This window comes from Hesperophylax consimilis, chromosome 17 (genome assembly GCF_061612785.1).
Source record: "Hesperophylax consimilis isolate HC1 chromosome 17, BYU_Hcon_1.0, whole genome shotgun sequence".
Classification (NCBI taxonomy): domain Eukaryota; kingdom Metazoa; phylum Arthropoda; class Insecta; order Trichoptera; family Limnephilidae; genus Hesperophylax; species Hesperophylax consimilis.
In genome coordinates, this window is record NC_142852.1 from 32,650,010 (window position 1) to 32,722,098 (window position 72,089).

The window sequence follows — 72,089 nt, forward strand, 5'->3', positions numbered from 1 at the left end:
AATAGAATGCATCTAAATTCCGAGGTACCCGTGTCATGTGTCCCAGACCCTCATATTCTTGTATAAAATTTCCGTAATTAATTGCTAACATGGGATCCCTTTTAAAACGAATTTCTAGTTTGTTCAATCGCGATTCCGCAAGTTTTAAGGAATTTTGAGAAGGCATAATTTCTGATTTTGTTAATAATGGTACAACATATCTACCATCACATTCTCGATAGTGATTCGAAGCGTACATTGTTTCGGCTGATTCGTCGTCCGGATTACTCGTCACAATTGAAGGTGTTTCTTCAATTTCCCAAAATTTTCTAAGAGTATTGCTTAACGAATTTGTTTCAACAAATAAAGACGAAGGCGTTTGAAATGACGAGTTTTCCATCTTCCCCATTATAAGGTAACTGAATACACTGTTTACAGCACATGGAGAGCCGTGAATTATTTCATGGCCACTATTAAATATATCCAAGTATACGTCAGCTCCTAACAAAAGGTCTATTTTGCCCGACTTGTAATATGATTCATCAGCTAATTTTTAATTTTTAAATTTTGACGTTCCACTCGATGGTAAATCATATGACGGATGATTAGAAGTGATTTCTGTAATCACGACAGTTTGACATTGAAGAATAGGCCCTTTTTTATTTCGAGGTTTTATAAAACATTTTGTTTTTCCATGACAAGAATTTATACTAGAATTTCCTAAACCGTTCAGTGAAATACGATGTTTTTTAATTGACAAACCCAAAAGCTGAGCACATCTTTCCGTAATCAGAGAGACTTGACTCCCACAATCTACGACGGCGCGGATAGGTATATAATCATTATATTGATTTCGGACCTCAAGTTGTACAGTTCCTAACAAAACGGTAGAAACGCTCGGAATCGTTGTTGCGGCCAGGGTTGCACTTGAATTATTAAATTCATTTTCGCCCGATGGTTCGGCGGCAATGTGCAACATTGAATGGTGTTTTTTATTACAAACCTGGCATGTGAATTTTGATACACAATCTTTTACATGGTGTTGTTTCAAACAATTGAAACAACGGTTCAAAGTTTTAATTTTGTCCCTCCTTTGATGGGGACTTAAAGATGTAAAAGATGCGCATTTGTAAAGAAAATGTGCACCTTTACATAATGGACAATGAAGGTTATTATCATTCTTATTGGCAGATAACAACGTTTTAAACGAACCTTTTTTCTCTTTTGTAATATGTGGAGATAACATTTCTAAAATTCGCGTTTGATTTCTCAGAAACTCGAAAATTGAATCCAATTCTGGAATCTCTTCACCGGGCAATTTGGATTCAAATTGACGTTTAGTTGTCAGATCCATCGATCGTATCATAATATGACCAACAAATTTATCAAAGATATTTTCTATCTTCATCGCCTTTATAGCGGCGCAATTCTCTTGAAACGTACTGAGTAACCGCGCTATACCTGACGCAGACTCGTTTTGTAATATTTTGAAATTAAGAATTTCATCAACATAATGCGTGAAAAGAATTCTAGAATTTTGGTATTGATTTACCAGAATATTCCAGGCAATGTCATAATTCTCTTCGATAAGAGGCAATGATTGTATAAGTGCCAGTGCCGGCCCTGTAATTACCGATAAAAGATAATGGTATTTTTCTACATTAGTATACGCATTGCTGTCATGTATAAGACTTTTAAATAATGAATGAAATGAGCACCAACTTTTAATGTTACTTTCAAAAGTGGGCAGCTTTATCACTGGTGCACGAATCACCGAATTACTTGCCGTTTTAGGAATTGAATTTTCATTATTACTAGTGATAACGCTTTTCATTTGCATGATCTCGAAATACATTGAATCAACATTATTCGCAATGTTTCCTAGTTCTGACATTTCTGTAATCTTGTCTAATGACAGTAATTGTTCCTCAATCTCGTTTTGAACTGATTCAAATTCTTGTAACCAATCGTTTAACTTTTCACATCTAGCAAGAAACGTATCTTTTTTCTTACTATCATCATAAGTGCTCGCTATGAGCTCTTGCGTAATACGAATACGAGATACTATTCGCTCACGTCGGGATTGCAACAAAAGTACTTTTTTCTCAGCCATTGTATTGAGAAATTAATCTGCACAAAAATGCCGAGTGAATACAACAATTTATTTTAAATATTAACAAATTTGTCACCAGTTAAGTATTTTTTACTACCTACAGGCAATTTTCGCGAACAGCACGGCTGACGCGAATTTTACACATAGATCAACTTTTATGAACAATTTAACCTTGAAATAATTAAATTAACCACAATTTTTTCAATTAATATAAATTATCAGGCTCGAATGACCAATGTTGGGGACGGATATAGCACCGTCGCAACGCGGAACAATAGGATTGGAAAAGGTTCGGAATGCCGACTTACCCTTTTCTATTCTTCCACGGTTTTCAATTCTTCTTTGCGCTGGTTCACAACAATTCACAAATTTCACCATGCGCGAGCTCACGATGGCTTTGATTTCGACACGGTCGATAAAGGGGGCTCCGTAATCAAACGATGTTGACAGGACGAATATTTTTAATCAACTAACGTCGGCATAGGAGAGGAGAGGAGAGGAGAGGTCGATAGGCCACAATAATTTTAGAAAGGATATAAAGGTAGGTAGCACGATGCTAGGTGCCAACAAAACTTTTGGAGTTAATTGAGAGTCATTAAGAGCGTCTACTATTTCTGTTTCTGATAGATCGGTTAGGATACCTCTTACTCTGCCAATTCTGGTTAAATTGAAAGTAGGTATGAAAGATTAAAATTTATTATTTGAAAGAGAACCTATTTTTTGAACAAAATCATTAGCTTATGTGGTGGATTTAAATTCTATGGATAGTTTGTATCGACCTTCCGGTTTTATTGATCCATTTATAATACCGAGGTTATTGAGTTTTGAGCTAAAAATAAATTTACCAAAATCCAGGGGATGAATTATTTTCCACTGTTCAGTACTTTGGACATTGACAATAAATGGAGCTGAAGATGAAATAGAATACATAAGCTCAATGGCTTTTGCTTCTGGAGGAATGGTATCATTATAACTTCCATGAGAGATTGGGGCTTCGTTTGATTGTGAAAAAGATTTAATTTTAGGAGGTACATTAAGGCAAAGCGGAGGTCGTCGTTTTCGGGAAGGAATGGTTACAGAAGTCTGGGTATCATCAGAATTGTAGTCGTCTACAATATTAGAAATGGACTCAGGGTCCGGAGGTCGATTTTTGCCCTCCTCCATTTCAACAAATTAAAAAAAAATTAAACAATAATTATTATTTTAGAAATAATACACGCAACTTCGTCGCAAACCAATAACACAAACAAAAATAATGAATACGAAAAGTTAACAATAAATAAATCTTATCTGTACGCCGCGCCGCCGTCAGTAAGCCGTCAAACACAGAGCACTGGTAAACACGACTGCACACTTCCGAGGTTCGGTGACTAATCTTTACTATAGTTCAAAGTGAGAGTACTGTTTGCCTCCCTGGGTACTTTACCCGTGTTGAGTACTGTAGGCCTCACTGGGTGCTTTACCTGTGGTTAGTGAAGTGGGCCTCACTGGGTGCTTTACCCGTGTTGAGTACTGTAGGCCTCACTGGGTGCTTTACCTGTGGTTAGTGCAGTGGGCCTCACTGGGTGCTTTACCCGTGTTGAGTACTGTAGGCCTCACTGGGCGCTTTACCTGTGGTTAGTGAAGTGGGCCTCACTGGGTGCTTTACCCGTGTTGAGTACTGTAGGCCTCACTGGGTGCTTTACCTGTGGTTAGTGCAGTGGGCCTCACTGGGTGCTTTACCCGTGTTGAGTACTATAGGCCTCACTGGGTGCTTTACCTGTGGTTAGTGAAGTGGGCCTCACTGGGTGCTTTACCCGTGGATAGTGCTGTGGGCCTCACTGGTTGCTTTACCCGTGTTTAGTACTGTAGGCCTCACTGGGTGATTTACCCGTGGTTAGTGCAGTGGGCCTCACTGGGTGCTTTACCCGTGCTGATTACTGTGGGCCTCATTAGGTGCTTTACCCGTGCTGAGGCCCTCATTTTACAATTTAACTATATCTAATAAAAAGATACGTGACTAAGCACGTTACGTGCATGTTCATGAAAAATATAATTCGCAGTCGTGTTCGTATATATGGTTATCTATTCGGGGTACCATTTCGTGTGAGCCAGGACTAGCCCTGAGCCAAAGGGCGCCCGGAGCAAGTAACCTTTTTGCTCCCCTTGTCAAAATCCGTAGACGCCTACCAGTAGGGGTGAGACACTGTCCTGCGGAGATATCCAGTCCGTCTATCTCCAAGACAAAGTCATGTCCCATTATCCTATCTTCTGTTCACACTAGGACAATTGGTCCGAAACTGGAACATTACAATATTGTCCTGTCCTCAAGGGAACTAGGCATAAATGTACTTGCTTCATAAATCATTAAATAAAATATGAATTGTAATAACGGTACTTTAATATAAAACCGAAAGCAGTGTAAATTACATGACTGACAACTCACAAAATTACGCCTGTTTGGCCGCAGCCTAAGCGATATTACCAACAATTGACAATTAGCAAAGAATAATTGCGTAAACCCTAATGCATATCATATCATATTAGGTAGTAAGTAACACAATGTACCTCGTTTGTAAAGCAATCTGAGATATTTTTGATACAATCAAATATGACCTCTCGGATTTGAGAATTGATTTATGATGTCGAATGAATTCTGACGTTTCACAACGATTGTCTTTGGACGGGTTGTTACACAGAATTTGAAGAATTAATCAAAGTTCTGTGAAAGTTCTATTCAAGTTCTGTTATTTTTTTTTTTTTTTTTATTGTTGATACATTTTTTTTACAATATTTCATATTTCAATTTAGTAATGTTGGCCTCACTGGGTTGTTTACCCGTGCTGAGGCCCCCATTTTATAATTTAAGAATTTATACATTTAAAAAAAATAAAAGAAAAACAACATTAAAATAAAGATAAATTTAAAATAAAAAATAAAGATTAAAAATTAAAATATAATTATAACACTAAAAGAAAAATATCAAAAGAGAATGTAAATCGGCATTTATAATGATATATGTGTTTGTGCGTGTTGCGTGTTTTATATTTTTTTTTTTGTGTTGCGTGTATATGTTTTATTCTTTTATGTTATAGAATTTTGGTAATATTGTCTTTTTGTTCTTTAATCCATTTTTTTATTTTGTGTTTGAATTTATTTTTATTTTCCTCAATTTTTGTTTCAAGTGGAAGACTGTTGAATGCTTTAATAGCGTGGTATTTATGGTGTCTTTGTCCAAAGGTAGTGTTTACCGTCGGAGTTTTTATGTTTTCTTTGTACGCTTATCTGACCGGTCTATTAGTGATATTTTGTGTTTGTTGGGGTTTGTTTTTTTGGTCGAAAATGTAATTTAGTAGTGTTTTAACATATAATTGGCGTATATCAAGTACGTCACAGCTTTTAAATATTTGGTCTGTGTCGGTTAGTTTATGTTTTTTGAGTATTACTTTTAATATCGTTTTCTGTGCGATTTCTATTTGAGCGATAGCTGCGTTTGTTGCTCCTCCCCAAGCAATTATTCCATATTCTATTATTGATTGGCATAGTGCATAGTATATTGTTTTCAACTGTTTTATTTTATATATGTTTCTTATGTTTAGGAAAATGTGTATTGTTCTGAGGAGTCTATTTGTGATTTGTTTGATGTGATGTGTCCATCTAAGATTATGGTCAATTAGGATTCCTAGATACTTTATTTGTTCTGTTTTTTCTAGAGGGGGGCAATCGCAGATGTTGGTGTTTATGCATTCGTGTATTTTTATGGTGTTTGTATTGTTTTTTGGTTGTCCTGTGTTAGTTATGCTGTACGTTGTGAATTTTGTTTTCGATATGTTTAGTGTGAGTGTATTTGAGTCCAACCATTTTTTCACTTGCGTGATTCCTAGATTCGCTATGTTATAAACCTTATTCCAATCCTTAGATTTAAATAATAAAACTGTGTCGTCTGCGTAACTAATTATTTCTCCATCTATTTCCATGCTGCAAAGTTCATTTATGTAAATTATGAAAAGAACGGGCCCTAGTATGCTTCCTTGTGGAACTCCGTGTGTAATCGGCAGTGGTTTGCTAGTATAGTTATTAATTTTGACTTGTTGTGTTCTGTCGCTCATGTAGCTTTTTAATAGTTGTAGTTCTTTGTCTTTGATACCCATATTTTCTAATTTTTTAAAAAGTGTTTTGTGGCATATTGAATCAAAGGCTTTAGCCAAATCTAAATATATCGCTATGCATTTAAACCCTTGATCTAAGTTGCTATGTATATAATCTATTGTACTTGCTAAAGCTTCTTTTGTGCTTCTTTTTTCTCTAAATCCATATTGTTTGTCCGAGATTAATTTGTTTTCTTCCAGGTATTTTATTATTTGGTTTTTTAATAGTCTTTCGAAAATCTTTGATAGAGAGTTTAACAAAGTAATTGGTCTATAGTTAGTTATTTCCATTTTAACTCCGGATTTATACATAGGGATTACCAGTCCTTTTTTAAGAGTATTAGGAAAGCAGGCATGTGTTATGCTAAGGTTGATTAGGTGTGTTATAGGTTTTAATATTTCATTTTTTATTATTTTAATGCAATCCGTTGTTATTTCATCTAATCCAGGAGCAATCTGGTTTTTTAATGTATTTATTATTTTGTTAATTTCCATTTCCGAACTTGTTTTTAATATAAATCTGTGTTGTGTTGGTTGGGTATCGATGTTTGATCTGTTTGTTTGTGTTAGTGTGTTTGTGTTGTGTTTTTTACGATTCGCTAAAACTTTCCCTATAGTTGCAAAAAAGTTATTTGTGTGGTTTGCCATCATTTCTATATTTGTTTTGGCATCTATTTTTTTCGAGTTAATATTTAGATGTTCGATAGTATTTTTTTGTTTGTATTTTTGTGTGTATGTAACTTCCTTTAATATTTTCCATATTTCCTTTGGGTAATTGTTTGCTTTTTTAAGTTTTTCTTTGTAGTACATCTCCTTAGCTACTCTAATAATTTTCGTGCATATGTTTCTATATCTTTTATAGTAATTAAGTTGTTCCATGTCATACGGTGTTTGTTTAATTTGTTTGTGAATTTTGTCTCGTTTACGAATACAGTTTAATATTCCTTGTGTTATCCATAGTTTAATTTTTTTTGCTTTGTGTGTAAGTTTTATATGTTTTATTGTAGTGTAATTATTTATTTCTTGCGTTAGCGTATTTGTAAATGTATTCCAGGCTTCCTCGACATTATCTATTTGGTATAATGTATTCCAGTTTATTTTTTGGAGTTTTTCTTTTAAGTTTGAGTAGTCAATTATTTTTTTTGTAAATATTTTATGTTGTTTCGAAGTAGTGTTTTCGGTGTCTATTGCTATCATATTCATGTAGTGATCAGTGATTGTGCTTTCAAGTACTACTGTTTTGGTTTTTAGTTTTGTCTTGATCATTATATGGTCTATGCAGCTTTTAGTGTTTTGTGTGACCCGTGTTGGGACCTTTATTATTGGCTCCAGTCCGTGTTGTGCTAGTATTGCTAGGTATTCTATATTTTGTGGGTGTCCGTTTTGTAGAATGTTTATATTAAGATCTCCTATGATGATGATATTTTTGTATTTGTTGAGATCATTTAATGTATTGTTAAGATCAGTTAAGAAATTTGTGATGTTGTTTTTGGATGGAGATCTGTACATAGCTAGGATACATGTTTCTTTTCTATATGTAATTTGTATGCAGTTGGAGTCGATTATGTTTATTTCTTGAATGGTTGTGTTATTTTTATCACTGACGTATATAACTATACCATCATTTTGGTTTTTGTGTATTTTTGTATGGTGTGTATTATAGTTTTTGATTGTTTTTGGTATGTAGTTGTCATTCAACTAGCATTCTGTCAGTACAATGACATCAAAATTATTTTCAAGCTGTTGGAGGTATATAAAAAATTCATCAAAATTTTTATTGATCGATCTAATGTTTTGGTGTAATATATTGATTCTATGTTTTTCTTTTGTGAATTTGGTCCAGAGGTTAATATCATTTGTACTTTCACAGTAGTGTTGATTGTCCGAATCTATATATTCCATGTAATCTGCCATGTTGGTGTGTATTTGTGTAAGTATGTGATGTGAGGTTGTGTTAGATGTACAGTCGTGTTTATGTCAGTTTATTAGATATATCGTTTAGGTGTTTTATTTCCATACCTTTGAGTCTTTGGATTTTCTGACGAGAATTTTTCCTGATTTTACCCAAACATATTTGTAGTCTTTTTCTTGGGCTCTTTTTCTGGTGTTCCAGTGCAGATTTTTGTAATATTGGGTTAATGCCGCATTAAGATAAACATATTTGGCTCCTTCTCCGTTGAATTTTTTTATCGGGTCATTTTGTTTGGATGCTAACATGGTTTGTGCTTTTGTGGTATCCTTAAAATTAATTGTTATTTTTGTTTGATCATTTGTTTTGTTTGTTGTGACTTTGTATGTATCCTCTGGGGACATCGTAACGCCTGCGAGTTCAGCGATCCGTGTAACAGCGTGGACTGGGATATGTTGTCCTGTAATTTTAGGCCGTTTATCTCTATGGAGTTCAGCAGGGCTGCTTGTTCTATATCCGCCAGGTGGATTTCTACCGTAGATAATCTGATTTCTTTATCCGCTAGTTCCTCCTTGATTTTGTTGACGGTGTTTGGAATGTCCATGATTTGTTGAAGTTTTTGTAAAATGTCATCATATTTGTCATTGATGAAGTTCGTGAAGTTTTTTATTTCTTGCAGCTCTGTTTCAATTTTATTGAGCATTACTGTCTTCATTTCCTCGAATTTCGTATTGATGAATTCAAATATTGATTCACTGTCTATATTAATCATAGATTGATGTGTCGCCGACGGTGAGTCCATAGTGCTAGTTTGTGGTGAAGATGTGGTTTTCTTCGCGCTGGAGAATTTACTGCGAGATTTAGACATGTTGTGTTGTCCTTTTTTTTTTTTTTTAGGATTGCTCCTGTTGGTGGGCAAAAACAATGGCACTCTTTAGCGCCTAAAGGCAGGCAAAATCAATTACACCGGTTATGTATTTTGAGGGTTGCGCCTGTTGGTGGGCAAACACACTGGCACACTCTCTAGCGCCTATAGGCAGGCAAAACCAGTTACACAGGTTGTGTTTTGGTTTGAATCCGTGATGGTAGCTGATTGTGAAGCTGTTTTTAAAATCCAAGTGAGAGTTTTATATTCTGGGTTGAGTATTATTTATTAATATTTATTATTAATTATTAATATGTATTAAAAAAAAAGGTTTTTTTTTTTTTGTTCGCTGGTCTGAGGATTGAACTTGTATCGACAGAATAGCGCGGTGCTGACGTTTTAGACCACTGAGCTATGGAGCCTTGGGTGAGAGTTGTGGGATACGTTTAAATATACTTGTGTAAAGTTCATTTAGTACTTGTTTAAATTTTGTTTATGCTCTTGGGTAAAAACATGTATTTATTGTTGCACTTGTAACGTTTTTAGCACTTTTTTATTTTGTTATTTCACTTTTTATCTTCACCGAAAAACTGTGAATTATTTACTGTTGTTCTCTTTGTTTTGTATAGCTTCTTGTCAAAATACAGTCTATATGATTTTAATTTTTAATGAGATTAAACTGTGCAATCTAGTAGGAAGTTTATTGTTTTAATTTCAAAACACTATTTTGATACTTTCGGGTGTTACAGTTCAGGATCTAAGATCACGCGATGATAGTGCGCGAAAAACTACACTGTATTTCATAAACTGAAGTGATCCACTTAACTTTTTACTACACTTTTGATTAGATTAATGTTGGAGCATTTAAATAATCGTCTGACGTTTATGATTGTTGTTGTTGATTTGTATTATATCAGTATTGGCCAGTTGTTACGCAAAACTGAAATAATAACAGAATTTGAATAGAAACTTTACAGAACCTGAAAATTAACTTAGAAATTTGATGAGACTGTGACTTGCAATGGATTTTTAAAGAGTTGATTCCCTTTAATCGATAGTTCAAGAATCAAAGAAACGAAATATTTCGATGGTCAAAAAGATCGAGAAAATAATCGACGATTCATCAATTGTCCCATCTACACCTAACTACTCAGTAAAAGGCCCATTATGATGGAACGTGAAATCACAAATGAATTTGGGCATGTCGGGATTCGAACCCGAGATTTCTGGATAACCGCTTGACCACGGAGGTTGTCAAAGTGCGATATTCCCAAATATTCAGTTTGCTTTAAGTTCCTTCAAGGAGAGATGAAGGAAGCAGTATTTAGTTGGTAGCCCATTCCCTGCTTTATTGTGTCACCTGAACATCTATTGCAGTGAACTTGCCTTTACACCTTCCCAACATACTCCTCTTGTAGAGCTTGGAGACTTCTTCACTGGGAAGCTGGCATCCTTACAGCAGGGGGGTGTTGTGGGGTACCTGCTTATTGTGTCACCTGAACATCTATTGCAGTTTACTTGCCTTTACACCTTCCCAACATACTCCTCTTGTAGAGCTTGGAGACTTCTTCACTGGGAAGCTGGCATCCTTACAGCAGGGGGGTGTTGTGGGGTACCTGCTTATTGTGTCACCTGAACATCTATTGCAGTTTACTTGCCTTTACACCTTCCCAACATACTCCTCTTGTAGAGCTTGGAGACTTGTTCACTAGGAAGCTGGCATCCTTACAGCAGGGGGGTGTTGTGGGGTACCTGCTTATTGTGTCACCTGAACATCTATTGCAGTTTACTTGCCTTTACACCTTCACAACATACTCCTCTTGTAGAGCTTGGAGACTTCTTCACTGGGAAGCTGGCATCCTTACAGCAGGGGGGTGTTGTGGGGTACCTGCTTATTGTGTCACCTGAACATCTATTGCAGGTTACTTGCCTTTACACCTTCCCAACATACTCCTCTTGTAGAGCTTGGAGACTTCTTCACTGGGAAGCTGGCATCCTTACAGCAGGGGGGTGTTGTGGGGTACCTGCTTATTGTGTCACCTGAACATCTATTGCAGTTTACTTGCCTTTACACCTTCCCAACATACTCCTCTTGTAGAGTTTGGAGACTTGTTCACTAGGAAGCTGGCATCCTTACAGCAGGGGGGTGTTGTGGGGTACCTGCTTATTGTGTCACCTGAACATCTATTGCAGTTTACTTGCCTTTACACCTTCACAACATACTCCTCTTGTAGAGCTTGGAGACTTCTTCACTGGGAAGCTGGCATCCTTACAGCAGGGGGGTGTTGTGGGGTACCTGCTTATTGTGTCACCTGAACATCTATTGCAGGTTACTTGCCTTTACACCTTCCCAACATACTCCTCTTGTAGAGCTTGGAGACTTCTTCACTGGGAAGCTGGCATCCTTACAGCAGGGGGGTGTTGTGGGGTACCTGCTTATTGTGTCACCTGAACATCTATTGCAGTTTACTTGCCTTTACACCTTCCCAACATACTCCTCTTGTAGAGCCTGGAGACTTCTTCACTGGGAAGCTGGCTTCCTTACAGCAGGGGGGTGTTGTGGGGTACCTGCTTATTGTGTCACCTGAACATCTATTGCAGTTTACTTGCCTTTACACCTTCCCAACATACTCCTCTTGTAGAGCTTGGAGACTTCTTCACTGGGAAGCAGGCATCCTTACAACAGGGGGGTGTTGTGGGGTACCTGCTTATTTAGTCTGGTAACTAAAGTATGTATCTACCAATTCAGTACTTGGTGTAGATAAGCTACGTATTATTGTGTTTAAATAATAAGATTAATAACCCAAGTACAACAATAGTATTGATCTGTCTCTGGGATTCGAACCCGTGATCTCTAACCCTGGGCCAAGGAGCTAACGGCTCTGCCACGGAATTGGTATTATTATTGAGGTAGGTCAAACGATCTCTGAATAGAAAAGGGATTTAAACTAATAGATTTGTTTTGGAAATTCTTGAAAAGGGCTGCAGGAGTCATTAGCAATAAAGCAATCTTATTTGTTGATAAATACAAGTTATTTAAATGTATAGTAATTTAGTCAATCAATACATAATTTACATCGTGTAACAGTTTTGTTTTTGAAATCACATAGAGATAATATTACATTGTAACTCACATTGTTTTCAGTTATAATGGACGTATGTCCAGTAAGAGATATAATGTAATAATCTATTATAATATACTTGTTGTAATCTTGAACGAATCAAGCAATTATTGAAGACACACAAACACAAGTATATTTAATACCAAGTGATAATGAACTGTAAACCCAGACATAACGAATTGTATTTCTTATTTACATAGTTTATTTATCCGTCTCACCAGACAAAGTTTGTTCCAGAGCGGGTTTTTTACACATTATATTAAATATTCTTAAATAGATCGCATACAGTTTATAATGCATGAGAGTTGGTAAGAGATAATTTAATTGTAAACACAATTCATAATTGTATGTAGGTACATGAAAGTTAACATTACAAACCATCAGTAGATACATTATATATTTTATTTTATTGTATCATAATATAATTTCTTGAAGAATGAATTTACATTGTGTAAAAAAAGTGAAAATAATAATGATTTTCTAAAATAACAAGAAAAAGCCAGTAAATTGATAGAAACAGTTAAATAAACTTTCATAAATATGGAGTTTATATCAATACGACTCTTACTAGTAACAATTTGTTTATGTTTAATTATAAACGAATAGGTTTTATTGGTAGTACATAGCCATTATTAATATAGAACTATGATTTCTAACAATTCAAAAACAATTGCAGTTTTTTAATATTTATATATTTACGCCCTTAGGGCTTTACATAAAACAAGTCTTAATAAATGACATTTTTGCATTCAAATTAACATAATGATCATATTTTTATTCCCAGCTACATGAATGGGATATGCAATTCAATTAATCCACCCATCGAGAGATTTGTGTCATGTTTACTATACATTTACCATATTATTTAATTAATACCATTCCACAAAATATGAATATTGAAACACATGAAACTGCTTACTGCGGTTTAAAGCCAATGAATCCACCGAGATTTCACCGTTTATCCCATATTTTTAGATTCTATACATTTGTCACATTATAGCAAGCGATCGTACAAAAGTTTTTGCAAACTTGGCACAATAAACCGGAAATCACTCGAGTGGATATTGGCACTGTAGCAAACTTGGCACAATATACCAGAAATCACGAGAGTGGATATTGGCACTGTAGCAAACTTGGCACAATATACCAGAAATCACGAGAGTGGATATTGGCACTGTAGCAAACTTGGCACAATATACCAGAAATCACTCGAGTGGATATTGGCACTGTAGCAAACTTGGCACAATATACCAGAAATCACGAGAGTGGATATTGGCACTGTAGCAAACTTGGCACAATATACCAGAAATCACTCGAGTGGATATTGGCACTGTAGCAAACTTAGCACAATATACCAGAAATCACTCGAGTGGATATTGGCACTGTAGTAAACAATAGAATATTTTATTTTATTTATATAATAATAAAAAAAGAAAAAAGGTAATTATACTTGCAAAGAATAAATAGCAAAAATCAAACATTAAAATAAAAACTAAGTCACATATAATATATATAGTAACATAACAAAAACAAAAGGTTAGAAATTTTAAATTAATTTTTTACATTTTATATTTGTATTTTTTACAGTTTTAAAAAGGATATAAAGATCACCATAAAGCGACGTGGCTCTTGTGTTTAGTGAGGGAATTCTAGCTCAATTATATAAAGTCATGTAAGTAAGAAATTATTTATATTGTTAATAAGGTTTTTCTTTCAAATAAAACAGATCTGAACTATTTTGGTAGTTTTGTGGAATTTCTCAAATTAAGCTGAAACTCGATAATTTTTAGATTTAAAGAAAGTTTATTCAAATAAGTTATTCCATTTATTTATTGATAGGCATTTTGTGTATGTTTTGTATTCATTTTTTGGTTTTTTGGCGTCATTCTGATATCTTGCTCATAAATTAAAAAGTAAGTTATTCAAGTGTTTTCCTTTAAAAGTTTGTAGGAATGAATATTTTTAATAGTTTTTTTTATACTGTAGTTACATTGAATATTGTGAACATAATAAATACAGGTATTTATGGAATAAATGAAAATATCAACGTAACTACATTTATTTCCAGACTTTAGACTGCAGAATGAATGACTTTTTTTTTTCGACCAATAAACAAAGAACAACTCTGGAAGCCTCCTGTTACGAGAAATGATATTACGACAAAGTATGTAAATAATTCATTTATGAACACATCTTAAGCTATACTTAACATAATATATAACAGAATTATTAAAACATGTATTATTTTGACATATAATTACAGTAAAAAAAAAATTCACCGAAAAAAATATGTTCATAAACACCATGGCAAGTATATACTACAGAAATATATTATGAGCACTCCAAGTAAAACCAATTTCCCCCGATAGTACCTACTGAAGTTAAAAGGATATTGTTATAACAAAACATGATCATTTTCATTAATTGCAAAACTTCAAAACAATTACATCGTTTACAATAAATTATTGGTATCAATCTGGGGAAGATCTCCAAGAAGATATTACTGATACATCTAAACGTAACATGAAACAGAATAAGACACAGAAAAATAAACAATTGACTGTCTCAATATATAACATTGGTGAGTGAAACCTCCAAAAGTTATTTCAATAAAAATTGTATATTTATTTATACTTTCAGAAAAGTCAACAGGTGTCTCATATAAATAAAAATTGGATATGTTTATCCGAGACACTATCTAGGTTACAAACCATTTCTTTAGAACTTTGTAATCATTCATAAAGATGGTTACTAAAATACGGGAAAAATTTGTTTGTTCTGAATTTGAAATATGAAAACGACAAAAATGACGCGTCATAATTAGTTCCCAATGGCTGAGTGGTTAGAGGCGTTGTCCCGGTAAGACAGATCCTGGGTTCGATTCCCAGTTTAGACCGTAACATAGACTAGTTTAGTTTTCTGTTTCGTTTACATTTATTAGTATTATCTTCTTCAAAGACAGAAACAGTTCGCACGACCTTTGAAGTTTGCTATGTTCAAATTATTGTCAAATACATCCATAGCGTTTATATATGTGTTAACAAGCTGTGTAAACAATGTCTTGGGGAATGCGAACCGTAGAATAAGTACACATACGTAGAATTTTGATGTTAAATTAAAACAATATTGATTTTTCTCAGATCAAATTCACAATTTCAGTCACGGAAGTTTTGGTAAATTATTTTGTGATCACCGCACGACAGTTTGGACAAGTTGGACATTTTACCATTTTCTTTATAAGTCGGCACTTTGAATAATAAGTTGAATCATTATTACTACTATGGACCGGTATATCAGTCAGTCTGTATCCTCGCTAAGCACGACATTCCTCGCTCAAATTTACGAATTTAAATCGGCCGCTGAAGCCTTACTACATAGTTATTTTTTTAGACGCCGAGGCACTAGCAGTAAAATTTGTTAAATTTGACATTTACGTAAATAATAACATACTTCAATCTCATCTAAATGTACGTAAATTGCCTAATTATATCAGTGTGGACTATTGTTTCTCACCGAGTGATGTAGAATGTTGATAGTTGACAATCTAAAATAGTCTGCAAATGATAGGAATAAGAGGAATTTTAAAAGATTCAAAATCGGGACAGTTTGTTTTCAGCGGTTAGTTCGTCACAATATCATGAAGAGTGCACTGTCTCCAGCAAAACAAATACTATTTTAAATTAGTATCCTTTTGAAATAAGAAACTTTATCAAAAATCTACTCCTACATTGAACTCGATGAGAGTAGATGGATATACCACTCACGAAGACAGTAGTTCGGTTTTACAACGAAAAAAGATACACATTTCTCTATTAAAATCATAGACAATACATATAATATTGGTGATATCTAGGCTTACAATGTAACATAAATTATGTTGCAAGACGCGCTAAGCTCGGAATTCCCAAAAAGATGAGCTTAAAATGAACTGATATACCGGGCATAAGTCGCTGATCCCCATGGGATCAAAACTAAGAGCTTTATTACTAATGTGTTCCTTTACAATTTGGAATTTTTTGTCAGTTGCAAAGGTACATACGCTGAAAACACAGTCCTTGAAAAGGTGTAAACGAATGAGATATCGCTGTTATATTTTTGTCTTTAAGAAAGAAGAGGGTAATGAAGAACATCTGAAAAATATATACTGGCCAAAACACATTAAAAATAATTTGTATAGTAATAAATATAATTATGTTGGTATCTTCGTTAAATCAAGTGCTAACCCACGTCAAGTGTCAACCGAGGTCAAGTGTAAACCTAAGTCAATAAACGTTAACCTAAGGCAAGTTTTAACCTAAGTCATGTGTCAACCTAAGTTAAGTGTTAACCTTATCGCATACAATGCATCTTCACACAGTTCAACTAAACCAGATTGATAACCGTTCAACTAAATAGTGTCGTCTGTAAGGTCCATTAATTAGTATTGATTCAACCCTTTAGGCTGCTGTCAGAAACTCATAGAATCTATGCAAATTTCGACTTCTCAACAAAATACAAATAAATTAACTATTTCAGAACATATCCGAAATGTAAAAACTGTTTTTGAAAGGTGAAATACGCTTTTAAATTTTATTTTTAAAAAAGCTACATTTTTAAATCAAACATAATAAGTTTTAAAATAGCTCACCTACGTTTAATCGTCTAAACGCTAAAATTACTAATTATTAAAACAACTCATATTTTATTGTACAAATGTACTATATACATTATTGTTACTCTACAAATGTACTATATACATTATTGCAACTCTACAAATATACTTTATACTTTATTGCAACTTTAAGAATTTGCTATATACATTATTGCAACTTTACAAATGTACTATATACATTATTGCAACTCTATAAATGAACTTTATACATTATTGCAACTTTACAAATGTTATATATACATTATTGCAACTTTAAAAATGTACTATATAGATTATTGCAACTTTAAAAAATCCCACAATCTTTTTTTACAATTGCGATCGGAACCCTTGGTTTTACGGAGGTGTACATTTTAATTATTCTTAGGTTAAAGTTCAAAGTCTTCGCTTGACCGCAGGTACATTCCTTATAAACGAGCAATGTTTATTTGCTTATATTAATGCTACATATACATTTTCGAACAGAAACGCGAGCTGAACCACGAATTATAGAAAAGGAACGAAGCAACTACAATCGAGGAATCGCATCGGGCATTTACCGAGCGCTGCCGAAATATCCCGAATGGCTAACACATCGGGTATTTACGAATATGTATACCCGATTGGAATGGACTGTGGAGGTTACGGATTCTTCCAAAACTCGATCATTTGGAGTTACCCGATGTTCGCCATTACCCCACTGTCCCCTACGCAAGAGTTTTTATGTTTAACTGGCGCCTTTGCTGTTTTGCCGATTGCGGGTCGATGTTATTTTATAAAATAATGACTAGTAAAATAATTCTAATAAGATAATAATGCTATCATTCTGTTTTAAATTCATAATTAGGGAATTTGTTTTGAAACTCGGATAAATTAGTCTGAATGACGTTTTGAAGAACGGAAGCTCCTTTATCTACAAGAGAGTTCACTATAGACCATCGGCCCTTGTCTATAGCCCGGCGAAGGGCTTCACCACCATCCGCGTTAACATCAGCTCCCCCGTCCAGCAGGGCTCGCGTCACATCCCACTGTCCTAGCGCCGATGCAATAGTTAGTGCGGTCTTAAGCTGGGTGTCTTGTATGTCAGGGTTCGCCCCGTGCTGCAAAAGGTATTCCACTGTTGTAAGCCTGCCCTCCAGTGCCGCTATGTGTAATGCAGCTTCACCGCCATTATTTTGATGGTTTATATCAGCACCACTTTTAACACAATATTCTACAACCGGAAGATGGCCCGCCTGTGCCGTAGCAATTAATGCAGTATTACCATTATTATCTTTTTGGTTTATATCAGCACCACTTTGAACGAAATATTCCACTACCGGAAGATGGCCATTACATGCCGCTAAATATAATGCAGTATAACCATTATTATTTTGATGGTTTATATCAGCACCACTTTTAACACAATATTCTACAACCGGAAGATGGCCATTATATGCCGCTAAATATAATGCAGTATAACCATTATTTTTTTGATGGTTTATATCAGCACCACTTTTAACAAAATATTCTACAACCAGAAGATGGCCTTCCTGTGCCGCAGCAATTAATGCAGTATTACCATAATTATCTTTATAGTTTATATCAGCACCTTTTTTAACGAAATATTCCACAACTGGAAGATGGCCATTATATGCCGCTAAATATAATGCAGTATTACTATTATTATTTTGATGGTTTATATCAGCACTACTTTTAACAAAATATTCTACAACCGGAAGATGGCCCTCCTGTGCCGCAATAATTAATGCAGTATTACCATAATTATCTTTATAGCTTATATCAGCACCGCTTTTTACGAAATATTCCACAATCGGAAGATGGCCATTATATGCTGCTAAATGTAATGCAGTATAACCATTATTATTTTGATAGTTTATATCTGCACCACTTTTAACAAAATATTCTACAACCGGAAGATGGCCCTCTTGTGCTGAAGCAATTAATGCAGAATCACCATTATTATCTTTAGAGTTTACATCAGCACCACTTTTAATGAACCACTTTACAACCGGAAGATGGCCCTTGAGTGTCGCTGTAAAAAATGCAGTTCTATCATTGTTATCTTTATTGTTTATATTAGCACCACTTTTAACGAAATATTGTATAACTGGAAGATGGCCAAAATTTGCCGCGTAATGTAATGCATTCTTATCATTTTTATCTGTGTGGTTTATATCAACACCACTTTTAACGAAATATTCTATAACGGGAAGATGGCCGCCTATTGCCGCGTAATGAAATGCAGTAATACCGAAATTATCGTTAGAGTTTACATCAGCACCACTTTTAACGAACCACTCTACAACCGGAAGATGGCCATTCCGTGCCGCTATACATAATGCAGTTTTATCATTGTTATCTTCATGTTTTATATCAGCACTAAGGAAATATTGTATAACTGGAAGATGGCCAGAATTTGTCGCGTAATGTAATGCAGTCTTATCATTATTATCTTTATGGTTTATATCAGCACCACTTTCAACGCAATATTCTACAATAGGAAGATGGCCACTATTTGCCGCGTAATGTAATGCAGTCTTATTTTTACTATCTATATGGTTTATATCAGCACCACTTTTAACGCAATATTTTACAATAGGAAGATAGCCCTCCTGTGCTGAAAAAATTAATGCAGTTCTACCATCATTGTCTTTATGGTTTATATCAGCACCATTTTCAACAAACCGCTGTACAACGGGAAGATGTCCCTTCACTGCCGCGAAATATAATGCAGTATTACCATAATTATTTGTATAGTTAATATCAGCACCACTTTTAACGAACCACTCTACAACCAGGAGATGGCCCTGCTGTGCCGCGAAATATAATGCAGTATTACCATTTTTATTTTTAAAGTTTATATCAGCACCACTTTTAACAAAACACTCTAGAACTGAAAGATGGCCCTCCTCTGCCGCTTTAAATAATGCAGTTTTATCATTATTATTTGTATGGTTTATATCAGCACCACTTTGAATGAGAAATTCTACAGTTCGTACGTGTCCACCGCCGGCTGCTAACAAAAGAGCGGTGTTGTCTAATTTACAAAGGATATTAATGTCTGCGCCGCTTTCTTTAAATAACTTGACAATTTCTAGGTGACCAAGCTCTGCAGCTGTATGTAAAGGAGTCATATAATCATCATCGCGCCGTGTCATTAATACCACAAACGGGACAGAGGTTTGTTCCGCCAGCAGCTTAACAACATTGATGTGGCCACACTCTGCAGCGAGGTGAAGGGCAGTCTTCCCTTTGCAATCTTTATATTTCATCAATAGACAACAGCTCCGTTCAGTGTTATTATTTAATAGCACAGATAATATTTCTTCCAAAAGTTCTATTTTATTGTCACGTACAGCGTTGACAAACGGTTTAATTTCAGAATAAACTTTTTTTAACCTTTCATTTACTATTGAGATATCACAGATTTCCTTTCTCGATTCCCGTAAGAATTTAGAAAAATATGAATTTTTATGTTTCGACTTAAATAAACATGCGAAAATAAACAATTCCTTTGTTTTATAATCGCAAGATTCTAGACTTTGTATAATATTTGCAACAATTATATTCGATGATGATTTATGACTTTTCTGAATGTCCACTAGATCTATTGCCATATTACAATAGATGTTACGCTGTGTAAAGAAACATATATAGGCTTCTTGTGAACTTTGTTTTAGCGGAGACAGTCCACTGACCAGAAATGTGATGATATGTTCGTTATTTTCTTTTACCGCAATATGAAGAGCGGTTTGGTGTTTATCATTCATAAAAATGCCTGCTCCCTGCTCTTCAAGCCACAGTTGACTGATATATTGGGTGTTTAATTCACGGGGGGTCTTTAATGTCAGTATTTCGTTTAACTCAACGTTTAGAAATAATCTAATAACTTTACAGTCAGGGTGCAGCAGTATTTTAGGCAGAAGTATGTCTTTGATCAGTTGACGCTTGAAATCGCTGTCTTGTTCATACATCCAGTGGACAACCATTTTACTACAGAAATGCTCCGCATATGTTCGATGGATAAATTGAAACTCTCCTCCCATTGATTGAATTAAACCAACCCTATTCAATTTAAGTAGCCTGTCTTTCGAAATGTTTTTAAAGTTATTTTCATTTGAATCGTAAAATTGAGTAAATAATGTTTTAATACTGAGTTCGCCAAAATCTCTGTTTAATTCCTCGGTATATTCTAACATTTCACATTCGTTCATGTGCCATCCTATTGATCTCTTGTCTTTTAAATAAATTTCGTATTTCAGATTTATATACATTTTATATAGATTTGGAGCACTGACGATATTTGTTTTTTCATATAAATCTTCAAGGGGCATTAGAACATTTTCTGGCCTGAATACTTCGGCCAGCATTTGCAACTCCAGGGGAATCCCCATGAAGCAGTTAATGTCTGGCCCCAGTACTGCATTCGCTCTTCTGAGCACCTCTTCCGCATACTTCTCGAGTCGCTCTTCCCCTCCCTCGAGGTTGATTTCAAGCGCGAAGGGATGAAAGGACCACCAAAACTTAAATAAAAAATCTTTTTGCTCTTTTGAGTTGATCCTTACGAATAACGTAGAGAATTGACTTAATTTTGTTTCCAATGATTCTTTTAAATATTTACGCGAAGTCAGAAATATTTGAATCGTTGGTTTACTTTGTAAAAAAGCAAGTAATTTTACAAATTTATCTATAGAGCTCTCTTTATTTTGAATGTAATCGTCCATTTCGTCAAAACCGTCAAACATCAAAACAACTCGCTTGGAACACGTCTTACTTTGTAATACATACTCTAATAATCCGTGAGCCAGATTGCCGTCAGCACTACTGCAACACTCACTTAATATAAAACTTGCCACATTTTTAGGATTTAGTTTTTCTGGTAATCTATCCATATGATTTTTGAATCGTTTTAATTCGATACATATCACCCACGCTGATTCAATGTGCCTTGATAAACTTGACAGGGAAGTTGATTTCCCCATCCCGGGCTCGTCGCATATAATCACCAAGTTACGTTCTGTTTGACTCAATGTTAGTTCACTTACTGGCTCGAATAGATCCGTGGACACACAAGAGCGAATACTCTCCACAGACCCGTGGGAAAATCGCCACTCTACTACACCCCTTTCATCATTGTTCTCATTCTTTTTTTTCCTTTTACTCATTTTCACAAAATGAATATTCTTCTCAGAATATTTCTGAATTATATCTACCATTTGTTCTTTGGTTGCAATAAGTAAAACATGTTTTAAAGCTTCCTTTTCCTTACATTCCTCTAACATTTCTAACAATGCTGTTTTTTGTTTCTCACTACAAATGACAAACATGTCATCATCAGCACGCACCTCTTTCATGAACTTTTGTAAGTTAATGCTTGTTCGATGGATAAAATTTCTGGTTAAATAAAAATTGCTATTAAATATGTGTGTGCAGTAGACATCTGCTCTGGCATCCCCAGATACTTCAAACAGGTAAATAGTTTTATTTTGGGTCTTGTTGCAGGTGTCCTTAAAGAACAGCTCTGCATCTCCCTCAGCGAGGATGATCCTCTCCTTAAGGAGCTCAAGCTGCTCCCAGCTGCCTCCAGTCTCTAGATCCTCGCGGTTCAACCCGCTGATCACCACCAGGGAGTTAGGTAATTGTGTACAATTTAAGATGTGTTCCTTGCTCGTCAAGATATTTGTTTTGATAAATGGCATTTGATGATCACTAGTCGTGTCTTTTATAATAATAACATAGTCTTCATCAGTCGTGATTTTCTTAAAGTGATCGGTGCAAAGGAATTCATTGATTTCCGAAATTGAAACGTTTCTCCCCATTAAATCCTGAAAGCTTTTCTTTTTATTACCGATGTCAATTAATTTTCTTTGTAGGACAATTTTTTGGGACTCGGTGGATAAATCCATGAGATTAATTATTTGATCGATTTTTACTTTTTTTACTTTTGCTAGTGATTCAAATATGTCCTCTCTTGATTCTGAGGAAATAAAAACAAGTTTTTTCATGTTGGGTGAAGGGCAATTGACGTAATATTCAAATAATTTATGGACTTCTACACTTGTTATTACGGATGAACTTCCATCAACCATCATCAGGTTATTTTGATCAATGGGTTCGCCGTAATTTTTATAAAGTTTCTGTTGTCGCGGCCAATCTAAGAAAATGTAATGACTTTCACCGGTGTATTGGTTACTTGGGGACAAAATGTTAATTTTTTCTTTGATTTGACAGAATATGTTGTGAAGACGGGTCATTTCAAATGCCGCGTCTTTAGAATTAATCCAAAGAACACGATCTGTGGGAGAAAGCAAGAATTCCTGAAGGCCTATTGAATCTTCGAACTTTAATAAAGTATTTGGCAGATGCTTGAGATAGATTCGTCCCTCATCGCGGTAAATCAAGTCAGCGTGTCTGCTCTGTTCCTCCACTACCTTGGAGAACTCTGGCCCCAGCCACCGCATCACCTGCTTCAGTCGGTTTGTAAGTAATTGTTTAGACTTACAGATTATTGTTCTATTATTATGATTGATTTCAAAATGTGGAAATAAATTACCGTTTTTCAGTTCAAGCTTTTTTACCTCAACTAATTTAGTTAAAACTTCAAATTTTCTTTGATGCTTTTGAATGATCTTTAACTGGTTGAGAATTTGAAATTCTTCTTCAGAGAAAGCGTCAAAATGAATTATGGCTGAAATTTCAGCTTCTGATTGAGGTCCGGTAGGGACCACGTTATACCGTTTAGCTATTTTATTTATTTTTTCTATTAAATTCTCAAAATCTGCGTGGTAATTATTGACGCGGTTCAAAGCTTCTTTTCCAAAAAGGCGAGAAAATTCAGCGCTGTCCTTCGCCCAGTCTAATACTTCGCTTATATTCGGTGGTTTTTTATTAAAAGCATTCGTGAAATTACAAATTGCATGCGTCTTTCCATTATAACAAACGGTTTTAATATCTCTCCAACCAAAGCTAGATAAATCAATGAAAACGCGATATACCCTTCCGACATGCGCCCCGCAAGTGTTGATACGGTTTGGTGCCGAAACGTACACTGTAATGTCCAACCAGTCCAAATAAGGCGTATATCTAGGGTAATGTTCATCCCGTATTTTGTTCAACATGTCCTTTGCACCCGGACTGTCAAATACCACGGTCTTAGCGTGCAACCCTCTGCTGGTATTCTTCTTTAGCACGCCGTCCGAGACATTCAACCACTTCGCCGTGAACGCCGTAACTTGCGCCAACCAGCCTCCAAGTGAATGCCCCGTTATTGAAAGATTATAACTTCTCCCGTGATTAGTATTTACAAAATATAAAACTTGCCTTATTTGGTCAACAAAAGTGATTGCAGAGTTCATGTGGGCCGTGTATTGGGTTCCATAGATTCCAAAAACATCTGTGAATACCGCTCCCTTGTTAGATAGAATGGTCCCGCGGTGGGCCACCACAACTTGCTGCGACTTAACGTCCACAAACGCTGAACCGAAGTACCCGTTAGTCCAGCCCGGGCTGGAGCCAGTTGCCAAGAGTCGCCAGCCCTCGGGCAGATCCAGGTTATCCCCGTAATATTGGTCAGTCTCATCGGATTCCTTCTCTTTATAAACCTCCGCTGCCAACAGCACGAGAGTGAGGTCGCTGGGGTGAGGGTCTGTGTGCAGGATGTCCAGGGGAAGCTCCGTCGATGACTCCAGAAGGGAATCTACAAACTTTTGAAAATCCGAGCTCTTGAAGAGTAAACTTGTGTCAACCTCCATGGCTGTGGAGCACGTCTCCAGTGTGATTTACCTGAAACAATAATACTAAGTAAAGTCTTATGATACCACATGTGCTACTTGGTTCAATCTGATGCTGATATCGTAAGGTAAAGCCACATGATGTCACATGACGCCACGTGATGCCACATCACACGTGTCTCATGTAGCAATATTCTTCTGAGAAATATTCTTATCAAATATTATTTTTTTGATAAATTAATGTTTTTAAGACAAGATTTTATTTATGCATAGCACAAAGGATAACAATTATTTTTATAAGCAATAATTGTTCGCCTGAAACACTCATCCTCATCTCATTTTTAAAAAAATGTAAAAAAAAAAAAAAAAAAAATGTAACAAGCAGTAATTGTTGAATGAAAAACTAGCATATATTGAATAATTTCGCGGGTAAGAAATAAGCCTCCATAGCTCAGTGGTCAGATCTTTCGACCGGAAATCGAATGGACACGGGTTCGAGTCCCGTTGGCGTCATGTATTTTTTATCAGGAGATTTTTTTCAATGTGGATGAGTGTTTCAGGCGAACAATTATTGCTTATAAAAATAATTATTCTTATTAAAGTTCCTAATAGACGTAATCTAAGGAGTCAGAATATATTCCATCAAGAATTATTTAAGAACAATATTGCACACTTCAATCCATTGTCTCGAATGTGTCGTCTGTACAATTGTATTGAGTGTAACTACATAGATATATATTCAAATAGTCTCGCTTATTTTAAAAAGCAAATTAGCAATAGATTGTGAAAGTTTGTTCGTTTTTTTTTTATTTACTCTATTTGTTTTCTATTTTTTTTTTTGCTTTTGTTTAATGGATCATACATTGATGTGTATGTTTTGTTTTTGGTATCTCTTTTTGCCTTTGTTCACGTTTTGCTGTTTTTATTTTGTTGTTAATACATAGTGTATAATGATACATAAACTGTGCGTGATGGGAACATTTTTAAGTGGACTGTTGACATCTACGTTTTTTGCAGCGCTTATCTGATGATTTTTCATGTTAATAGTCTGTAAATGATCCTAAACAATTAATAAATAAATTTAAACATTATTATAATATATCACTGAAAATGCACGTTTTTATAAAGATATTGTGCCAAAGACTTTTGTAATATTATCAAATTAATAAAACCATTCATTTCCAAGTCATACATTCTCCTTAGTCTCATTTTACCACATATTTGAATGATGTCTTTCTCAGAATTTTTCTACCATTAACTTTATGTAGTATGATGAAATCCACATTGTTAAAAACTACATTTCGTCGACTTTAATTCGATTCCCTATCTCATTCCATTGCAGAGATAATGCAGTAAGTCTTTCTCGAGCGTCCCTGACTTCTTTAACCATTCAAACCCTCTCTAAACACTCCCGGCGCTAATAAGAACCTACTTTGTGTTTTCGGTTTCAGTCTGTATTTGGTGTCAGTATATTATCTATTTCTGATCTTCCTATGTTTTGTTCAGTTGAGTGGTTTCAGTTTCAGTCTGTATTTGGTGTCAGTATATTATCTATTTCTGATCTTCCTATGTTTTGTTCAGTTGAGTGGTTTCAGTCTGTATTTGGTGTCAGTATATTATCTATTTCTGATCTTCCTACGTTTTGTTCAGTTGAGTGGTTTCAGTTTCAGTCTGTATTTGGTGTCAGTATATTATCTATTTCTGATCTTCCTATGTTTTGTTCAGTTGAGTGGTTTCAGTTTCAGTCTGTATTTGGTGTCAGTATATTATCTAATTCTGATCTTCCTATGTTTTGTTCATTTGGGTGGTTTCAGTTTCAGTCATTATATATTTCTGATCTCCCTATATTGTATATCCAGTTTTTTAGTTAGTTTAGTTTATGAGTAAAACCTCAAATTGTAATTATTTAATTATTGAAGACAATATAAGCGATTGCTTAGCGAAAATTTGAAACAGAAAAGTCAGAAAAAGATACAGTCACATCTAGGAATCGAACCCATGACCCTTGCCTTGCCGGGGAACCGCTCTACCACTGAACTAATGTGACCCTATCTCCTTCGGTCATATTTAACTGTATCATACTTCGAATAAGAACTACCAGTCTTCATTTTCTCACAGCATATTTTTAAACAGAGTAGGTACCCAGAGACTTGTATGAATGTGATTGAAGCAAGGAGTGTACCAGTTGTTTGGCTCTCTATCCTCTCAGCCTACCCCTGCGCAGAAACTATCTAAAGGTATCATAGCCCATTGCCATTACTGATATAGTAGGTACCTAGAGACTTGCATGTATGAATGTGATTGAAGCAAGGAGTGTACCAGTTGTTTCGCTCTCTATCCTCTCAGCCTACCCCTGCGCAGAAACTATCTAAAGGTATCATAGCCCATTGCCATTACTGACATAGTAGGTACCTAGAGACTTGCATGTATGAGACAATGTATGAATGTGATTGACGCAAGGAATATGATCACCAAAATACGAACAATTTCTAGAACCCGTTGTTAAAGAGCAGCTTAGCAAATATGTATATAGAAAACAATGAAATTTTCGTTAGTCAGCCATCTGGTTTTATAAATAGATATTCGTGCGAAATATGTGCGTCATAAATGATGTAATCATTGAATGGAAAATAAGCGTGGACCAAAAGCAGTGTACAAGCAAGAAGTTTTTCTTGATTTTCGACGTTCTTTTGAAACACTAGACAAGGAACATATTAGAAAACTGACATAGTAGGTACCTAGAAACATGTATGAATGTGATTGACGCAAAGAGTGTGCCAGTTGGGGCTACATGCTCTCTGCCTACCCTGAGGACAAAATATATAAAGGTATTACAGCCCATTGCCATTACTGACATAGTAAGTGTACGAAGACGCTGTATGTTGCATCACCTAATTGGGGCAGAGAAAAGCGTTCTATCCTCTCTTTCTGTTCTAGGGAGTCTTGTGATTCGATAAGAAATTGCGCTGCCTCAACCAACACACAAAGTAATCGATTTAAAGTATAAGATTTCTGCACTTACCAGGTTTGGAGATTCTTTCGTATATTGGTGTCCAGCGGGGCCTGCACTTGGGAAGAACTAATGCGCACACAATCGGCGATCAAGTGCTGCGAATAATTATATTTTGTTAATAATTGTAACTCTAATTCGCGTATAGAGGAGATGGAAATTGGTCAGTAATACATTTAAAACACTGTTCAAGATAGAATCAACCATTGCCTCAAACGACGGACGATCAATGGATTTTACAGCGTTTTACTGCGGTCTTATGAGTCGCTGACGGTTGATTCCATAAATAAACTAGCCACGTTGATTCTAGAGGTGGGTCACGTGAGTACTTTCTGTTACTGGGTACAGTGAGTACAGGTACAAAGCAGGAATAATATTACTTAGAGGGTGTTTAAAATAAATAATGTTACATAATCTAATGTATAGAAGTAGGTAATTAAGGCTATTTTATACTTATGAGTGAAAAGGATCTAAAGTCACTTTTTATTTCAAGTTTAAAAATGGTTATTTTGTTCATAATACTTGATCTTTGTTGGTGTTATTATTTAAATTTACGAATCTGTATAGTACGATTACTGTATAATAATGACTAGCCATTTAATAAATAAAGATTCGAAATTTTAAAATTGGAAATTCATATATCATACGGCATATATTCTGGCCTAGTAATGTGTAATTTCTATCACCTAAGAAATTCTAAAAAAAGTACTATAGGATTCATATATCTTATATTGATTTATAAATGTGGAAATTCTAAATATACAATTGTAAATGTTCTCCAAAATGGCCTGGAAAGAATCTCAGACTTGTGATGTCCCGAAAGAAAACAATAATCTATTCTGAATGCAATTACTAATGTTATCCAAATTGACCCTGGTAATAAATTACATCTTTGCGATTTTTTCAAGGATAAAAAAACCATCCTGTCACTTCGAATGCAATCAACAATGCTACAAAACTTTGTTTTGACAGCATCGCCATTCCATTGTAAGAATATTATGTACTAAATACACAATTTGGCTGTCTTGAAACGGGAATCCTTCCCAGTTGGACAGACAAACGTTCATTTTGTTATTTATTGTTTGTAATTTATATATATATATATGAAATAAATTTATGGGGTAACTCAGAGACCCCGAAAGAGGTAATAGGCACAACTTTAGAAGAAATTTAAAGTAAATACATCTATTCAAAATGTATAATGTATATAAATGTATCAAATTGTTTAATTGGGGAACACGGGACTAGTTTTTCTCGCAGATATTTTTTAAAAAAAATAGTTTAGTAAATTTTTGAAACAGCCTGTAACAGATAATGCGATTGAACTAAAACTTCGTCACTGTCCTTTTTCTTCGTACACCTTTCTTATAGGGCGACGCATCACAACAACTGACAAAATATACCTATCTCTTTCCCCCTTCCGAGGAGTGAAGAGTAAATCCAGAGTGTCAGAATACTTCTATTCTATTCCATTTAAGAAATACTTGTTTTTCCCTTTTCCCCATACAACTTTCTAACAGACCAGAGAGAGAAGTCAGTAGTAGTACTTCAACACCTGTGATATTTACAAATACTTTATTTTAACCAGATATTTGTCGCAGGTACAGAGTACGGCATGAAAATACCCGGTACTTTTACTGGGTACGATAAATACGCCTCTCCTCTAGTTGATTCCTCACTAACCACACTTCTCGCTAGGTACGTTGTATTCCTGCTCTATGGTTGAAGCATTACAAAGCTAGCTAGCATTGTGGCGTACATGGACTTACAAGTATGAGACGATGTATGAATGTTAATGAAGCAAAGAGTGTAGCAGTCGGCACTCCATCATATCTGCCTACCCTGAGGAGAAACTACCTTACGGAATTATAGCCCATTGTCATGACTGACATAGTAGGTACCTAGAGACTTGTATGTATGAGACGATGTATGAATGTGATTGACGCAAGGAATGTGTGCCAATATCGAGTTATATGGCGGTCCATCCTCTCTGCCTACCCTTGCGAAGAAACTGTATAACAGTAAAAAATACTCGATTATTTCAAAGGCCAAGACGTATTATACTGGCGGTATTTATTTAAAAAGTACCTATCTGAAACATTTCTAGGCGACTAAATTTTCAAACCAAAAACACTTGAATTTGCATTACTACGTAGTGCATCGCCTTAAACCGCACTAAACAGTTTTGTATGTTTTCATATGAATATTTTGAGGAATGGTATTAATTAAATAATATTGGAAATGTATTTAGTAATAACCTCCGTGGCTGAGCGATTACTATCATCGATTACGAGTCCAGTCATCTCGGGTTTGAATCCCAAATTAATTTGTGATTTCACGTTCAATCATGAGTAGTTTCAGAATATCAACCAGGTGGAAGGCGATGGCGCACAGTGGGCTGAAAATCGCATTTCATAGACATAGAGACTTGAATTTTCAAGTGTATTTTTTTGGCTAGAAATGAATTCTGCTGATCATTACTATGCTATAAAATTTCGTATGAAGCAATTGCGTGTACAAATGAAGGAGTTATCATTTTTTTAAGAAAAATTTGTATGGCACTGACATTAAAAATGAGGCTATCTCTGGAATCATAAGGTTGGCCATTATATCCTTACCCACAGATATACTACTATTTATTTGTATTTTTTTGACATACTTCGTATTGTGGCGCAATTTTTGTTTTTAAATCGTCAAATGTTGATGAATCATTTTCATGCTTAAATGCTTTACATATGAGCATGCTTTGTCTAGTTTACAATATTTTATTTACACTGCAAGCCTACTCATGTGTAAAGCAATACGTCACAATACGAAGTATGTCAAAAAAATACAAATAAATAGTAGTATATCTGTGTGTAAGGATAGAATGGCCAACCTTATGATTCCAGAGATAGCCTCATTTTTTAATGTCAGTGCCATACATTTTTTTCTTTAAAAAATGATAACTCCTTCGTTTGTACACGCAATTGCTTCATATGAAATTTTATAGCAGAATCCATTTCTAGCCAAAAAAAATACCATTGAAAATTCAAGTCTCTATGTCTATGAAAGGCGATTTTCAGCCCACTGTGTGGCGATGGGCACAATCGAGACAATCCTTGTGAAACGTCAGAATTCATTCAAAAACATAAATGGATTCTGAAATCCGATTGCTTTAGAAACGAAGTACATTGTGTTACGTACTACCTGATATGATTTCATATGCATTTGGGCTTGCTGTTATTGTGGTAATATTAGGATTAGATACTCGAGTTGCGCCATGTTTTGACATGACTTGACCACTCTTGAGTCAGAATAACGGGAGGGTATGTATGAGACGATGTATGAAACAGCTGGGACTTTTGCGTCAATTGCGTCAATTTTTGGCAAATTATTGGACTGACCTTTTAGAAAACCACTGCTTGTCGTGATGGCAGGTATTTACCATATAAACCACTACCTGTCATAATGATAGGTATTTACCATATAAACCACTGCCTGTCGTGATGGCAGGTATTTACCATATAAACCACTACCTGTCATAATGATAGGTATTTACCATATAAACCACTGCCTGTCGTGATGGCAGGTATTTACCATATAAACCACTACCTGTCATAATGATAGGTATTTACCATATAAACCACTGCCTGTCGTGATGGCAGGTATTTACCATATAAACCACTACCTGTCATAATGATAGGTATTTACCATATAAACCACTGCCTGTCGTGATGGCAGGTATTTACCATATAAACCACTACCTGTCATAATGATAGGTATTTACCATATAAACCACTGCCTGTCGTGATGGCAGGTATTTACCATATAAACCACTACCTGTCGTGATGGCAGGTATTTACCATATAAACCACTACCTGTCATAATGATAGGTATTTACCATATAAACCACTACCTGTCATAATGATAGGTATTTACCATATAAACCACTGCCTGTCGTGATGGCAGGTATTTACCATATAAACCACTACCTGTCGTGATGGCAGGTATTTACCATATAAACCACTACCTGTCATAATGATAGGTATTTACCATATAAACCACTGCCTGTCGTGATGGCAGGTATTTACCATATAAACCACTGCCTGTCATGATGGCAGGTATTTACCATATAAACCACTACCTGTCATAATGATAGGTATTTACCATATAAACCACTACCTGTCATAATGATAGGTATTTACCATATAAACCACTGCCTGTTATAGTGATAGGTATTTACCATATAAACCACTGCCTGTCGTGATGGCAGGTATTTACCATATAAACCACTACCTGTCATAATGATAGGTATTTACCATATAAACCACTGCCTGTCGTGATGGCAGGTATTTACCATATAAACCACTACCTGTCGTGATGGCAGGTATTTACCATATAAACCACTACCTGTCATAATGATAGGTATTTACCATATAAACCACTACCTGTCATAATGATAGGTATTTACCATATAAACCACTGCCTGTCGTGATGGCAGGTATTTACCATATAAACCACTACCTGTCGTGATGGCAGGTATTTACCATATAAACCACTACCTGTCATAATGATAGGTATTTACCATATAAACCACTGCCTGTCGTGATGGCAGGTATTTACCATATAAACCACTGCCTGTCATGATGGCAGGTATTTACCATATAAACCACTACCTGTCATAATGATAGGTATTTACCATATAAACCACTACCTGTCATAATGATAGGTATTTACCATATAAACCACTGCCTGTTATAGTGATAGGTATTTACCATATAAACCACTGCCTGTCGTGATGGCAGGTATTTACCATATAAACCACTGCCTGTCGTGATGGCAGGTATTTACCATATAAACCACTACCTGTCATAATGATAGGTATTTACCATATAAACCACTGCCTGTCGTGATGGCAGGTATTTACCATATAAACCACTACCTGTCATAATGATAGGTATTTACCATATAAACCACTGCCTGTCGTGATGGCAGGTATTTACCATATAAACCACTACCTGTCATAATGATAGGTATTTACCATATAAACCACTGCCTGTCGTGATGGCAGGTATTTACCATATAAACCACTACCTGTCGTGATGGCAGGTATTTACCATATAAACCACTACCTGTCATAATGATAGGTATTTACCATATAAACCACAACCTGTCATAATGATAGGTATTTACCATATAAACCACTGCCTGTCGTGATGGCAGGTATTTACCATATAAACCACTACCTGTCGTGATGGCAGGTATTTACCATATAAACCACTACCTGTCATAATGATAGGTATTTACCATATAAACCACTGCCTGTCGTGATGGCAGGTATTTACCATATAAACCACTGCCTGTCATGATGGCAGGTATTTACCATATAAACCACTACCTGTCATAATGATAGGTATTTACCATATAAACCACTACCTGTCATAATGATAGGTATTTACCATATAAACCACTGCCTGTTATAGTGATAGGTATTTACCATATAAACCACTGCCTGTCGTGATGGCAGGTATTTACCATATAAACCACTGCCTGTCGTGATGGCAGGTATTTACCATATAAACCACTGCCTGTCGTGATGGCAGGTATTTACCATATAAAACACTGCCTGTCGTGATGGCAGGTATTTACCATATAAACCACTACCTGTCATAATGATAGGTATTTACCATATAAACCACTGCCTGTCGTGATGGCAGGTATTTACCATATAAACCACTGCCTGTCATGATGGCAGGTATTTACCATATAAACCACTACCTGTCATAATGATAGGTATTTACCATATAAACCACTGCCTGTCGTGATGGCAGGTATTTACCATATAAACCACTGCCTGTCATGATGGCAGGTATTTACCATATAAACCACTGCCTGTTATAGTGATAGGTATTTACCATATAAACCACTGCCTGTCGTGATGGCAGGTATTTACCATACAAACCACTACCTGTCATAATGATAGGTATTTACCATATAAACCACTGCCTGTCGTGATGGCAGGTATTTACCATATAAACCACTGCCTGTCATGATGGCAGGTATTTACCATATAAACCACTGCCTGTTATAGTGATAGGTATTTACCATATAAACCACTGCCTGTCGTGATGGCAGGTATTTACCATACAAACCACTACCTGTCATAATGATAGGTATTTACCATATAAACCAACTATCTGTCGTGATGGCAGGTATTTACCATATAAACCACTACCTGTCATAATGATAGGTATTTACCATATAAACCACTGCCTGTCGTGATGGCAGGTATTTACCATATAAACCACTGCCTGTCATGATGGCAGGTATTTACCATATAAACCACTGCCTGTTATAGTGATAGGTATTTACCATATAAACCACTGCCTGTCGTGATGGCAGGTATTTACCATACAAACCACTACCTGTCATAATGATAGGTATTTACCATATAAACCAACTATCTGTCGTGATGGCAGGTATTTACCATATAAACCACTGCCTGTCGTGATGGCAGGTATTTACCATACAAACCACTACCTGTCATAATGATAGGTATTTTTCATATAAAACGACTATCTGTCGTGATGGCAGGTATTTACCATATAAACCACTGCCTGTTATAGTGATAGGTATTTACCATATAAACCACTGCATGTCGTGATGGCAGGTATTTACCATATAAACCACTGCCTGTCGTGATGGCAGGTATTTACCATACAAACCACTACCTGTCATAATGATAGGTATTTACCATATAAAACAACTATCTGTCGTGATGGCAGGTATTTACCATATAAACCACTGCCTGTCGTGATGGCAGGTATTTACCATACAAACCACTTCCTGTCATAATGATAGGTATTTACCATATAAAACAACTATCTGTCGTGATGGCAGGTATTTACCATATAAACCACTGCCTGTCGTGATGGCAGGTATTTACCATACAAACCACTACCTGTCATAATGATAGGTATTTACCATATAAAACAACTATCTGTCGTGATGGTAGGTATTTACCATATAAACCACTGCCTGTCGTGATGGCAGGTATTTACCATACAAACCACTACCTGTCATAATGATAGGTATTTACCATATAAAACAACTATCTGTCGTGATGGCAGGTATTTACCATATAAACCACTGCCTGTCATGATGGCAGGTATTTACCATATAAAACAACTATCTGTCGTGATGGCAGGTATTTACCATATAAACCACTGCCTGTCGTGATGGCAGGTATTTACCATACAAACCACTACCTTTCATAATGATAGGTATTTACCATATAAAACAACTATCTGTCGTGATGGCAGGTATTTACCATATAAACCACTGCCTGTCGTGATGGCAGGTATTTACCATACAAACCACTACCTGTCATAATGATAGGTATTAACCATATAAAACAACTATCTGTCGTGATGGCAGGTATTTACCATATAAACCACTGCCTGTCGTGATGGCAGGTATTAACCATATAAACCACTGCCTGTCGTGATGGCAGGTATTTACCATACAAACCACTACCTGTCATAATGATAGGTATTAACCATATAAAACAACTATCTGTCGTGATGGCAGGTATTTACCATATAAACCACTGCCTGTCGTGATGGCAGGTTTTTACCATACAAACCACTACCTGTCATAATGATAGGTATTTACCATATAAAACAACTATCTGTCGTGATGGCAGGTATTTACCATATTAACCACTGCCTGTCGTGATGGCAGGTATTTACCATACAAACCACTACCTGTCATAATGATAGGTATTTACCATATAAAACAACTATCTGTCGTGATGGCAGGTATTTACCATATAAACCACTGCCTGTCGTGATGGCAGGTATTTACCATACAAACCACTACCTGTCATAATGAAAGGTATTTACCATATAAAACAACTATCTTTCGTGATGGCAGGTATTTACCATATAAAACACTGCCTGTCGTGATGGCAGGTATTTACCATATAAACCACTGCCTGTCATGATGGCAGGTATTTACCATATAAACAACTGCCTGTTATAGTGATAGGTATTTACCATATAAACCACTGCCTGTCGTGATGGCAGGTATTTACCATATAAACCACTACCTGTCATAATGATAGGTATTTACCATATAAACCATTGCCTGTCGTGATGGCAGGTATTTACCATATAAACCACTGCCTGTCGTGATGGCAGGTATTTACCATACAAACCACTACCTGTCATGATGGCAGGTATTTACCATATAAACCACTGCCTGTTATAGTGATAGGTATTTACCATATTAACCACTGCCTGTCGTGATGGCAGGTATTTACCATGCAAACCACTACCTGTCATGATGGCAGGTATTAACCATATAAACCACTGCCTGTTATAGTGATAGGTATTTACCATATAAACCACTGCCTGTCATGATGGCAGGTATTAACCATATAAACCACTGCCTGTTATAGTGAGAGGTATTTACCATATAAACCACTGCCTGTCGTGATGGCAGGTATTTACCATACAAACCACTACCTGTCGTGATGGCAGGTATTTACCATATAAACCACTGCCTGTTATAGTGATAGGTATTTACCATATACAACAACTATCTGTCGTGATGGCAGGTATTTACCATATAAACCACTGCCTGTCGTGATGGCAGGTATTTACCATACAAACCACTACCTGTCATAATGAAAGGTATTTACCATATAAAACAACTATCTTTCGTGATGGCAGGTATTTACCATATAAAACACTGCCTGTCGTGATGGCAGGTATTTACCATATAAACCACTGCCTGTCATGATGGCAGGTATTTACCATATAAACAACTGCCTGTTTTAGTGATAGGTATTTACCATATAAACCACTGCCTGTCGTGATGGCAGGTATTTACCATATAAACCACTACCTGTCATAATGATAGGTATTTACCATATAAACCATTGCCTGTCGTGATGGCAGGTATTTACCATATAAACCACTGCCTGTCGTGATGGCAGGTATTTACCATACAAACCACTACCTGTCATGATGGCAGGTATTTACCATATAAACCACTGCCTGTTATAGTGATAGGTATTTACCATATTAACCACTGCCTGTCGTGATGGCAGGTATTTACCATGCAAACCACTACCTGTCATGATGGCAGGTATTAACCATATAAACCACTGCCTGTTATAGTGATAGGTATTTACCATATAAACCACTGCCTGTCATGATGGCAGGTATTAACCATATAAACCACTGCCTGTTATAGTGATAGGTATTTACCATATAAACCACTGCCTGTCGTGATGGCAGGTATTTACCATACAAACCACTACCTGTCGTGATGGCAGGTATTTACCATATAAACCACTGTCTGTTATAGTGATAGGTATTTACCATATACAACAACTATCTGTCGTGATGGCAGGTATTTACCATATAAACCACTGCCTGTCGTGATGGCAGGTATTTACCATATAAACCACTGCCTGTCATGATGGCAGGTATTTACCATATAAACCACTGCCTGTTATAGTGATAGGTATTTACCATATAAACCACTGCCTGTCGTGATGGCAGGTATTTACCATATAAACCACTGCCTGTCGTGATGGCAGGTATTTACCATACAAACCACTACCTGTCATAATGATAGGTATTTACCATATAAACCAACTATCTGTCGTGATGGCAGGTATTTACCATATAAACCACTGCCTGTCGTGATGGCAGGTATTTACCATACAAACCACTACCTGTCATAATGATAGGTATTTTTCATATAAAACGACTATCTGTCGTGATGGCAGGTATTTACCATATAAACCACTGCCTGTCGTGATGGCAGGTAGTTACCATATAAACCACTGCCTGTCGTGATGGCAGGTATTTACCATATAAACCACTGCCTGTCGTGATGGCAGGTATTTACCATACAAACCACTCCCTGTCATGATGGCAGGTATTTACCATATAAACCACTGCCTGTTAAAGTGATAGGTATTTACCATATAAACCACTGCCTGTCATGATGGCAGGTATTTACCATATAAACCACTGCCTGTTATAGTGATAGGTATTTACCATATACAACAACTATCTGTCGTGATGGCAGGTATTTACCATATAAACCACTGCCTGTCGTGATGGCAGGTATTTACCATATAAACCACTGCCTGTCATGATGGCAGGTATTTACCATATAAACCACTGCCTGTTATAGTGATAGGTATTTACCATATAAACCACTGCCTGTCGTGATGGCAGGTATTTACCATACAAACCACTACCTGTCATAATGATAGGTATTTACCATATAAAACAACTATCTGTCGTGATGGCAGGTATTTACCATATAAACCACTGCCTGTCGTGATGGCAGGTATTTACCATATAAACCACTGCCTGTCGTGATGGCAGGTATTTACCATATAAACCACTGCCTGTCGTGATGGCAGGTATTTACCATATAAACCACTGCCTGTCGTGATGGCAGGAATTTACCATACAAACCACTACCTGTCATAATGATAGGTATTTACCATATAAAACAACTATCTGTCGTGATGGCAGGGATTTACCATATAAACCACTGCCTGTCGTGATGGCAGGTATTTACCATATAAAACAACTATCTGTCGTGATGGCAGGTATTTACCATACAAACCACTACCTGTCATAATGATAGGTTTTTACCATACAAACCACTACCTGTCATAATGATAGGTATTTACCATATAAAACAACTATCTGTCGTGATGGCAGGTATTAACCATATAAACCACTGCCTGTCGTGATGGCAGGTATTTACCATACAAACCACTACCTGTCATAATGATAGGTATTTACCATATACAACAACTATCTGTCGTGATGGCAGGTATTTACCATATAAACCACTGCCTGTCGTGATGGCAGGTATTTACCATATAAACCACTGCCTGTCATGATGGCAGGTATTTACCATATAAACCACTGCCTGTTATAGTGATAGGTATTTACCATATAAACCACTGCCTGTCGTGATGGCAGGTATTTACCATACAAACCACTACCTGTCATAATGATAGGTATTTACCATATAAAACAACTATCTGTCGTGATGGCAGGTATTTACCATATAAACCACTGCCTGTCGTGATGGCAGGTATTTACCATATAAACCACTGCCTGTCGTGATGGCAGGTATTTACCATATAAACCACTGCCTGTCGTGATGGCAGGAATTTACCATACAAACCACTACCTGTCATAATGATAGGTATTTACCATATAAAACAACTATCTGTCGTGATGGCAGGTATTTACCAAATAAACCACTGCCTGTCGTGATGGCAGGTATTTACCATATAAACCACTGCCTGTCGTGATGGCAAGTATTGACCATATAAACCACTGCCTGTTATAGTGATAGGTATTTACCATATAAACCACTGCCTGTCATGATGGCAGGTATTAACCATATAAACCACTGCCTGTTATAGTGATAGGTATTTACCATATAAACCACTGCCTGTCGTGATGGCAGGTATTTACCATACAAACCACTACCTGTCGTGATGGCAGGTATTTACCATATAAACCACTGCCTGTCATGATGGCAGGTATTTACCATATAAACCACTGCCTGTTATAGTGATAGGTATTTACCATATAAACCACTGCCTGTCGTGATGGCAGGTATTTACCATACAAACCACTACCTGTCATAATGATAGGTATTTACCATATAAAACAACTATCTGTCGTGATGGCAGGTATTTACCATATAAACCACTGCCTGTCGTGATGGCAGGTATTTACCATATAAACCACTGCCTGTCGTGATGGCAGGTATTTACCATATAAACCACTGCCTGTCGTGATGGCAGGAATTTACCATACAAACCACTACCTGTCATAATGATAGGTATTTACCATATAAAACAACTATCTGTCGTGATGGCAGGGATTTACCATATAAACCACTGCCTGTCGTGATGGCAGGTATTTACCATATAAAACAACTATCTGTCGTGATGGCAGGTATTTACCATACAAACCACTACCTGTCATAATGATAGGTTTTTACCATACAAACCACTACCTGTCATAATGATAGGTATTTACCATATAAAACAACTATCTGTCGTGATGGCAGGTATTTACCATATAAACCACTGCCTGTCGTGATGGCAGGTATTTACCATACAAACCACTGCCTGTCGTGATGGCAGGTATTTACCATATAAACCACTGCCTGTCGTGATGGCAGGTATTTACCATATAAACCACTGCCTGTCGTGATGGCAGGTATTTACCATATAAACCACTGCCTGTCGTGATGGCAGGAATTTACCATACAAACCACTACCTGTCATAATGATAGGTATTTACCATATAAAACAACTATCTGTCGTGATGGCAGGTATTTACCATATAAAACAACTATCTGTCGTGATGGCAGGTATTTACCAAATAAACCACTGCCTGTCGTGATGGCAGGTATTTACCATATAAACCACTGCCTGTCGTGATGGCAAGTATTTACCATATAAACCACTGCCTGTCGTGATGGCAGGTATTTACCATATAAACCACTGCCTGTCGTGATGGCAGGTATTTACCATATAAACCACTGCCTGTCGTGATGGCAGGAATTTACCATACAAACCACTACCTGTCATAATGATAGGTATTTACCATATAAAACAACTATCTGTCGTGATGGCAGGTATTTACCATATAAAACAACTATCTGTCGTGATGGCAGGTATTTACCAAATAAACCACTGCCTGTCGTGATGGCAGGTATTTACCATATAAACCACTGCCTGTCGTGATGGCAAGTATTTACCATATAAACCACTGCCTGTAATAGTGATAGGTATTTACCATATAAACCACTGCCTGTCATGATGGCAGGTATTAACCATATAAACCACTGCCTGTTATAGTGATAGGTATTTACCATATAAACCACTGCCTGTCGTGATGGCAGGTATTTACCATACAAACCACTACCTGTCGTGATGGCAGGTATTTACCATATAAACCACTGCCTGTCATGATGGCAGGTATTTACCATATAAACCACTGCCTGTTATAGTGATAGGTATTTACCATATAAACCACTGCCTGTCGTGATGGCAGGTATTTACCATACAAACCACTACCTGTCATAATGATAGGTATTTACCATATAAAACAACTATCTGTCGTGATGGCAGGTATTTACCATATAAACCACTGCCTGTCGTGATGGCAGGTATTTACCATATAAACCACTGCCTGTCGTGATGGCAGGTATTTACCATATAAACCACTGCCTGTCGTGATGGCAGGAATTTACCATACAAACCACTACCTGTCATAATGATAGGTATTTACCATATAAAACAACTATCTGTCGTGATGGCAGGGATTTACCATATAAACCACTGCCTGTCGTGATGGCAGGTATTTACCATATAAACCACTACCTGTCGTGATGGCAGGTATTTACCATATAAACCACTACCTGTCATAATGATAGGTATTTACCATATAAACCACTGCCTGTCGTGATGGCAGGTATTTACCATATAAACCACTGCCTGTCATGATGGCAGGTATTTACCATATAAACCACTACCTGTCATAATGATAGGTATTTACCATATAAACCACTACCTGTCATAATGATAGGTATTTACCATATAAACCACTGCCTGTTATAGTGATAGGTATTTACCATATAAACCACTGCCTGTCGTGATGGCAGGTATTTACCATATAAACCACTGCCTGTCGTGATGGCAGGTATTTACCATATAAACCACTACCTGTCATAATGATAGGTATTTACCATATAAACCACTGCCTGTCGTGATGGCAGGTATTTACCATATAAACCACTACCTGTCATAATGATAGGTATTTACCATATAAACCACTGCCTGTCGTGATGGCAGGTATTTACCATATAAACCACTACCTGTCATAATGATAGGTATTTACCATATAAACCACTGCCTGTCGTGATGGCAGGTATTTACCATATAAACCACTACCTGTCGTGATGGCAGGTATTTACCATATAAACCACTACCTGTCATAATGATAGGTATTTACCATATAAACCACTACCTGTCATAATGATAGGTATTTACCATATAAACCACTGCCTGTCGTGATGGCAGGTATTTACCATATAAACCACTACCTGTCGTGATGGCAGGTATTTACCATATAAACCACTACCTGTCATAATGATAGGTATTTACCATATAAACCACTGCCTGTCGTGATGGCAGGTATTTACCATATAAACCACTGCCTGTCATGATGGCAGGTATTTACCATATAAACCACTACCTGTCATAATGATAGGTATTTACCATATAAACCACTACCTGTCATAATGATAGGTATTTACCATATAAACCACTGCCTGTTATAGTGATAGGTATTTACCATATAAACCACTGCCTGTCGTGATGGCAGGTATTTACCATATAAACCACTGCCTGTCGTGATGGCAGGTATTTACCATATAAACCACTGCCTGTCGTGATGGCAGGTATTTACCATATAAACCACTGCCTGTCGTGATGGCAGGTATTTACCATATAAACCACTACCTGTCATAATGATAGGTATTTACCATATAAACCACTGCCTGTCGTGATGGCAGGTATTTACCATATAAACCACTGCCTGTCATGATGGCAGGTATTTACCATATAAACCACTACCTGTCATAATGATAGGTATTTACCATATAAACCACTGCCTGTCGTGATGGCAGGTATTTACCATATAAACCACTGCCTGTCATGATGGCAGGTATTTACCATATAAACCACTGCCTGTTATAGTGATAGGTATTTACCATATAAACCACTGCCTGTCGTGATGGCAGGTATTTACCATACAAACCACTACCTGTCATAATGATAGGTATTTACCATATAAACCACTGCCTGTCGTGATGGCAGGTATTTACCATATAAACCACTGCCTGTCATGATGGCAGGTATTTACCATATAAACCACTGCCTGTTATAGTGATAGGTATTTACCATATAAACCACTGCCTGTCGTGATGGCAGGTATTTACCATACAAACCACTACCTGTCATAATGATAGGTATTTACCATATAAACCAACTATCTGTCGTGATGGCAGGTATTTACCATATAAACCACTACCTGTCATAATGATAGGTATTTACCATATAAACCACTGCCTGTCGTGATGGCAGGTATTTACCATATAAACCACTGCCTGTCATGATGGCAGGTATTTACCATATAAACCACTGCCTGTTATAGTGATAGGTATTTACCATATAAACCACTGCCTGTCGTGATGGCAGGTATTTACCATACAAACCACTACCTGTCATAATGATAGGTATTTACCATATAAACCAACTATCTGTCGTGATGGCAGGTATTTACCATATAAACCACTGCCTGTCGTGATGGCAGGTATTTACCATACAAACCACTACCTGTCATAATGATAGGTATTTTTCATATAAAACGACTATCTGTCGTGATGGCAGGTATTTACCATATAAACCACTGCCTGTTATAGTGATAGGTATTTACCATATAAACCACTGCCTGTCGTGATGGCAGGTATTTACCATATAAACCACTGCCTGTCGTGATGGCAGGTATTTACCATACAAACCACTACCTGTCATAATGATAGGTATTTACCATATAAAACAACTATCTGTCGTGATGGCAGGTATTTACCATATAAACCACTGCCTGTCGTGATGGCAGGTATTTACCATACAAACCACTTCCTGTCATAATGATAGGTATTTACCATATAAAACAACTATCTGTCGTGATGGCAGGTATTTACCATATAAACCACTGCCTGTCGTGATGGCAGGTATTTACCATACAAACCACTACCTGTCATAATGATAGGTATTTACCATATAAAACAACTATCTGTCGTGATGGTAGGTATTTACCATATAAACCACTGCCTGTCGTGATGGCAGGTATTTACCATACAAACCACTACCTGTCATAATGATAGGTATTTACCATATAAAACAACTATCTGTCGTGATGGCAGGTATTTACCATATAAACCACTGCCTGTCATGATGGCAGGTATTTACCATATAAAACAACTATCTGTCGTGATGGCAGGTATTTACCATATAAACCACTGCCTGTCGTGATGGCAGGTATTTACCATACAAACCACTACCTTTCATAATGATAGGTATTTACCATATAAAACAACTATCTGTCGTGATGGCAGGTATTTACCATATAAACCACTGCCTGTCGTGATGGCAGGTATTTACCATACAAACCACTACCTGTCATAATGATAGGTATTAACCATATAAAACAACTATCTGTCGTGATGGCAGGTATTTACCATATAAACCACTGCCTGTCGTGATGGCAGGTATTAACCATATAAACCACTGCCTGTCGTGATGGCAGGTATTTACCATACAAACCACTACCTGTCATAATGATAGGTATTAACCATATAAAACAACTATCTGTCGTGATGGCAGGTATTTACCATATAAACCACTGCCTGTCGTGATGGCAGGTTTTTACCATACAAACCACTACCTGTCATAATGATAGGTATTTACCATATAAAACAACTATCTGTCGTGATGGCAGGTATTTACCATATTAACCACTGCCTGTCGTGATGGCAGGTATTTACCATACAAACCACTACCTGTCATAATGATAGGTATTTACCATATAAAACAACTATCTGTCGTGATGGCAGGTATTTACCATATAAACCACTGCCTGTCGTGATGGCAGGTATTTACCATACAAACCACTACCTGTCATAATGAAAGGTATTTACCATATAAAACAACTATCTTTCGTGATGGCAGGTATTTACCATATAAAACACTGCCTGTCGTGATGGCAGGTATTTACCATATAAACCACTGCCTGTCATGATGGCAGGTATTTACCATATAAACAACTGCCTGTTATAGTGATAGGTATTTACCATATAAACCACTGCCTGTCGTGATGGCAGGTATTTACCATATAAACCACTACCTGTCATAATGATAGGTATTTACCATATAAACCATTGCCTGTCGTGATGGCAGGTATTTACCATATAAACCACTGCCTGTCGTGATGGCAGGTATTTACCATACAAACCACTACCTGTCATGATGGCAGGTATTTACCATATAAACCACTGCCTGTTATAGTGATAGGTATTTACCATATTAACCACTGCCTGTCGTGATGGCAGGTATTTACCATGCAAACCACTACCTGTCATGATGGCAGGTATTAACCATATAAACCACTGCCTGTTATAGTGATAGGTATTTACCATATAAACCACTGCCTGTCATGATGGCAGGTATTAACCATATAAACCACTGCCTGTTATAGTGATAGGTATTTACCATATAAACCACTGCCTGTCGTGATGGCAGGTATTTACCATACAAACCACTACCTGTCGTGATGGCAGGTATTTACCATATAAACCACTGCCTGTTATAGTGATAGGTATTTACCATATACAACAACTATCTGTCGTGATGGCAGGTATTTACCATATAAACCACTGCCTGTCGTGATGGCAGGTATTTACCATACAAACCACTACCTGTCATAATGAAAGGTATTTACCATATAAAACAACTATCTTTCGTGATGGCAGGTATTTACCATATAAAACACTGCCTGTCGTGATGGCAGGTATTTACCATATAAACCACTGCCTGTCATGATGGCAGGTATTTACCATATAAACAACTGCCTGTTTTAGTGATAGGTATTTACCATATAAACCACTGCCTGTCGTGATGGCAGGTATTTACCATATAAACCACTACCTGTCATAATGATAGGTATTTACCATATAAACCATTGCCTGTCGTGATGGCAGGTATTTACCATATAAACCACTGCCTGTCGTGATGGCAGGTATTTACCATACAAACCACTACCTGTCATGATGGCAGGTATTTACCATATAAACCACTGCCTGTTATAGTGATAGGTATTTACCATATTAACCACTGCCTGTCGTGATGGCAGGTATTTACCATGCAAACCACTACCTGTCATGATGGCAGGTATTAACCATATAAACCACTGCCTGTTATAGTGATAGGTATTTACCATATAAACCACTGCCTGTCATGATGGCAGGTATTAACCATATAAACCACTGCCTGTTATAGTGATAGGTATTTACCATATAAACCACTGCCTGTCGTGATGGCAGGTATTTACCATACAAACCACTACCTGTCGTGATGGCAGGTATTTACCATATAAACCACTGTCTGTTATAGTGATAGGTATTTACCATATACAACAACTATCTGTCGTGATGGCAGGTATTTACCATATAAACCACTGCCTGTCGTGATGGCAGGTATTTACCATATAAACCACTGCCTGTCATGATGGCAGGTATTTACCATATAAACCACTGCCTGTTATAGTGATAGGTATTTACCATATAAACCACTGCCTGTCGTGATGGCAGGTATTTACCATATAAACCACTGCCTGTCGTGATGGCAGGTATTTACCATACAAACCACTACCTGTCATAATGATAGGTATTTACCATATAAACCAACTATCTGTCGTGATGGCAGGTATTTACCATATAAACCACTGCCTGTCGTGATGGCAGGTATTTACCATACAAACCACTACCTGTCATAATGATAGGTATTTTTCATATAAAACGACTATCTGTCGTGATGGCAGGTATTTACCATATAAACCACTGCCTGTCGTGATGGCAGGTAGTTACCATATAAACCACTGCCTGTCGTGATGGCAGGTATTTACCATATAAACCACTGCCTGTCGTGATGGCAGGTATTTACCATACAAACCACTCCCTGTCATGATGGCAGGTATTTACCATATAAACCACTGCCTGTTAAAGTGATAGGTATTTACCATATAAACCACTGCCTGTCATGATGGCAGGTATTTACCATATAAACCACTGCCTGTTATAGTGATAGGTATTTACCATATACAACAACTATCTGTCGTGATGGCAGGTATTTACCATATAAACCACTGCCTGTCGTGATGGCAGGTATTTACCATATAAACCACTGCCTGTCATGATGGCAGGTATTTACCATATAAACCACTGCCTGTTATAGTGATAGGTATTTACCATATAAACCACTGCCTGTCGTGATGGCAGGTATTTACCATACAAACCACTACCTGTCATAATGATAGGTATTTACCATATAAAACAACTATCTGTCGTGATGGCAGGTATTTACCATATAAACCACTGCCTGTCGTGATGGCAGGTATTTACCATATAAACCACTGCCTGTCGTGATGGCAGGTATTTACCATATAAACCACTGCCTGTCGTGATGGCAGGAATTTACCATACAAACCACTACCTGTCATAATGATAGGTATTTACCATATAAAACAACTATCTGTCGTGATGGCAGGTATTTACCATATAAAACAACTATCTGTCGTGATGGCAGGTATTTACCAAATAAACCACTGCCTGTCGTGATGGCAGGTATTTACCATATAAACCACTGCCTGTCGTGATGGCAAGTATTTACCATATAAACCACTGCCTGTTATAGTGATAGGTATTTACCATATAAACCACTGCCTGTCATGATGGCAGGTATTAACCATATAAACCACTGCCTGTTATAGTGATAGGTATTTACCATATAAACCACTGCCTGTCGTGATGGCAGGTATTTACCATACAAACCACTACCTGTCGTGATGGCAGGTATTTACCATATAAACCACTGCCTGTCATGATGGCAGGTATTTACCATATAAACCACTGCCTGTTATAGTGATAGGTATTTACCATATAAACCACTGCCTGTCGTGATGGCAGGTATTTACCATACAAACCACTACCTGTCATAATGATAGGTATTTACCATATAAAACAACTATCTGTCGTGATGGCAGGTATTTACCATATAAACCACTGCCTGTCGTGATGGCAGGTATTTACCATATAAACCACTGCCTGTCGTGATGGCAGGTATTTACCATATAAACCACTGCCTGTCGTGATGGCAGGAATTTACCATACAAACCACTACCTGTCATAATGATAGGTATTTACCATATAAAACAACTATCTGTCGTGATGGCAGGGATTTACCATATAAACCACTGCCTGTCGTGATGGCAGGTATTTACCATATAAAACAACTATCTGTCGTGATGGCAGGTATTTACCATACAAACCACTACCTGTCATAATGATAGGTTTTTACCATACAAACCACTACCTGTCATAATGATAGGTATTTACCATATAAAACAACTATCTGTCGTGATGGCAGGTATTAACCATATAAACCACTGCCTGTCGTGATGGCAGGTATTTACCATACAAACCACTACCTGTCATAATGATAGGTATTTACCATATACAACAACTATCTGTCGTGATGGCAGGTATTTACCATATAAACCACTGCCTGTCGTGATGGCAGGTATTTACCATATAAACCACTGCCTGTCATGATGGCAGGTATTTACCATATAAACCACTGCCTGTTATAGTGATAGGTATTTACCATATAAACCACTGCCTGTCGTGATGGCAGGTATTTACCATACAAACCACTACCTGTCATAATGATAGGTATTTACCATATAAAACAACTATCTGTCGTGATGGCAGGTATTTACCATATAAACCACTGCCTGTCGTGATGGCAGGTATTTACCATATAAACCACTGCCTGTCGTGATGGCAGGTATTTACCATATAAACCACTGCCTGTCGTGATGGCAGGAATTTACCATACAAACCACTACCTGTCATAATGATAGGTATTTACCATATAAAACAACTATCTGTCGTGATGGCAGGTATTTACCAAATAAACCACTGCCTGTCGTGATGGCAGGTATTTACCATATAAACCACTGCCTGTCGTGATGGCAAGTATTTACCATATAAACCACTGCCTGTTATAGTGATAGGTATTTACCATATAAACCACTGCCTGTCATGATGGCAGGTATTAACCATATAAACCACTGCCTGTTATAGTGATAGGTATTTACCATATAAACCACTACCTGTCATAATGATAGGTATTTACCATATAAACCACTGCCTGTTATAGTGATAGGTATTTACCATATAAACCACTGCCTGTCGTGATGGCAGGTATTTACCATATAAACCACTGCCTGTCGTGATGGCAGGTATTTACCATATAAACCACTACCTGTCATAATGATAGGTATTTACCATATAAACCACTGCCTGTCGTGATGGCAGGTATTTACCATATAAACCACTACCTGTCATAATGATAGGTATTTACCATATAAACCACTGCCTGTCGTGATGGCAGGTATTTACCATATAAACCACTACCTGTCATAATGATAGGTATTTACCATATAAACCACTGCCTGTCGTGATGGCAGGTATTTACCATATAAACCACTACCTGTCGTGATGGCAGGTATTTACCATATAAACCACTACCTGTCATAATGATAGGTATTTACCATATAAACCACTACCTGTCATAATGATAGGTATTTACCATATAAACCACTGCCTGTCGTGATGGCAGGTATTTACCATATAAACCACTACCTGTCGTGATGGCAGGTATTTACCATATAAACCACTACCTGTCATAATGATAGGTATTTACCATATAAACCACTGCCTGTCGTGATGGCAGGTATTTACCATATAAACCACTGCCTGTCATGATGGCAGGTATTTACCATATAAACCAGTACCTGTCATAATGATAGGTATTTACCATATAAACCACTACCTGTCATAATGATAGGTATTTACCATATAAACCACTGCCTGTTATAGTGATAGGTATTTACCATATAAACCACTGCCTGTCGTGATGGCAGGTATTTACCATATAAACCACTGCCTGTCGTGATGGCAGGTATTTACCATATAAACCACTGCCTGTCGTGATGGCAGGTATTTACCATATAAACCACTGCCTGTCGTGATGGCAGGTATTTACCATATAAACCACTACCTGTCATAATGATAGGTATTTACCATATAAACCACTGCCTGTCGTGATGGCAGGTATTTACCATATAAACCACTGCCTGTCATGATGGCAGGTATTTACCATATAAACCACTACCTGTCATAATGATAGGTATTTACCATATAAACCACTGCCTGTCGTGATGGCAGGTATTTACCATATAAACCACTGCCTGTCATGATGGCAGGTATTTACCATATAAACCACTGCCTGTTATAGTGATAGGTATTTACCATATAAACCACTGCCTGTCGTGATGGCAGGTATTTACCATACAAACCACTACCTGTCATAATGATAGGTATTTACCATATAAACCACTGCCTGTCGTGATGGCAGGTATTTACCATATAAACCACTGCCTGTCATGATGGCAGGTATTTACCATATAAACCACTGCCTGTTATAGTGATAGGTATTTACCATATAAACCACTGCCTGTCGTGATGGCAGGTATTTACCATACAAACCACTACCTGTCATAATGATAGGTATTTACCATATAAACCAACTATCTGTCGTGATGGCAGGTATTTACCATATAAACCACTACCTGTCATAATGATAGGTATTTACCATATAAACCACTGCCTGTCGTGATGGCAGGTATTTACCATATAAACCACTGCCTGTCATGATGGCAGGTATTTACCATATAAACCACTGCCTGTTATAGTGATAGGTATTTACCATATAAACCACTGCCTGTCGTGATGGCAGGTATTTACCATACAAACCACTACCTGTCATAATGATAGGTATTTACCATATAAACCAACTATCTGTCGTGATGGCAGGTATTTACCATATAAACCACTGCCTGTCGTGATGGCAGGTATTTACCATACAAACCACTACCTGTCATAATGATAGGTATTTTTCATATAAAACGACTATCTGTCGTGATGGCAGGTATTTACCATATAAACCACTGCCTGTTATAGTGATAGGTATTTACCATATAAACCACTGCCTGTCGTGATGGCAGGTATTTACCATATAAACCACTGCCTGTCGTGATGGCAGGTATTTACCATACAAACCACTACCTGTCATAATGATAGGTATTTACCATATAAAACAACTATCTGTCGTGATGGCAGGTATTTACCATATAAACCACTGCCTGTCGTGATGGCAGGTATTTACCATACAAACCACTTCCTGTCATAATGATAGGTATTTACCATATAAAACAACTATCTGTCGTGATGGCAGGTATTTACCATATAAACCACTGCCTGTCGTGATGGCAGGTATTTACCATACAAACCACTACCTGTCATAATGATAGGTATTTACCATATAAAACAACTATCTGTCGTGATGGTAGGTATTTACCATATAAACCACTGCCTGTCGTGATGGCAGGTATTTACCATACAAACCACTACCTGTCATAATGATAGGTATTTACCATATAAAACAACTATCTGTCGTGATGGCAGGTATTTACCATATAAACCACTGCCTGTCATGATGGCAGGTATTTACCATATAAAACAACTATCTGTCGTGATGGCAGGTATTTACCATATAAACCACTGCCTGTCGTGATGGCAGGTATTTACCATACAAACCACTACCTTTCATAATGATAGGTATTTACCATATAAAACAACTATCTGTCGTGATGGCAGGTATTTACCATATAAACCACTGCCTGTCGTGATGGCAGGTATTTACCATACAAACCACTACCTGTCATAATGATAGGTATTAACCATATAAAACAACTATCTGTCGTGATGGCAGGTATTTACCATATAAACCACTGCCTGTCGTGATGGCAGGTATTAACCATATAAACCACTGCCTGTCGTGATGGCAGGTATTTACCATACAAACCACTACCTGTCATAATGATAGGTATTAACCATATAAAACAACTATCTGTCGTGATGGCAGGTATTTACCATATAAACCACTGCCTGTCGTGATGGCAGGTTTTTACCATACAAACCACTACCTGTCATAATGATAGGTATTTACCATATAAAACAACTATCTGTCGTGATGGCAGGTATTTACCATATTAACCACTGCCTGTCGTGATGGCAGGTATTTACCATACAAACCACTACCTGTCATAATGATAGGTATTTACCATATAAAACAACTATCTGTCGTGATGGCAGGTATTTACCATATAAACCACTGCCTGTCGTGATGGCAGGTATTTACCATACAAACCACTACCTGTCATAATGAAAGGTATTTACCATATAAAACAACTATCTTTCGTGATGGCAGGTATTTACCATATAAAACACTGCCTGTCGTGATGGCAGGTATTTACCATATAAACCACTGCCTGTCATGATGGCAGGTATTTACCATATAAACAACTGCCTGTTATAGTGATAGGTATTTACCATATAAACCACTGCCTGTCGTGATGGCAGGTATTTACCATATAAACCACTACCTGTCATAATGATAGGTATTTACCATATAAACCATTGCCTGTCGTGATGGCAGGTATTTACCATATAAACCACTGCCTGTCGTGATGGCAGGTATTTACCATACAAACCACTACCTGTCATGATGGCAGGTATTTACCATATAAACCACTGCCTGTTATAGTGATAGGTATTTACCATATTAACCACTGCCTGTCGTGATGGCAGGTATTTACCATGCAAACCACTACCTGTCATGATGGCAGGTATTTACCATACAAACCACTACCTGTCATAATGATAGGTATTTACCATATAAAACAACTATCTGTCGTGATGGCAGGTATTTACCATATAAACCACTGCCTGTCGTGATGGCAGGTATTTACCATACAAACCACTTCCTGTCATAATGATAGGTATTTACCATATAAAACAACTATCTGTCGTGATGGCAGGTATTTACCATATAAACCACTGCCTGTCGTGATGGCAGGTATTTACCATACAAACCACTACCTGTCATAATGATAGGTATTTACCATATAAAACAACTATCTGTCGTGATGGCAGGTATTTACCATATAAACCACTGCCTGTCGTGATGGCAGGTATTTACCATACAAACCACTACCTGTCATAATGATAGGTATTTACCATATAAAACAACTATCTGTCGTGATGGCAGGTATTTACCATATAAACCACTGCCTGTCGTGATGGCAGGTATTTACCATACAAACCACTTCCTGTCATAATGATAGGTATTTACCATATAAAACAACTATCTGTCGTGATGGCAGGTATTTACCATATAAACCACTGCCTGTCGTGATGGCAGGTATTTACCATACAAACCACTACCTGTCATAATGATAGGTATTTACCATATAAAACAACTATCTGTCGTGATGGTAGGTATTTACCATATAAACCACTGCCTGTCGTGATGGCAGGTATTTACCATACAAACCACTACCTGTCATAATGATAGGTATTTACCATATAAAACAACTATCTGTCGTGATGGCAGGTATTTACCATATAAACCACTGCCTGTCATGATGGCAGGTATTTACCATATAAAACAACTATCTGTCGTGATGGCAGGTATTTACCATATAAACCACTGCCTGTCGTGATGGCAGGTATTTACCATACAAACCACTACCTTTCATAATGATAGGTATTTACCATATAAAACAACTATCTGTCGTGATGGCAGGTATTTACCATATAAACCACTGCCTGTCGTGATGGCAGGTATTTACCATACAAACCACTACCTGTCATAATGATAGGTATTAACCATATAAAACAACTATCTGTCGTGATGGCAGGTATTTACCATATAAACCACTGCCTGTCGTGATGGCAGGTATTAACCATATAAACCACTGCCTGTCGTGATGGCAGGTATTTACCATACAAACCACTACCTGTCATAATGATAGGTATTAACCATATAAAACAACTATCTGTCGTGATGGCAGGTATTTACCATATAAACCACTGCCTGTCGTGATGGCAGGTTTTTACCATACAAACCACTACCTGTCATAATGATAGGTATTTACCATATAAAACAACTATCTGTCGTGATGGCAGGTATTTACCATATTAACCACTGCCTGTCGTGATGGCAGGTATTTACCATACAAACCACTACCTGTCATAATGATAGGTATTTACCATATAAAACAACTATCTGTCGTGATGGCAGGTATTTACCATATAAACCACTGCCTGTCGTGATGGCAGGTATTTACCATACAAACCACTACCTGTCATAATGAAAGGTATTTACCATATAAAACAACTATCTTTCGTGATGGCAGGTATTTACCATATAAAACACTGCCTGTCGTGATGGCAGGTATTTACCATATAAACCACTGCCTGTCATGATGGCAGGTATTTACCATATAAACAACTGCCTGTTATAGTGATAGGTATTTACCATATAAACCACTGCCTGTCGTGATGGCAGGTATTTACCATATAAACCACTACCTGTCATAATGATAGGTATTTACCATATAAACCATTGCCTGTCGTGATGGCAGGTATTTACCATATAAACCACTGCCTGTCGTGATGGCAGGTATTTACCATACAAACCACTACCTGTCATGATGGCAGGTATTTACCATATAAACCACTGCCTGTTATAGTGATAGGTATTTACCATATTAACCACTGCCTGTCGTGATGGCAGGTATTTACCATGCAAACCACTACCTGTCATGATGGCAGGTATTAACCATATAAACCACTGCCTGTTATAGTGATAGGTATTTACCATATAAACCACTGCCTGTCATGATGGCAGGTATTAACCATATAAACCACTGCCTGTTATAGTGATAGGTATTTACCATATAAACCACTGCCTGTCGTGATGGCAGGTATTTACCATACAAACCACTACCTGTCGTGATGGCAGGTATTTACCATATAAACCACTGCCTGTTATAGTGATAGGTATTTACCATATAAACCACTGCCTGTCGTGATGGCAGGTATTTACCATATAAACCACTGCCTGTCGTGATGGCAGGTATTTACCATACAAACCACTACCTGTCATAATGATAGGTATTTACCATATAAAACAACTATCTGTCGTGATGGCAGGTATTTACCATATAAACCACTGCCTGTCGTGATGGCAGGTATTTACCATACAAACCACTTCCTGTCATAATGATAGGTATTTACCATATAAAACAACTATCTGTCGTGATGGCAGGTATTTACCATATAAACCACTGCCTGTCGTGATGGCAGGTATTTACCATACAAACCACTACCTGTCATAATGATAGGTATTTACCATATAAAACAACTATCTGTCGTGATGGTAGGTATTTACCATATAAACCACTGCCTGTCGTGATGGCAGGTATTTACCATACAAACCACTACCTGTCATAATGATAGGTATTTACCATATAAAACAACTATCTGTCGTGATGGCAGGTATTTACCATATAAACCACTGCCTGTCATGATGGCAGGTATTTACCATATAAAACAACTATCTGTCGTGATGGCAGGTATTTACCATATAAACCACTGCCTGTCGTGATGGCAGGTATTTACCATACAAACCACTACCTTTCATAATGATAGGTATTTACCATATAAAACAACTATCTGTCGTGATGGCAGGTATTTACCATATAAACCACTGCCTGTCGTGATGGCAGGTATTTACCATACAAACCACTACCTGTCATAATGATAGGTATTAACCATATAAAACAACTATCTGTCGTGATGGCAGGTATTTACCATATAAACCACTGCCTGTCGTGATGGCAGGTATTAACCATATAAACCACTGCCTGTCGTGATGGCAGGTATTTACCATACAAACCACTACCTGTCATAATGATAGGTATTAACCATATAAAACAACTATCTGTCGTGATGGCAGGTATTTACCATATAAACCACTGCCTGTCGTGATGGCAGGTTTTTACCATACAAACCACTACCTGTCATAATGATAGGTATTTACCATATAAAACAACTATCTGTCGTGATGGCAGGTATTTACCATATTAACCACTGCCTGTCGTGATGGCAGGTATTTACCATACAAACCACTACCTGTCATAATGATAGGTATTTACCATATAAAACAACTATCTGTCGTGATGGCAGGTATTTACCATATAAACCACTGCCTGTCGTGATGGCAGGTATTTACCATACAAACCACTACCTGTCATAATGAAAGGTATTTACCATATAAAACAACTATCTTTCGTGATGGCAGGTATTTACCATATAAAACACTGCCTGTCGTGATGGCAGGTATTTACCATATAAACCACTGCCTGTCATGATGGCAGGTATTTACCATATAAACAACTGCCTGTTATAGTGATAGGTATTTACCATATAAACCACTGCCTGTCGTGATGGCAGGTATTTACCATATAAACCACTACCTGTCATAATGATAGGTATTTACCATATAAACCATTGCCTGTCGTGATGGCAGGTATTTACCATATAAACCACTGCCTGTCGTGATGGCAGGTATTTACCATACAAACCACTACCTGTCATGATGGCAGGTATTTACCATATAAACCACTGCCTGTTATAGTGATAGGTATTTACCATATTAACCACTGCCTGTCGTGATGGCAGGTATTTACCATGCAAACCACTACCTGTCATGATGGCAGGTATTTACCATACAAACCACTACCTGTCATAATGATAGGTATTTACCATATAAAACAACTATCTGTCGTGATGGCAGGTATTTACCATATAAACCACTGCCTGTCGTGATGGCAGGTATTTACCATACAAACCACTTCCTGTCATAATGATAGGTATTTACCATATAAAACAACTATCTGTCGTGATGGCAGGTATTTACCATATAAACCACTGCCTGTCGTGATGGCAGGTATTTACCATACAAACCACTACCTGTCATAATGATAGGTATTTACCATATAAAACAACTATCTGTCGTGATGGCAGGTATTTACCATATAAACCACTGCCTGTCGTGATGGCAGGTATTTACCATACAAACCACTACCTGTCATAATGATAGGTATTTACCATATAAAACAACTATCTGTCGTGATGGCAGGTATTTACCATATAAACCACTGCCTGTCGTGATGGCAGGTATTTACCATACAAACCACTTCCTGTCATAATGATAGGTATTTACCATATAAAACAACTATCTGTCGTGATGGCAGGTATTTACCATATAAACCACTGCCTGTCGTGATGGCAGGTATTTACCATACAAACCACTACCTGTCATAATGATAGGTATTTACCATATAAAACAACTATCTGTCGTGATGGTAGGTATTTACCATATAAACCACTGCCTGTCGTGATGGCAGGTATTTACCATACAAACCACTACCTGTCATAATGATAGGTATTTACCATATAAAACAACTATCTGTCGTGATGGCAGGTATTTACCATATAAACCACTGCCTGTCATGATGGCAGGTATTTACCATATAAAACAACTATCTGTCGTGATGGCAGGTATTTACCATATAAACCACTGCCTGTCGTGATGGCAGGTATTTACCATACAAACCACTACCTTTCATAATGATAGGTATTTACCATATAAAACAACTATCTGTCGTGATGGCAGGTATTTACCATATAAACCACTGCCTGTCGTGATGGCAGGTATTTACCATACAAACCACTACCTGTCATAATGATAGGTATTAACCATATAAAACAACTATCTGTCGTGATGGCAGGTATTTACCATATAAACCACTGCCTGTCGTGATGGCAGGTATTAACCATATAAACCACTGCCTGTCGTGATGGCAGGTATTTACCATACAAACCACTACCTGTCATAATGATAGGTATTAACCATATAAAACAACTATCTGTCGTGATGGCAGGTATTTACCATATAAACCACTGCCTGTCGTGATGGCAGGTTTTTACCATACAAACCACTACCTGTCATAATGATAGGTATTTACCATATAAAACAACTATCTGTCGTGATGGCAGGTATTTACCATATTAACCACTGCCTGTCGTGATGGCAGGTATTTACCATACAAACCACTACCTGTCATAATGATAGGTATTTACCATATAAAACAACTATCTGTCGTGATGGCAGGTATTTACCATATAAACCACTGCCTGTCGTGATGGCAGGTATTTACCATACAAACCACTACCTGTCATAATGAAAGGTATTTACCATATAAAACAACTATCTTTCGTGATGGCAGGTATTTACCATATAAAACACTGCCTGTCGTGATGGCAGGTATTTACCATATAAACCACTGCCTGTCATGATGGCAGGTATTTACCATATAAACAACTGCCTGTTATAGTGATAGGTATTTACCATATAAACCACTGCCTGTCGTGATGGCAGGTATTTACCATATAAACCACTACCTGTCATAATGATAGGTATTTACCATATAAACCATTGCCTGTCGTGATGGCAGGTATTTACCATATAAACCACTGCCTGTCGTGATGGCAGGTATTTACCATACAAACCACTACCTGTCATGATGGCAGGTATTTACCATATAAACCACTGCCTGTTATAGTGATAGGTATTTACCATATTAACCACTGCCTGTCGTGATGGCAGGTATTTACCATGCAAACCACTACCTGTCATGATGGCAGGTATTAACCATATAAACCACTGCCTGTTATAGTGATAGGTATTTACCATATAAACCACTGCCTGTCATGATGGCAGGTATTAACCATATAAACCACTGCCTGTTATAGTGATAGGTATTTACCATATAAACCACTGCCTGTCGTGATGGCAGGTATTTACCATACAAACCACTACCTGTCGTGATGGCAGGTATTTACCATATAAACCACTGCCTGTTATAGTGATAGGTATTTACCATATACAACAACTATCTGTCGTGATGGCAGGTATTTACCATATAAACCACTGCCTGTCGTGATGGCAGGTATTTACCATACAAACCACTACCTGTCATAATGAAAGGTATTTACCATATAAAACAACTATCTTTCGTGATGGCAGGTATTTACCATATAAAACACTGCCTGTCGTGATGGCAGGTATTTACCATATAAACCACTGCCTGTCATGATGGCAGGTATTTACCATATAAACAACTGCCTGTTTTAGTGATAGGTATTTACCATATAAACCACTGCCTGTCGTGATGGCAGGTATTTACCATATAAACCACTACCTGTCATAATGATAGGTATTTACCATATAAACCATTGCCTGTCGTGATGGCAGGTATTTACCATATAAACCACTGCCTGTCGTGATGGCAGGTATTTACCATACAAACCACTACCTGTCATGATGGCAGGTATTTACCATATAAACCACTGCCTGTTATAGTGATAGGTATTTACCATATTAACCACTGCCTGTCGTGATGGCAGGTATTTACCATGCAAACCACTACCTGTCATGATGGCAGGTATTAACCATATAAACCACTGCCTGTTATAGTGATAGGTATTTACCATATAAACCACTGCCTGTCATGATGGCAGGTATTAACCATATAAACCACTGCCTGTTATAGTGATAGGTATTTACCATATAAACCACTGCCTGTCGTGATGGCAGGTATTTACCATACAAACCACTACCTGTCGTGATGGCAGGTATTTACCATATAAACCACTGTCTGTTATAGTGATAGGTATTTACCATATACAACAACTATCTGTCGTGATGGCAGGTATTTACCATATAAACCACTGCCTGTCGTGATGGCAGGTATTTACCATATAAACCACTGCCTGTCATGATGGCAGGTATTTACCATATAAACCACTGCCTGTTATAGTGATAGGTATTTACCATATAAACCACTGCCTGTCGTGATGGCAGGTATTTACCATATAAACCACTGCCTGTCGTGATGGCAGGTATTTACCATACAAACCACTACCTGTCATAATGATAGGTATTTACCATATAAACCAACTATCTGTCGTGATGGCAGGTATTTACCATATAAACCACTGCCTGTCGTGATGGCAGGTATTTACCATACAAACCACTACCTGTCATAATGATAGGTATTTTTCATATAAAACGACTATCTGTCGTGATGGCAGGTATTTACCATATAAACCACTGCCTGTCGTGATGGCAGGTAGTTACCATATAAACCACTGCCTGTCGTGATGGCAGGTATTTACCATATAAACCACTGCCTGTCGTGATGGCAGGTATTTACCATACAAACCACTCCCTGTCATGATGGCAGGTATTTACCATATAAACCACTGCCTGTTAAAGTGATAGGTATTTACCATATAAACCACTGCCTGTCATGATGGCAGGTATTTACCATATAAACCACTGCCTGTTATAGTGATAGGTATTTACCATATACAACAACTATCTGTCGTGATGGCAGGTATTTACCATATAAACCACTGCCTGTCGTGATGGCAGGTATTTACCATATAAACCACTGCCTGTCATGATGGCAGGTATTTACCATATAAACCACTGCCTGTTATAGTGATAGGTATTTACCATATAAACCACTGCCTGTCGTGATGGCAGGTATTTACCATACAAACCACTACCTGTCATAATGATAGGTATTTACCATATAAAACAACTATCTGTCGTGATGGCAGGTATTTACCATGTAAACCACTGCCTGTCGTGATGGCAGGTATTTACCATATAAACCACTGCCTGTCGTGATGGCAGGTATTTACCATATAAACCACTGCCTGTCGTGATGGCAGGAATTTACCATACAAACCACTACCTGTCATAATGATAGGTATTTACCATATAAAACAACTATCTGTCGTGATGGCAGGTATTTACCATATAAAACAACTATCTGTCGTGATGGCAGGTATTTACCAAATAAACCACTGCCTGTCGTGATGGCAGGTATTTACCATATAAACCACTGCCTGTCGTGATGGCAAGTATTTACCATATAAACCACTGCCTGTTATAGTGATAGGTATTTACCATATAAACCACTGCCTGTCATGATGGCAGGTATTAACCATATAAACCACTGCCTGTTATAGTGATAGGTATTTACCATATAAACCACTGCCTGTCGTGATGGCAGGTATTTACCATACAAACCACTACCTGTCGTGATGGCAGGTATTTACCATATAAACCACTGCCTGTCATGATGGCAGGTATTTACCATATAAACCACTGCCTGTTATAGTGATAGGTATTTACCATATAAACCACTGCCTGTCGTGATGGCAGGTATTTACCATACAAACCACTACCTGTCATAATGATAGGTATTTACCATATAAAACAACTATCTGTCGTGATGGCAGGTATTTACCATATAAACCACTGCCTGTCGTGATGGCAGGTATTTACCATATAAACCACTGCCTGTCGTGATGGCAGGTATTTACCATATAAACCACTGCCTGTCGTGATGGCAGGAATTTACCATACAAACCACTACCTGTCATAATGATAGGTATTTACCATATAAAACAACTATCTGTCGTGATGGCAGGGATTTACCATATAAACCACTGCCTGTCGTGATGGCAGGTATTTACCATATAAAACAACTATCTGTCGTGATGGCAGGTATTTACCATACAAACCACTACCTGTCATAATGATAGGTTTTTACCATACAAACCACTACCTGTCATAATGATAGGTATTTACCATATAAAACAACTATCTGTCGTGATGGCAGGTATTAACCATATAAACCACTGCCTGTCGTGATGGCAGGTATTTACCATACAAACCACTACCTGTCATAATGATAGGTATTTACCATATACAACAACTATCTGTCGTGATGGCAGGTATTTACCATATAAACCACTGCCTGTCGTGATGGCAGGTATTTACCATATAAACCACTGCCTGTCATGATGGCAGGTATTTACCATATAAACCACTGCCTGTTATAGTGATAGGTATTTACCATATAAACCACTGCCTGTCGTGATGGCAGGTATTTACCATACAAACCACTACCTGTCATAATGATAGGTATTTACCATATAAAACAACTATCTGTCGTGATGGCAGGTATTTACCATATAAACCACTGCCTGTCGTGATGGCAGGTATTTACCATATAAACCACTGCCTGTCGTGATGGCAGGTATTTACCATATAAACCACTGCCTGTCGTGATGGCAGGAATTTACCATACAAACCACTACCTGTCATAATGATAGGTATTTACCATATAAAACAACTATCTGTCGTGATGGCAGGTATTTACCAAATAAACCACTGCCTGTCGTGATGGCAGGTATTTACCATATAAACCACTGCCTGTCGTGATGGCAAGTATTTACCATATAAACCACTGCCTGTTATAGTGATAGGTATTTACCATATAAACCACTGCCTGTCATGATGGCAGGTATTAACCATATAAACCACTGCCTGTTATAGTGATAGGTATTTACCATATAAACCACTGCCTGTCGTGATGGCAGGTATTTACCATACAAACCACTACCTGTCGTGATGGCAGGTATTTACCATATAAACCACTGCCTGTCATGATGGCAGGTATTTACCATATAAACCACTGCCTGTTATAGTGATAGGTATTTACCATATAAACCACTGCCTGTCGTGATGGCAGGTATTTACCATACAAACCACTACCTGTCATAATGATAGGTATTTACCATATAAAACAACTATCTGTCGTGATGGCAGGTATTTACCATATAAACCACTGCCTGTCGTGATGGCAGGTATTTACCATATAAACCACTGCCTGTCGTGATGGCAGGTATTTACCATATAAACCACTGCCTGTCGTGATGGCAGGAATTTACCATACAAACCACTACCTGTCATAATGATAGGTATTTACCATATAAAACAACTATCTGTCGTGATGGCAGGGATTTACCATATAAACCACTGCCTGTCGTGATGGCAGGTATTTACCATATAAAACAACTATCTGTCGTGATGGCAGGTATTTACCATACAAACCACTACCTGTCATAATGATAGGTTTTTACCATACAAACCACTACCTGTCATAATGATAGGTATTTACCATATAAAACAACTATCTGTCGTGATGGCAGGTATTTACCATATAAACCACTGCCTGTCGTGATGGCAGGTATTTACCATACAAACCACTGCCTGTCGTGATGGCAGGTATTTACCATATAAACCACTGCCTGTCGTGATGGCAGGTATTTACCATATAAACCACTGCCTGTCGTGATGGCAGGTATTTACCATATAAACCACTGCCTGTCGTGATGGCAGGAATTTACCATACAAACCACTACCTGTCATAATGATAGGTATTTACCATATAAAACAACTATCTGTCGTGATGGCAGGTATTTACCATATAAAACAACTATCTGTCGTGATGGCAGGTATTTACCAAATAAACCACTGCCTGTCGTGATGGCAGGTATTTACCATATAAACCACTGCCTGTCGTGATGGCAAGTATTTACCATATAAACCACTGCCTGTCGTGATGGCAGGTATTTACCATATAAACCACTGCCTGTCGTGATGGCAGGTATTTACCATATAAACCACTGCCTGTCGTGATGGCAGGAATTTACCATACAAACCACTACCTGTCATAATGATAGGTATTTACCATATAAAACAACTATCTGTCGTGATGGCAGGTATTTACCATATAAAACAACTATCTGTCGTGATGGCAGGTATTTACCAAATAAACCACTGCCTGTCGTGATGGCAGGTATTTACCATATAAACCACTGCCTGTCGTGATGGCAAGTATTTACCATATAAACCACTGCCTGTAATAGTGATAGGTATTTACCATATAAACCACTGCCTGTCATGATGGCAGGTATTAACCATATAAACCACTGCCTGTTATAGTGATAGGTATTTACCATATAAACCACTGCCTGTCGTGATGGCAGGTATTTACCATACAAACCACTACCTGTCGTGATGGCAGGTATTTACCATATAAACCACTGCCTGTCATGATGGCAGGTATTAACCATATAAACCACTGCCTGTTATAGTGATAGGTATTTACCATATAAACCACTGCCTGTCGTGATGGCAGGTATTTACCATACAAACCACTACCTGTCATAATGATAGGTATTTACCATATAAAACAACTATCTGTCGTGATGGCAGGTATTTACCATATAAACCACTGCCTGTCGTGATGGCAGGTATTTACCATATAAACCACTGCCTGTCGTGATGGCAGGTATTTACCATATAAACCACTGCCTGTCGTGATGGCAGGAATTTACCATACAAACCACTACCTGTCATAATGATAGGTATTTACCATATAAAACAACTATCTGTCGTGATGGCAGGGATTTACCATATAAACCACTGCCTGTCGTGATGGCAGGTATTTACCATATAAAACAACTATCTGTCGTGATGGCAGGTATTTACCATACAAACCACTACCTGTCATAATGATAGGTTTTTACCATACAAACCACTACCTGTCATAATGATAGGTATTTACCATATAAAACAACTATCTGTCGTGATGGCAGGTATTTACCATATAAACCACTGCCTGTCGTGATGGCAGGTATTTACCATACAAACCACTACCTGTCATAATGATAGGTATTTACCATATACAACAACTATCTGTCGTGATGGCAGGTATTTACCATATAAACCACTGCCTGTCGTGATGGCAGGTATTTACCATACAAACCACTACCTGTCATAATGATAGGTATTTACCATATAAAACAACTATCTGTCGTGATGGCAGGTATTTACCATATAAACCACTGCCTGTCGTGATGGCAGGTATTTACCATACAAACCACTACCTGTCATAATGATAGGTATTTACCATATACAACAACTATCTGTCGTGATGGCAGGTATTTACCATATAAACCACTGCCTGTCGTGATGGCAGGTATTTACCATACAAACCACTACCTGTCATAATGATAGGTATTTACCATATAAAACAACTATCTGTCGTGATGGCAGGTATTTACCATATAAACCACTGCCTGTCATGATGGCAGGTATTTACCATATAAAACAACTATCTGTCGTGATGGCAGGTATTAACCATATAAACCACTGCCTGTCGTGATGGCAGGTATTTACCATACAAACCACTACCTGTCATAATGATAGGTATTTACCATATACAACAACTATCTGTCGTGATGGCAGGTATTTACCATATAAACCACTGCCTGTCGTGATGGCAGGTATTTACCATATAAACCACTGCCTGTCATGATGGCAGGTATTTACCATATAAACCACTGCCTGTTATAGTGATAGGTATTTACCATATAAACCACTGCCTATCGTGATGGCAGGTATTTACCATACAAACCACTACCTGTCATAATGATAGGTATTTACCATATAAAACAACTATCTGTCGTGATGGCAGGTATTTACCATATAAACCACTGCCTGTCGTGATGGCAGGTATTTACCATATAAACCACTGCCTGTCGTGATGGCAGGTATTTACCATATAAACCACTGCCTGTCGTGATGGCAGGAATTTACCATACAAACCACTACCTGTCATAATGATAGGTATTTACCATATAAAACAACTATCTGTCGTGATGGCAGGTATTTACCAAATAAACCACTGCCTGTCGTGATGGCAGGTATTTACCATATAAACCACTGCCTGTTATAGTGATAGGTATTTACCATATAAACCACTGCCTGTCATGATGGCAGGTTTTAACCATATAAACCACTGCCTGTTATAGTGATAGGTATTTACCATATAAACCACTGCCTGTCGTGATGGCAGGTATTTACCATACAAACCACTACCTGTCGTGATGGCAGGTATTTACCATATAAACCACTGCCTGTCATGATGGCAGGTATTTACCATATAAACCACTGCCTGTCATGATGGCAGGTATTTACCATATAAACCACTGCCTGTTATAGTGATAGGTATTTACCATATAAACCACTGCCTGTCGTGATGGCAGGTATTTACCATACAAACCACTACCTGTCATAATGATAGGTATTTACCATATAAAACAACTATCTGTCGTGATGGCAGGTATTTACCATATAAACCACTGCCTGTCGTGATGGCAGGTATTTACCATATAAACCACTGCCTGTCGTGATGGCAGGTATTTACCATATAAACCACTGCCTGTCGTGATGGCAGGAATTTACCATACAAACCACTACCTGTCATAATGATAGGTATTTACCATATAAAACAACTATCTGTCGTGATGGCAGGGATTTACCATATAAACCACTGCCTGTCGTGATGGCAGGTATTTACCATATAAAACAACTATCTGTCGTGATGGCAGGTATTTACCATACAAACCACTACCTGTCATAATGATAGGTTTTTACCATACAAACCACTACCTGTCATAATGATAGGTATTTACCATATAAAACAACTATCTGTCGTGATGGCAGGTATTTACCATATAAACCACTGCCTGTCGTGATGGCAGGTATTTACCATACAAACCACTGCCTGTCGTGATGGCAGGTATTTACCATATAAACCACTGCCTGTCGTGATGGCAGGTATTTACCATATAAACCACTGCCTGTCGTGATGGCAGGTATTTACCATATAAACCACTGCCTGTCGTGATGGCAGGAATTTACCATACAAACCACTACCTGTCATAATGATAGGTATTTACCATATAAAACAACTATCTGTCGTGATGGCAGGTATTTACCATATAAAACAACTATCTGTCGTGATGGCAGGTATTTACCAAATAAACCACTGCCTGTCGTGATGGCAGGTATTTACCATATAAACCACTGCCTGTCGTGATGGCAAGTATTTTCCATATAAACCACTGCCTGTCGTGATGGCAGGTATTTACCATATAAACCACTGCCTGTCGTGATGGCAGGTATTTACCATATAAACCACTGCCTGTCGTGATGGCAGGAATTTACCATACAAACCACTACCTGTCATAATGATAGGTATTTACCATATAAAACAACTATCTGTCGTGATGGCAGGTATTTACCATATAAAACAACTATCTGTCGTGATGGCAGGTATTTACCAAATAAACCACTGCCTGTCGTGATGGCAGGTATTTACCATATAAACCACTGCCTGTCGTGATGGCAAGTATTTACCATATAAACCACTGCCTGTAATAGTGATAGGTATTTACCATATAAACCACTGCCTGTCATGATGGCAGGTATTAACCATATAAACCACTGCCTGTTATAGTGATAGGTATTTACCATATAAACCACTGCCTGTCGTGATGGCAGGTATTTACCATACAAACCACTACCTGTCGTGATGGCAGGTATTTACCATATAAACCACTGCCTGTCATGATGGCAGGTATTTACCATATAAACCACTGCCTGTTATAGTGATAGGTATTTACCATATAAACCACTGCCTGTCGTGATGGCAGGTATTTACCATACAAACCACTACTTGTCATAATGATAGGTATTTACCATATAAAACAACTATCTGTCGTGATGGCAGGTATTTACCATATAAACCACTGCCTGTCGTGATGGCAGGTATTTACCATATAAACCACTGCCTGTCGTGATGGCAGGTATTTACCATATAAACCACTGCCTGTCGTGATGGCAGGAATTTACCATACAAACCACTACCTGTCATAATGATAGGTATTTACCATATAAAACAACTATCTGTCGTGATGGCAGGGATTTACCATATAAACCACTGCCTGTCGTGATGGCAGGTATTTACCATATAAAACAACTATCTGTCGTGATGGCAGGTATTTACCATACAAACCACTACCTGTCATAATGATAGGTTTTTACCATACAAACCACTACCTGTCATAATGATAGGTATTTACCATATAAAACAACTATCTGTCGTGATGGCAGGTATTTACCATATAAACCACTGCCTGTCGTGATGGCAGGTATTTACCATACAAACCACTACCTGTCATAATGATAGGTATTTACCATATACAACAACTATCTGTCGTGATGGCAGGTATTTACCATATAAACCACTGCCTGTCGTGATGGCAGGTATTTACCATACAAACCACTACCTGTCATAATGATAGGTATTTACCATATAAAACAACTATCTGTCGTGATGGCAGGTATTTACCATATAAACCACTGCCTGTCGTGATGGCAGGTATTTACCATACAAACCACTACCTGTCATAATGATAGGTATTTACCATATACAACAACTATCTGTCGTGATGGCAGGTATTTACCATATAAACCACTGCCTGTCGTGATGGCAGGTATTTACCATACAAACCACTACCTGTCATAATGATAGGTATTTACCATATAAAACAACTATCTGTCGTGATGGCAGGTATTTACCATATAAACCACTGCCTGTCATGATGGCAGGTATTTACCATATAAAACAACTATCTGTCGTGATGGCAGGTATTTACCATATAAACCACTGCCTGTCGTGATGGCAGGTATTTACCATACAAACCACTACCTGTCATAATGATAGGTATCTACCATATAAAACAACTATCTGTCGTGATGGCATTTATTTACCATATAAACCACTACCTGTCGTGATGGCAGGTATTTACCATACAAACCACTACCTGTCATAATGATAGGTATTTACCATATAAAACAACTATCTGTCATGATGGCAGGTATTTACCATACAAACCACTACCTGTCATAATGATAGGTATTTACCATATAAAACAACTATCTGTCGTGATGGCAGGTATTTACCATATAAACCACTGCCTGTCGTGATGGCAGGTATTTACCATACAAACCACTACCTGTCATAATGATAGGTATTTACCATATAAAACAACTATCTGTCGTGATGGCAGGTATTTACCATATAAACCACTGCCTGTCGTGATGGCAGGTATTTACCATACAAACCACTACCTGTCATAATGATAGGTATTTACCATATAAAACAACTATCTGTCGTGATGGCAGGTATTTACCATATAAAACAACTATCTGTCGTGATGGCAGGTATTTACCAAATAAACCACTGCCTGTCGTGATGGCAGGTATTTACCATATAAACCACTGCCTGTCGTGATTGCAAGTATTTACCATATAAACCACTGCCTGTTATAGTGATAGGTATTTACCATATAAACCACTGCCTGTCATGATGGCAGGTATTAACCATATAAACCACTGCCTGTTATAGTGATAGGTATTTACCATATAAACCACTGCCTGTCGTGATGGCAGGTATTTACCATACAAACCACTGCCTGTCGTGATGGCAGGTATTTACCATATAAACCACTGCCTGTCGTGATTGCAAGTATTTACCATATAAACCACTGCCTGTCATGATGGCAGGTATTTACCATATAAACCACTGCCTGTTATAGTGATAGGTATTTACCATATAAACCACTGCCTGTCGTGATGGCAGGTATTTACCATACAAACCACTACCTGTCATAATGATAGGTATTAACCATATAAAACAACTATCTGTCGTGATGGCAGGTATTTACCATATAAACCACTGCCTGTCGTGATGGCAGGTATTTACCATATAAACCACTGCCTGTCGTGATGGCAGGAATTTACCATATAAACCACTGCCTGTCGTGATGGCAGGAATTTACCATACAAACCACTACCTGTCATAATGATACGTATTTACCATATAAAACAACTATCTGTCGTGATGGCAGGGATTTACCATATAAACCACTGCCTGTCGTGATGGCAGGTATTTACCATATAAAACAACTATCTGTCGTGATGGCAGGTATTTACCATACAAACCACTACCTGTCATAATGATAGGTTTTTACCATACAAACCACTACCTGTCATAATGATAGGTATTTACCATATAAAACAACTATCTGTCGTGATGGCAGGTATTTACCATATAAACCACTGCCTGTCGTGATGGCAGGTATTTACCATACAAACCACTGCCTGTCGTGATGGCAGGTATTTACCATATAAACCACTGCCTGTCGTGATGGCAGGTATTTACCATATAAACCACTACCTGTCATAATGATAGGTATTTACCATATAAAACAACTATCTGTCGTGATGGCAGGTATTTACCATATAAAACAACTATCTGTCGTGATGGCAGGTATTTACCAAATAAACCACTGCCTGTCGTGATGGCAGGTATTTACCATATAAACCACTGCCTGTCGTGATGGCAAGTATTTACCATATAAACCACTGCCTGTCGTGATGGCAGGTATTTACCATATAAACCACTGCCTGTCGTGATGGCAGGTATTTACCATATAAACCACTGCCTGTCGTGATGGCAGGAATTTACCATACAAACCACTACCTGTCATAATGATAGGTATTTACCATATAAAACAACTATCTGTCGTGATGGCAGGTATTTACCATATAAAACAACTATCTGTCGTGATGGCAGGTATTTACCAAATAAACCACTGCCTGTCGTGATGGCAGGTATTTACCATATAAACCACTGCCTGTCGTGATGGCAAGTATTTACCATATAAACCACTGCCTGTAATAGTGATAGGTATTTACCATATAAACCACTGCCTGTCATGATGGCAGGTATTAACCATATAAACCACTGCCTGTTATAGTGATAGGTATTTACCATATAAACCACTGCCTGTCGTGATGGCAGGTATTTACCATACAAACCACTACCTGTCGTGATGGCAGGTATTTACCATATAAACCACTGCCTGTCATGATGGCAGGTATTTACCATATAAACCACTGCCTGTTATAGTGATAGGTATTTACCATATAAACCACTGCCTGTCGTGATGGCAGGTATTTACCATACAAACCACTACCTGTCATAATGATAGGTATTTACCATATAAAACAACTATCTGTCGTGATGGCAGGTATTTACCATATAAACCACTGCCTGTCGTGATGGCAGGTATTTACCATATAAACCACTGCCTGTCGTGATGGCAGGTATTTACCATATAAACCACTGCCTGTCGTGATGGCAGGAATTTACCATACAAACCACTACCTGTCATAATGATAGGTATTTACCATATAAAACAACTATCTGTCGTGATGGCAGGGATTTACCATATAAACCACTGCCTGTCGTGATGGCAGGTATTTACCATATAAAACAACTATCTGTCGTGATGGCAGGTATTTACCATACAAACCACTACCTGTCATAATGATAGGTTTTTACCATACAAACCACTACCTGTCATAATGATAGGTATTTACCATATAAAACAACTATCTGTCGTGATGGCAGGTATTTACCATATAAACCACTGCCTGTCGTGATGGCAGGTATTTACCATACAAACCACTACCTGTCATAATGATAGGTATTTACCATATACAACAACTATCTGTCGTGATGGCAGGTATTTACCATATAAACCACTGCCTGTCGTGATGGCAGGTATTTACCATACAAACCACTACCTGTCCTAATGATAGGTATTTACCATATAAAACAACTATCTGTCGTGATGGCAGGTATTTACCATATAAACCACTGCCTGTCGTGATGGGAGGTATTTACCATACAAACCACTACCTGTCATAATGATAGGTATTTACCATATACAACAACTATCTGTCGTGATGGCAGGTATTTACCATATAAACCACTGCCTGTCGTGATGGCAGGTATTTACCATACAAACCACTGCCTGTCGTGATGGCAGGAATTTACCATACAAACCACTACCTGTCATAATGATAGGTATTTACCATATAAAACAACTATCTGTCGTGATGGCAGGTATTTACCATATAAAACAACTATCTGTCGTGATGGCAGGTATTTACCAAATAAACCACTGCCTGTCGTGATGGCAGGTATTTACCATATAAACCACTGCCTGTCGTGATGGCAAGTATTTACCATATAAACCACTGCCTGTCGTGATGGCAGGTATTTACCATATAAACCACTGCCTGTCGTGATGGCAGGTATTTACCATATAAACCACTGCCTGTCGTGATGGCAGGAATTTACCATACAAACCACTACCTGTCATAATGATAGGTATTTACCATATAAAACAACTATCTGTCGTGATGGCAGGTATTTACCATATAAAACAACTATCTGTCGTGATGGCAGGTATTTACCAAATAAACCACTGCCTGTCGTGATGGCAGGTATTTACCATATAAACCACTGCCTGTCGTGATGGCAAGTATTTACCATATAAACCACTGCCTGTAATAGTGATAGGTATTTACCATATAAACCACTGCCTGTCGTGATGGCAGGTATTTACCATATAAACCACTACCTGTCATAATGATAGGTATTTACCATATAAAACAACTATCTGTCGTGATGGCAGGTATTTACCATATAAAACAACTATCTGTCGTGATGGCAGGTATTTACCAAATAAACCACTGCCTGTCGTGATGGCAGGTATTTACCATATAAACCACTGCCTGTCGTGATTGCAAGTATTTACCATATAAACCACTGCCTGTTATAGTGATAGGTATTTACCATATAAACCACTGCCTGTCATGATGGCAGGTATTAACCATATAAACCACTGCCTGTTATAGTGATAGGTATTTACCATATAAACCACTGCCTGTCGTGATGGCAGGTATTTACCATACAAACCACT

At 37.5% G+C, this 72,089-nt stretch overlaps 1 protein-coding gene across 1 annotated transcript; it reads right to left on the reverse strand.

Annotated features, from left to right (window-relative positions):
• Positions 1-12,048: 12,048 nt before the first annotated feature.
• Positions 12,049-27,699, reverse strand: LOC149416448 (uncharacterized). The gene is made up of 2 exons (XM_089641689.1): positions 27,498-27,699; positions 12,049-24,527 (listed from the first exon to the last, which is right to left on the reverse strand). The coding sequence occupies exon 2, from the start codon at positions 24,494-24,496 to the stop codon at positions 17,564-17,566; it is 6,933 nt and encodes a 2,310-aa protein (XP_089497815.1). The 5' UTR covers positions 24,497-24,527; positions 27,498-27,699; the 3' UTR covers positions 12,049-17,563.
• Positions 27,700-72,089: the final 44,390 nt, after the last annotated feature.

What these genes read in the sequence shown, in the direction of transcription:
- LOC149416448 (XM_089641689.1), bottom strand. Translation starts at nt 24,496, where the DNA reads ATGGAGGTTGACACAAGTTTACTCTTCAAGAGCTCGGATTTTCAAAAG.